The sequence below is a fragment of the Choloepus didactylus genome, unplaced genomic scaffold (genome assembly GCF_015220235.1).
Source record: "Choloepus didactylus isolate mChoDid1 unplaced genomic scaffold, mChoDid1.pri zz_scaffold_154_ctg1, whole genome shotgun sequence".
Classification (NCBI taxonomy): Eukaryota; Metazoa; Chordata; class Mammalia; order Pilosa; family Megalonychidae; genus Choloepus; species Choloepus didactylus.
Genome location: NW_023637632.1, coordinates 30,304 through 91,434, shown reverse-complemented (window position 1 = coordinate 91,434; position 61,131 = coordinate 30,304). Strand labels below are relative to the sequence as shown.

General features: G+C 42.1%; 1 long non-coding RNA gene, 1 pseudogene and 2 gene segments (V, D, J or C); 2 read left to right on the top strand and 2 right to left on the bottom strand.

Annotated features, from left to right (window-relative positions):
* Positions 1 to 440: 440 nt before the first annotated feature.
* LOC119525989 lies at positions 441 to 4,005 on the top strand. The gene is made up of 2 exons (XR_005215049.1): positions 441 to 1,407; positions 3,905 to 4,005. It is a non-coding gene; the product is annotated as an uncharacterized LOC119525989 (long non-coding RNA).
* A 215-nt stretch (positions 4,006 to 4,220) lies between these two features.
* Positions 4,221 to 4,835, bottom strand: LOC119525988. The segment is given in 2 exon segments: positions 4,221 to 4,603; positions 4,725 to 4,835. Coding segments are annotated over 2 exon segments (429 nt in total).
* A 23,131-nt stretch (positions 4,836 to 27,966) lies between these two features.
* On the top strand, positions 27,967 to 29,577 carry LOC119525987 (annotated as a pseudogene).
* Positions 29,578 to 31,602: 2,025 nt separating this feature from the next.
* LOC119525986 lies at positions 31,603 to 32,875 on the bottom strand. The segment is given in 3 exon segments: positions 31,603 to 32,274; positions 32,406 to 32,488; positions 32,871 to 32,875. Coding segments are annotated over 3 exon segments (420 nt in total).
* Between the last annotated feature and the right edge of the window lie 28,256 nt (positions 32,876 to 61,131).

Genomic DNA, 61,131 nt, shown 5'->3' with positions numbered 1-61,131 from the left:
TTGTTGTTAATGGCAGCCATTCTAACTGGTGCGAGATGGTATCTCATTGTGGTCTTAATTTGCATCTCTCTAATAGCTAGTGAAGCTGAACATTTTTTCGTGTGTTTCTTGGCCATTTGTATTTCCTCTTCAGAGAACTGTCTTTTCATATCTTTTGCCCATTTTCTAATTGAGCTGTCTGTACTACCGTCATAGAGTTGTAGGATTTCTTTATATATGCAAGATATCAGTCTTTCGTCAGATACGTGGTTTCCAAAATTTTTTTCCCATCGCCCGCTCCTTCTTGAGGTGGAAGTGGATGCGCTCAGACTGCAGACATCCTTCCTCCCGGTAGCTCCCTCCCCCACCGCTGCCCCCCGCCGCAACGCTGCTTCTGGGATTTCTGTCGCCCGGGCCTGGGATTTTTCCCGCAGAATAGGAGGATGGCGACAGGGAGACTCCCACCCCGCCGCTGCAGCCCCTCTGGGTGTGCGCCCGCCTTTCCCTAGCCAGCACTGGGCGGCGGCGGAGGCTGCGGAAAGCCCCCTCACTGTGCGTTGAGCCTCCGCCGGCTCCTCCTCCTTCTCCGCCCCCTCCTCCTTCTTCCCGGGGCGGAGGGTGTTCCCCGAGTTTCCAAGGCACTGGCTCTATCTCCCGGGGCCTCTCCTCTGGCTGGCCGGGCCTCCTGCTGCCCACAGCAGCCAGGGGAGCCGGAGGGGCTGCTTCAGCACCAGCAGCGGGTGGACAGCTCCCGGCACCGTGCCTTTGCGCGCCGCCTTCTCCACCCGCCTCTGCCTCCCTGGGCGCTGCCCGGAGTTGCCCCCGCGCTCCGGGTCTTGTTGCCCTGCTGCAGCTGAGCAGAATTGATTTTCTTGCTGGCCCCCACCAGGGACCGGCTGGCAGCGGTTGTCTGTCTGACCGAATTGTCCCTGGGTCTGGCGGGTGATTTAGCTCGCTGCTGCTTTCTGCCACTGCCCTCCTGGAGCAGGAGCGCCTGAGTGGCGGAGGCGGCGGCAGAAACCGCGGCTGTGGCAGGGGCAGCGCCCCGGTCGGTGACTGACTCATATGGCCGTCTAGGAAGAAAACCTATCGGATGCGATTTGGAATCGTCCATCACCAGGTCATCCTCTTCCCTCTTCAGCGCCACCAACCTTCCTTTCAAAACGGGGACAGAAACAAAAGAAAGGAAGCACACTGCGTGTCTGTGTTGGTACAGAGAAAAGGGTGTTTTTTCTGTGCAAGAGAAGCCCCTGAAAATGGGAAGATTTGGAAGACGCTAACTAGAAGATTTTCTTTTAATGGAGGGAAAAGGACCAAGCCTTGTTTCTAGGAATAGGATGCAGAGCTGTAAAAGAGCTGCTTTGCCCAGGGGGGCGCTGTCTCCATCTCAACAAAATGGTGAATAAATGGTGAGAGACCTGAAAGCAGGTAAAACGAAAGTATTCTTAAGGTAGACGGTTTTGGAAAGGGTGAGATGTAAAGGTAGAAAGGAATTTACTGGAAATGTGAAGGAGAAGGAGGAAGAGGAGGGAGGGAGGGAGCGAGAGAGAGGGAACTAGCTTCAGAAGGAGAAGCTACGTACTAGCGACATAAGAGATACTATTTAATATTTACATTAATGTTAAATTACAATAAATAGCAGTGCTAAAAGGTAGAAATATGAGCAAAAATATGATCCTAATGTGAAAAAAAAATGAGTACTAATATTCTGCGAGGGAAGTTACGCTCAGGCACAGGATTTTCTGCTCAGTAAAGCTGATATGGCTGTACCGGTGAGTGACCAAACTGCCCCCCATAGAGCCCTCCCTGGTTTCATGGCTTGGCACCACTCTTTTCCTGGAGGACAAGCCATTACTTGGGGGCACAGCAGTTGCATTGAGCGATTTCCATCACAGAAGAGACAACACTCAGTTCCTGCTGCAAATGTGACTGTCTCTGGGTGTGGCTTATCCTTCACTCCACAGGGATAACCACGGGTGGGTTGCAGACTGCGACACTCACCATCATGGTTTTGCATTCCCCATGGCCTCCAACAGGCACATTCTTGCAGCAAATGAGGTGCAGATATAATCCTGCCCTTTCTCCCTTTTTTGAGGATAACAGCTATAAATTGACCTTCTTGATTCCAGGTTTTGTGCTGTTCCCCTCCCCTGGACCCACTCCCTCTGCTCCTGATGTGAGCAGTGATCTACGAAGGGACAGTGTCCCTACTCCTCCTCCTTGTCCCCAGCTTAATAGAAAGTCTTGTCTGTGGTAGTGAGTGAAAAATAACCAATAGTGATTCAGTGATGATGAATAAATGGATGGATCTGATCATGAATAAAGGGAAGAGATCTCTAAATTTCCTGTCCTTGAATAGTGATATGGAAACTCTATCATGTCACCGGGTTCTCCCCTTGGAATTTGGGTTCACAATCAAATATGGATATTCTGTTTAGAAACTAGGGGAATAAAAGACAAAAGAATCTGAGAGAAAGCAGAATCTTATGAAGGTGTATACTTTCAAATACATTTACTCTAAAATACTAAATGCACACTCATTACTCACCAAGAATTGGCAATTAGGATGGAAGATTATATCTGATAAGATCTGGGTCCACATTATGTCACATCCTTGCTGTGCTTTGATAAAAAAAGACCTTTATTCTAAAGGAAATTTTCCCATTAGGTGAGCTCTTCTCCACTCATTTTTAGTGGAGAGCTTGTGATATACCTGGGAATTTAGGAGCTCCTGATTATAACCTGAGGAGAAAGAGAGAAGCCAGGCTCTGCTAAGGTTTCAGAGCTCAGGAAATGATCAAAAAAGGCTCAGCCAGTAGCAGGGCATATTTTGGGTTTGAGGCAGTGAGATAACTGGGTCCCCTGTGTCACACATGCTTGACTTCTGCCCTTCTTGTCATCCCCACCCAGCTTGTGTGAGGGCTGTTTTTGCTTTTGGACACATAATGATTCTGTGATCACTGGGAAGGCAAGAAGGAAAGAGGTTATTTTCAGTAATCCCATAAAGATAGACCAAGTTTAGAGCATCAGACCCTCTGGGTTTACTAGCACAACTGACACTAAAGACAAAACCTGAGCTGCTGTTGGTCACAGGCAGATACTGCAGGGGAGTGATGGGCCAGACAGGGGTGAGGAGGGTACATGCGAATCTTCCCATAGATGGGAGCTCTTGGGGGCCTGGGGGTTGTACTCAGCTGTCCTATTGTGATAACCAGCCTCCTCTCAGGTAGCCCAGGGATGATCCAGAAGCCTGGGCCCAGGGAGGCTGGTTGGAACTCCCTAAGGAGGTCACAAATGGAGGGGCTCTTCCTGGGAGCCCTGGGTACCTATCACTGTGGTAACCCACAATATTTCTGCAGCTGTCCTTACAGGAGATGCTGACTGCAGGGTCTGAGGCCTTTACAGGAGCTCCCTGTGGTGGAGTTACTTCATGCCATGTCAGAGAGTTCCCGCTCCCTGGTGGTCCACAGACCCACACCTGCACCCTGAGAGTTGCAGAGCCCTGAAGGGGGTGGCAGGAGAGGAGGACACACATCAGTTCCTGTGGGCTCAGCAAGAACCACCCACAGGGGTCCCCTGGGGTCCTGAGAGGCATCAGCTGTAGGAAAGTCATGTCAGTAGGACTAACTTCCCCACCTTCCCTGGGGCAGGCTCGGGGTTTCCCCAGCATTGTTGGGCCATCTGTCCCCTTTGCTGGCATCAGGGCCCTAACTCTCACGTCTTACCACCTCTCCCTGATATTACAACTGAAGAAGAAGTTCCAGCAAGTGAGTCAGGTCAGCTCTGTGCCTTGACATCCACAGGGACCTGATTCCTCAGACTGCACTTCAGGGACTCAGCGGCCCCAGGCAGCCCTGAGCACAGGTGACAGGAGGGTAGGGGACTTCTGTGCTCTGACCTCCATGTGCAGCATCTGTGTTTTCAGGCACTGTCCATCTACTGGAGCTTCCCTGGACATCTGACCCCAGGAGAATCCTGCAAAGGCAGAGGTGCTTTCCTTCAAGAGGAAAAACCCAGCTCCACAGGTTCTGATTTTATACCATATGGGCATCAAGGAATAGACTTTGTTATTGTCATGAGAGTAATTTTATTTCTTTGCTGTTAATGTTTTGTATGGGGTTTCTCTGATGCTTCAGAAACACTGAATGAGAAATTTAGAGAAGAACTATTGTGAGCCAGAAGCTATTCCCAGATACAGGAAGTGAATATGAAGTTATTTTAGTAAGAGAAAAGAGTCCTAGTCAGAGACCCCAAGAAGGCCAGGTTTTTGTCCCACTTCCCCATCTGCCTGTGTCACTGTGAGCAGCACTGCTGTGCCAGATCTGACAGTAATAGTCAGCCTCATCCTCGGGCTGGATTCCAGAGATGTGCAAATATGCTGCATTGCTTGAGGTGTCTTTGGATCCAGAGACTCGACTGGGGACCCCAGGTCCCAGCTGCTTACTTGAGTCTGAGTAGTAGTACAGGAAATACCGGGGAGCACTCCCTGGCTTCTGCTGATACCAGTATATGTTGTATCCACCAACATTGACACCACTGCTCAGGGTGCAGGTGAGTCTGGCTGTTGTTCCCAGAGATGCAGAGAGGGAGGGTGGCTGAGTCAGCACAGGCTGGGAGAGGGAACCTGCAAACACAGACACACAGGGTTGCTGAGGCAGGGTCCAGGTCTAACTGCTTGGGGGTCTGAGCTAGAGCAGCTGAGGCAGGCTGGGAGATCTGCCCTGGGTCCCAAGGCCTGTCCCTACCTGTGCAGCAAGAGAGGAGCACGAGGAGGAGAGGGGTCCAGGCCATGGTGGACACAGCCCTGTGTAGCCCACAGTGGAGCTGGGCTGCCCCAGCCTCCTTTTCTCTCCCACCCTCTGCCAGGGGAGGGGCTCTTCATGCAAATTTGCTCCCACCCATTGCCTGCCCAGCCCCTCCCTGAGCCCTGATGATAGAGCTCAACTCAAGCTGTAGACTGAGGATGAGTGTTGGGTTTGCCCCTTGCGAAACCCCTGGGAGGAAGCAGCTGGTGAGATGATGCAAGGGTCCTTGCACAAGGGACTCTGCCAGGCAGAGAGGATGCAGCTGCTGAGTCCCAATCAGTGAGCACAGATACCAGCCCCCCAGGCTGGAGCCCCTTGGAGTGAATGGTCCTTACTGGGCCCCAGTGTAAGAACCCCAGGGCAGTCCCACACTGCCCCCTGCTGCTCACAGTGCTGGATGTCACCATTGCTGGAAGGGTGGAGAGTCTATATACAAACATCTATGGACTGTTTCCTAGCTACTGTGACTCAGACACACCATGTGTAATTACCAAATAGTTTTTCTCTCCCAGAAAGGCTATTGTAGTTGCAAGCATGTGCATAAAGCTACAACCTAATTAGCACCACCAGAGAAGATTCTGGAAAAAGCTAATACACACTTTCCACCAGGTCAGGTATCAGACAAGGGGCCACTGGGCTGGTTTGAAGGCTCTGGTGGCCTTTTCAGGGAAGCTGCAAGAAAGGGATATTTGAAAATATGGAAAATTGCTCAGTGGCTTGTTCAAATGATGGCAATTCAGAAATTATTCAAAAAGATATACAAAGCTTTTAGAATTTAGATAGGAATTTAATTCACTAGGAATTTGGGAAGAACCTACAGCTCTGTTAGACTTAACATTTAGCAGCAAATATTGTAACAATGTTCTCTATTTATGAACCTCCCTTTATCTCCATAAGTAAAAATTTTGTGAATAATTACATTGTAACTTTCAAATCAGGATATTGTTCTGGGTGCCACAGGATTTGCTCTTATTATAAACAGATTTTTTTCTGTCTGGACTTTCTTATGGCTAATTTAAGTTTAAAAGGAATCTAAGTATATCTTTTAACATCATATGTTTTTTGTGGGTGTGTTTGGTACCTGGGCAGGCAAAGGCAGACATCATCAGGCTTCACCCCACCCACCATCCTCTCTAACTTGAATTCCACAGGCCCAGACTCACAAGGGCCCTACTGTAGGTAATTCATGACATGCTCTGAACTCCAGGCCTCTCTTTTTATGGTGTTTCTGGATAATGTTCATATAGCCTGGGCCACAGAGGCCTAAATGTCAGGGCTCTATCTATACTTAGCAGCAAGTCACACAGTCACCACCATCACCTGGTTCTACTCTGGGTGATGCATCATGCTCATCCCAAATGTGATGAGCTGAGGGCTGGTCCCTGTCCTGGTAGAGGAGTCAGACATGAAGCAAATACTCACTCTGAAAGGGGATGTCATCATAAGAGGAGATTGTGGTCCAGGAAGTATCTTATATGGGTGACTCTAGAAGGGGAAAGTGAATCTTGGCCTTGTAGAGGGTCAGGAGACTTCCCAGGGGAGAAGAGCCAGGCAGGGCTGGAGTTGGGCTCAGCAGATGCTGCTCTCAGAGGAGTAAATAGAAAAATGCAAAATGCTTGCAGAGGAGTGGAGGAGTGGACAGGAAGGGAGGGAGTGTGGTGGGCAGCACCAGGGCTGGAGAGATGGGGAGGAGCAGGGCCTTGGTCACCACCTTGAGGGCAGATACTAATATTAATAATTTTAACAAATGGAAACCAAATTGTCAGGCTCTGATCCACATACACTTCATGGAGGGGGGGACAGAGGATGGGCCTAGGACAGGATGTTTCACCAGCAGGCACAGCAGAGGCCTGAGGAAAGGACACATCTGAGGGACGTGGAGGGTTTCATTCTCAGCTCCCAGCCCCAGGGCCAATGGGACATGCAGAGCAATTACAGCGGGGAGTAAATTGAGACTCTGGACATTTTAGAATAGTAATTCACAGGTAGCAGTGTTTTCATCCCTTTTCTATATTCAAAACCAAGCTGAGGAAAGAATTTGATGTGAATTACCAGCAGGTCATGAAGCCTAACAGGATGTTTCAAAACCATCCTCATTTAATTGAACAAAAGGTCCTTATTAAGGCAATTGAGCTGCTAAACTTTTCCAAAGGGACTTCTTTAATGTGTAATTGCTTTTATCACAAAAGGAAACCTTACTTCTCTTTTTTACATGATATATTTTCATCTTAAATTTCAACAGATAACATACTTCCTCAAGTTTGATAAAGGGGGGCACTGTGTAGTTTGAATTTAAGGAGGTGTAAACTTTTGTACCCTATAAGTTTTACTAGTTGAAACTTCTTCGTCTCAGAAGTGAGGTGTAAACTTGTTATAGCCCCTGAACTCCATTAGATCCTCTCAGCTAGTGGATGACAAACTTCACCATTTCCAGCCTCCACGGGTACAGTTTTTTGTTATGTTAGCCTCCCACCCCCATCACTGCAGCTGAATTTTTGTTTTATCGTAGGAGGGCTCAGCCTCCTATTTATAACCCTAAATTTCACAAGAGCAAGTCTCAAGGCAAGGCCTTGATTTATTAAGTGGTGGGTTCCTATCTTGACTTAATATATATCCTATCCCAAGATAAATGGTCAGTTTCTTACATTATCTTTACTTAGTTTTACAAGCATCATCACTCTCAACTTTAAACAATAAACATAATATAATACATCCCAGAGCTCTTATCAGCTGCTAATTATTCATCCCTAGTATTAGTGTAGAGTTGGTAATATATTCCTATTAAATATAGTCATTAGTACTTAATGGCTGGTTTTTCCATACCTCTCTGTTGATAACCCTCTGCAGCAGTGTCATACCTTGTAAGTATATCATGCTAACACTTATTTAGGTTTGTGGTGCTACTAAGTGGGTTACATGCCTTTAAACAATCATTTATGAACATGTTGACCTTCAATGCATCACTGATTTTTTTAATCCCCTTAATGTACCATACTAATTCCTGACCATTCCCATACCATTAAGATCACCCTCATTATCACATCTGTACATGTTATTGTTCCCACTTCACTAGTTTCTGACTATCTCTAGGTCCTCTATATTCTATTTTTTAAGACATTTATTTTACATTTTTCACAGTGTTCACATTAGTGGTAACATACAATATCTCTCCTTTTGTGTCTGGCTTATTTCATTCAGCATTATGTCTTAAAGATCATCCATGTTGTCATATGTTTCATGACCTCTTTACTTCTTACTGCCATGTAGTATTTCATCATGTGTATATACCACATTTTGTTTATCCACTCATCTTTTGAAGGACATTTGGATTGTTCCCATCTCTTGGCAATTGTGAACAATGCTTCTATGAACACCAGTGTGCAAATATCTGTTTGTGTTACTGCTTTTAGATCATCTGGGTATATACTGAGTAGTGAAATTGGTGGATCATAGGGTAACTTGATATCTAGTTTTCTAAGGAACTGTCAGACTATCCTGCAGAGTGGCTGTACCATTATACAATCCCACCAGCAATGAATAAGAGTTCCAATTTCTCCACATCCTCTGTAGCCTTTTTAGATTCCTGTTTGTTTAATGGCAGCCATTCTATTTGGTGAGAGATGATATCTCATCGTGATCTTGTTTGCATCTCCCTAATAGCTAGTGAAGATGAACATTCTTTCATGTGTTTTTTAGCCATTCATATTTCCTCTTCAGAGAAATGTCTTTTCATATCTTTTGCCCATTTTATAATGTGGCTGTAATATTATTATTGAGTTGTAGGATTTCTTTATATATACAGGTATTGGTCTCTTATCTGATCCAGGGCTTCCAAATATTTTTTTTCCATTGAGTTGACTGCCTTTTTACCTTTTAGACAAATTCCTTTGAGGTATAGAAACTTTTAAGTTTGAAGAGTTCCAATTTATCTTTTTTATTTCATGCAAATGAGTTTTAGTTCTTTGTTTTACACTTCCCAGAATTCCATGGCCCAGGCCAGGGCCTGGTGCTGGGGTCCCTGCTGTGGGCTGTGGGGGTGGCAGGGTGTTGCCCCTGGGGGCTGCCTTGGCATCTCTGAGTTAGGAAAGTGGATCCTCCCCACTGAGTGGACATGAATTGCCCTCATGAGCTGCTGTTTGGATTCCACAGATTGTCAGGGCCATGTGGAAACTAGCACCAAATTCTGCTCAGATTCTGTATGCTGTGTGATTGTGTTGGTGTGAGGACCCTTTTTTATTTCTTTATATGTCACTAAATGTGACAATCTGGAAGATAATATCTGAATGGGCATTTTTTATAGAAATAAGAGTGAATGTTGTTTTAACATCAACAATACAAGAGTCATAGGAAATCACCTGTGGGGCCTGGGGTTTTTCTCCCACTTCCTCACATGCCTGTGTCACTGTGAGCAGCGTTGCTTTGCCAGATCTGACAGTAATATTCAGCCTCATCTTCAGGCTGCAGCCCAGAGATGAGCAAAAGACCTGCATTGGCTGAGGCATATTTGGACCCAGAAAAGCAGCTGGGGACCCCAGAGCCCTGGTGCTTGTTTGAGTCTGAATTGAATCTCAGAAGATACCAGGGAGGTTTCCCTGGTTTCTGCAGGAACCAGTACATCCTGTATGAACCAACATTGATGTCACTGCTGAGGGTGCAGGGGAGTCTCACGGAGGATCCTGGAGATGCAGAGAGGGAGGGTGGCTGGGTCAGCACAGGCTGGGAGAGGGAACCTGCAAACACAGACACTCAAGAGTGACCATGCGTGGACCAGGGTGAAGCTCATCAGGTCTGAATGAAAGGGGCTGAGGCAGGCTGGGGGGCTTCCCTGGGTGTCTGCAGCCTATCCCTACCTGTGCAGTGAGAGAGGAGCAGGAGGAGAGGGGTCTGGGCCATGGTGGACACAGCCCCTGAAGCCCCCAATCGACCTGGGCTGCTCTTATTCCCTCCCTATTGGCCCCACCAAAGGAGGGGCTGCTCATGCAAATTAGGCCCCACCTCTTCACTGCTCCATTTTCCCTGAGCCTGGGGTCTCATTGTTAGAGGGGGCTGAAGAGCATGGCTACACTGTGTGCCCCTTGGGGAGCCCCAGGATGAAGCAACTGTCAGGACACCAAATGGGCCTTTGAGCAGGAGGCTCTGGCAGGCCCAGAAAGGACCCTGTCCTCTGAGAGGAGAAAGTCAGGCTCTGTGTGTCCCAGGGACTCCTTTCCCTAAACCCTAAGAATTTAGGGAGCCTGGTGAAGAGGCCTCAGAGCTCTTTCTTCTTAGGCTCCATTGAGGGGCCTCTGCCCACAAGCTCAGTCTCATCCCCTGGCCAGACTTCTGTGGGAGCTGACTTACTCCTTGCAAACACCTTCTGGCTCCTTGCTGTCCACCAGCCCTTGCTTGGACCAGATGTAAACAAATGAAAATAAGGAGGTGAACTAATTCAGACAGAATAGGGTGAGGGCTGGACACAAGAGCTCATGGGGTCACAGGGTGCATCACAAGTGCAGGAAAGTCTCACCTTAGTGAGGACACCATTGGCCCCTCTCCCCGGGAGCCAGCTGAGCAGTTGACCAGCTGTCAGGCCCGGCACCCTCACTCTCAGCTCAGCCCACAGTGCCCTCTGCTGGCCACAGGGCAAACTTCCTCTGGCCTCTGGGATGCCAACACACCCCTGGGGCAGTGTGTCCTTCCTTTTGCACACATGCTTTCTTAAAGTTACTGTTTGGGGGGAGGGGTGGGCAGGGTTAAGGGTAAAGAAGACTGAACCCAAGTATGATGGATCAGTTTGGATCTACAGGAGGACTCAGGTGATCTCTGTGGCAGAGAGGGGGAAAAGTCTTTGTAGTCAGAGTCAGGGCAAGTGCCAATGCCAGAAAAAAATGTGGTTGGGTTGCTGGTGACATTGGTGAATGGTCACTTGTGGTCAGAGAGCTATGCCATATGTGTGATTCCAGCACCCTGAACTGGTTTAGTAAAGAAAAATCTGAAACATGAATATTCCCTAAGTTAAACCTTGTATTTTTTGTAAATTATTTAGGAAAGGGAATTTGACATGAAACCTTCCAGGCCTTGCTATTAGTGCATGGGAGTGCACCCCTCTTTCTACACCCTCAGATACATGCTGGAGGATGTTGCCTGTAGGCACTTGTTAATTCTGTAGGTCCAGGCATGTTACCTCATAGTATTGGTAGCTGAATAGTTAGGAAAAAGAGTCAATATAATCATTTAGCTTGAAAATGCTTAGCATAGTTTTAATGGCCAGAAAAATGTTTATGATCATTTCAGTCAAGCAGCCTTGTGTTATTTTAAGCCTAAATACCCTTGTTGAAATAGCTTGCTGCTGATCCAATCTCAAAATTTTAGTCTCTGTTGCTCTTCTGTCACAGTAATAAAATTCTCCCTTTCTCTGCTTGCAGGAATAAGAAAACACCCTAAAACAGGATGTGCTGACCAAACACGAGTGAAGCAGGAACTTTTTTTCAGTTTTTCTCTGGACACTTGCAAGTTCTTTGTCTCCTTGTACTATAAAAGCCCAAGCCCCCTTTTCTCACTTCAAACTGGTCTTGGAAATTTTTCCTCCAGTTTCTTATATATGCACCTGTAATAAAACTTACTTTTTCAACATGAGAAAGAGAATAGTTTCTCTGTTTGATGCAGGATCAGGCAGGCCTAAGTATTCACTGATGGTAATGCTAATACATTTAACAGGCCTGTATAGTAAACCTTATTCTCATGTGGAACAAAGAACTTGACTTTCCTGAGTCCAGGTCAAAGGTGCACCCTGAGTTCCCTGCACCTGGGGAGGCTGGGGGAGCTGCTGGCTGTGTCTCTTGTCCCTGAGGGCCTGGAGCCCTGGGTGAGCCCTGAGGCTGCTGCTCCACTCTGAGCAGTGACAGTCAGCCAAGTCCTCAGGCTGGAGCCCAGAGAGGCTCAGAGAGGCTGAGCTGCTCCACTTGGAATCAGAAAATAGATCCAGGAGTCCCAGGAGTGGGTTGTGGGTTCTGATGCAGAAAAGATGCCCCTTCAGTGCAGATATTGTTGCTGTTTCCAGAGCAAGTGACTGTGGCATCTGTCTCAGGTCCTTCAAGGCAGAAGGTCATTGAACTAGCCCCACCTGGGCCACAGGCCAGGGATACAGGCCATGGAGGGGCACAGAGAGGACGCTGAGTGCCAGATAGAGGGGGGTATGGGGCAGAGTGGTTATGGATCTCCCACCCCTCACCCCCCAGATGAGATGGGCCCCCTGTGTAGAGAGTGGGGAGGGGGAGGAGGAGAGGGGCCATGTCATGGGGAGGCTCAGACTCTGCCTCCTGGAGCTCTGAGGGAGGCTGATCTCCCCTCAGTCCCTTTAAATCTCCCAAAACAACCATGGGGAGGAGATGCTAGGTTTACCTCAGCCCTTGCTCTCTGTCTCTCTCTGGAACTTTCCAGCCCTGGGTCCTCCCAGCTCAGCAGGATGAAGAGAAGGAGATGCACTGACCCAGACCTGATGGGAGAGGGAGTCTGGCATCGTGGTCCCCTTGGGTCCTGCAGGTTGAAACTATGGGCCTGTCCCAGCTCACTTTCCATGAGGTTTGCTCAGTCCCCTTGGAGGCCTGAGTTGTTTCCTTGATGATGGGGCCTTCTGAGGAATGAGTACATTGTCTTATGGTGATCACAAGGCTCAAGGCCGACCTGGAGTCTCTGATGTGCCCAAGGCTTCCCCCTTTGGGGGGGGGGGTCCCAGTTTGGCCTGATCAAACATCCTGGTCCTGCAGCTCATCTGGACTTAGTGGGATTTGGGAGTTCCAGATTCCAGATGGAGGGATGATTGTTCCAGAAGAGGCAATTCATCACAAGCAATGAAAAGAGAGCTCACCAGCCCCAAGGCTGTGGAATGATACTGACTATTGCAATTCTCCCAAAAAGAGAAAAATATGGTTTCTTTTTTCTCCTTTCAACTCCCCTGGTGCAAAGAATTGAACCATTTCTATTGCTTAGTGTTTTCAGAACAGGTCTCAGCACTGTCTCCCTTTTTCTTTTATTGTCTCTTATTTTTTCAGGTCACAAAGGGAGGAGGCTCACTCAGGGAGCAGAGGGGGTTTGTGTCTCACTTCCCCTGGTCCTGGGCCCTGTGTGAGCTCTGGAGCTGTCCTCCCATATCTGGCTGTAATCATCAACCTCATCCTCAGGCTGAAGCCCAGAGAGGAGCAAATGTCCTGTGTTTGTTGATGCCTCTTTTGATCCAGGAAAATGACTAGAAAACCTAGATACCAACTACTTGTTTGAGTCTGAGTAATAGAACAGGAAAACTGGGGCAAGCTCCCTGGCTTCTGATGATTATACTAGAATATACTTTTTCTTGAAACATTGATGCCACTTCTCAGAGTGCAGGTGAGTCTGGTTTGAGTTCCCAGGGATGCAGAGAGCAGGCAGCTGATTCAGCACAGGCTGAGAGAGGGAACCTGCAGACAAACACTCATGAGCAATGGGACAAAGACCAGGTGGAGCTGCTGAGATGTGAGCCAGCCCCTGGGACCTGTCCCTACTTGTGCAGTGGGAGAGGAGCAGGAGGAGAAGAGTCCAGGCCATGGTGGGCACACTCCTGAGTCCCTACGTATAGAGCTGGGCTGCCCTAGGCCTTTTTAAACCTCCATTCTGGTCTACTGGAGGAGGGATATATATGCAAATGTGTTCCCTCCCACTTGTGTCCCCATCTCCTTCCTGGGCAGGGACCTGTGGACAGAGGCATCTAAGGGGCATGAGTCCTCTGAGGTTGCTCCTTGGGGGGAACCTGTTTGGAAGGAGCTGCTGATGGGAACATACACAAGGCTGGAGGCAGGAGACTCTTCCAGAAACCACACCTCTTGATTTCCCATTAGGGAGCTCAGACCCACTCAGACTTGAAGTCAGTGGGACACTCACCCACCTGGAAACTCCTTCTGCAGGGAGCACCTAGCACAACTCCACAGTGCCTCCTGCTGGTCACATGGAAATCTTCAGTCTCCACTGTTCTGGGTCTTTCTGCCACTTTATATTTTCACTGTAATTCCACACATTTTGGCTGAGTTTGGACCCACTATTACTAAGACAGTTTGCTTTTGGTGTTTATGAGTGACTTATGAGGGAAAAGCCAAAAGGAAATAAGCAGTACAGGGAACATGGTACATGCTGGGAGAGAAGACTGTGGTCTTAAAAAATAATATTTTGGGCATTTAGAGAAGGTTGTTCAGAGAGTGTGACTTTCAATTGGCCTCGTTTGGATGAGTGGGTGTGGAGCTCTTTATAGGAGAGTAGGAGGCATTGTCCTCCTGGATGAGAAAGGTCTTTAGAAGTTTCAAATCCATAGAAGGTCAAGGGAGGTTCCATGGATGGCAAAACCTTTGAGAGGATGTTGTGTTTGAGAGATACTTGAGGGAGGGAGAGAACCAGGTGTCCATGGGACACAGTGAGGGCTCCAAGAAGAAAGGAGGAGGGGAGTCAAGAGGGAGAAGTGAATTTTCATTTTTTTGAATAATCCTCCCTCAAACCATTGCATGCATAGGTCTGTTTCTGTCTGTTAATTAAATTTTCACTTCTGTAAAGCTTAACACTGTTTAATCAATTTTGCTTTAAAATATATTTTAATATTCAGTGGTGTATGCCCCCTTGTGTTTCATTAACTTGCAAAATCTTGCAGGGTGTTCCTGGTCTTAACAACTTCCACACATATATTTCAAAATTAGTAAACTTTCCCCAATGAATCTCTATGTGTTAAAATCTATTAATTATATTACTAAATTAAATTAGTATATTTTCCATATTAACTCACCATATCCAGGTCTTGTTTTATTCCCTTTAGTGGAATTTTATTTTATCCTAGAATATCCTGATGCCATTTTAGGCAGGTGGTTTCCTGAAAGCTGCAAGTTTGTTGTGTTTGCAGGGAGAAGGGGATGCAATCAGGACTATCCAAGAACTCATTCCCAGTGCAGGCTCCTGTGCTGATACAACAGAAGCCACAAACTGGGCCTGGTTCTGGTGTCCAATGGTAACCAAGCAAGTGACATGCACAGAAGAGAGATGAACACACCTGAACCTCACTTTTCACTGATCTGGAGCCCTGGGTGAGCCCTGGTGAACATGGAATTGGCAGAATTAACCAAACACTTGCAGCTTATGTGGCTGCCCATGGTAGGTTGACCTCATCCTGCCAATTTCATTACATCTGAGAAGAATCCTTTGCTGTTCATGGATTTTCTGCCTGTGTGGAGGTGAGGATGTGATTTCAGCTGCATGTCAGTCTAAAGTTTCTTAAAGTCAGCGACTCATAGGAGAGCCTCACCCCCTTGGCTGCATATAATTTGATAAAAACAGCACAGCACAGGGAAGATGCTCAGCATTCTTAGTCAACAGGGAAAAACAAATCAAACCACATTGAGATAACAGTTAATGTGCACTAGGAGAGTGATCAGGAAAAAGACAGATAATATCATGTTTTGTGAGGGTGGAGACATTGGAGCCACCTTGGAGAATATTCTCATCATTCATGACAATGTTAAACACAGAGTTACCCTGTGACCCAGCAAACCCACTGTTAAGTGTCAACCTAAGAGGAAAGAAAATATATGTCCACACAAACACTTGTAGGGGAATGTTCATAGGAGCATTATGCACAAAAGCCAAAGATATAACTACCTAAAATGCTCATCAACTGGAGAATGGATAAACAAAGTGTGGCCTGTTCATACAGGGGAGTATTACAGTCATTGTTATAATTAGAAGTTTTCTTTTGATTATATGTTTTTACAATAAAGGACAAATATTGTCTCAACTCACTTATATGAAGTACTCAGAAGAACAAAGTTCATTGAGACAGTTGAGTTTTTACAGGATACCAGGGGCTGGGGGTGGTCAGGGTGGGTAAAAGGAGTTGCAGCCTCATGCATGGATAGATTCTGTTTGAGGTGCTGAAAAAGAAGAGGTAATAGATGTTACTGATGTTAACACAATATTGAGAATATAATTAATACTGCTGTGTCATACACTTGAATGTGGTTAAAATGGGAAAATTTGTGCTGCATGTTTGTTGCAAAAATAAAATTTTCAAGAACATAAACAAAGAAACTAATAGTTTTACAAAATGGGAGAGAAAAGATAAATCAGCCAGGAAATAGAATTCCAAATAATTCCCTTAGCTACTGCCCCCACAAAGAGCAGGAGCTTAACTGCAGGCTGTGCATTGTGGCTTCCTCCAAAATGTATCATGAGAAAAGCATCAGAGATGTTCCTATTGTGATGCAGCCTCCAAAATGCCTTCCCTGTCCTGCTCAGAATTTTGTCATCAAAACCAAGGAAAGTCTGAGAGACTGACACAGGCTGGAGGAGCCTACAGGGAAGTGAATACTAAAGGTCATGTGGTGTTTGCTAAAGGATGCTGGCCCAGAGGAATGACATTGAGTGCAAACTGAGAGAATCTGAATATGGGCTTTAATAAGCAATAATGTATAAGTATTATCCCATTAATTATAACAGTTTACTAACCAATGTAATATGTTAGTAATAGGGAACAATGGGCTCAAGGTATATGGGAAACTATTATCTTCTCTATTTTCTTGTAAATCTAAACTGTCCTAAAAATTAAAGTATATTAAAAAGCAATGGGAAACAAAATTTAGAAAATGGTGGAGTGGAGAGGTGTAGAATTTAGTTACTCATTTAGGGAAGCTGGTAATTAGCCAGGAACTCAAAGAAAGCATTTTCAGGGTCTCCAGTGACCAGTCATGCATCATACACCTGTCTGGAATTGGTGGAATAGATACGATTGCAGTGAAACATGTAAGTTTCCCTGGCCAGGGGTCTGTGCCTCTCCCCTCTGAGAACCAGCAGACAGTCATACAGCTGGCCTGCTGAGGGAAAAAAAAACAATCTGCTGGGAGCAAGAAGAGGGGTTCAACCCAGCCTCAATCACAGAATTAATTAACAAATTAATTAATTAACTTTTGGAGTTGGGGGTGTTTGTGATGCTGGAGAAGGGCTGGACTCCGGGAAGGGTGTCACATAGAAGTGGGCACCCAATCTGTCTCTTACTATGTGGCTCCAAAAAGGCCTTTTTTTTCTACATTTTGTACCTTTTCTTTCTCTCTGACTCCATATCTTTTTACATTTCAGTAGCCCCCTGGCATGGATGGAATTAAAGGTGTGGAGAGTAACTATCCAGGTGAAAGAGTTAATAGCCTAAAGCACATATCTTTAAATACTTTATATTGAGATTGAAAAAAGATGGTTGCTGGGGAAAGGATTAAAAAGGGATTTCTTTTTTTTTCTTTTCTTTCCTTTTTCTTTTTTAAAAATAACTATTCTAAGTAGTTCTTTACAGAAAGTCTTAGATATTTACAACTGGCCTCTGGACCCAGGCAATGGAGAGCTGAGATAGTTCTGACTGACAAAGCAATGAACCTAGTGGGGAGACAATTTTCTAAAGGACATAACTTTCCCAAGAAAGGGGGGGCATGGTCCAGCTCAAGTGGAAGCTGTCCTTCAAAAAACTCAGACCCCTGGGGCTGAAAAATGGAAACCAGCTTCAGTCAGCCATGCCCCTGACAGGGACAGAGTCTGTGGAGAATTAAATGCACCACACCTCTTTACACTGAGGGGAGCAGTAGGCTAACAAGCACCACATACTGGACAGGATAAGAAAAGCACAGAGTCTAGAGGCCTCACAGGAGGGTTTTATTCTCAGGGAAAATTCATATCCTCCTTCTGTGAACTGGACCTCACTGGACTGGGAAAACCTGATTGGGGTTGACCATATCTGAAGAGACCCTCTCACAAAAAGGTTACATACAGGCAGGACAAGAAACAGAAAAACACAGGGAGAAAATTTCTGATCAACTAAACAGTAACTAAATAAGAGGTCTAGAATAAGTTGAAATGAATGACAAAGAATAGAGAAGAAAGGCAACCAGCAAGAAAAACCTAGGTAAAAGAGTGAAAACAAGCTCCAGAATAAACTAATCAAGAAAATCAGATGCCTAGGCAGCTTAAAATAAAGAGCCATACTAGGAAACATGAAAATATAAACCTGCCAAAGGAATAAAGTAATAGTTCAACTGAGGTACAGGAGTTGAGACAACTAATTAAAGGTAATTCAAACAAATCTCCTAAATCAACTCAATGAACTGGGGGACGATATGGCAAAAGATATGAAGGCTATAAAGAAGACACTGGATGACCACAAAGAAGAATCCATAAGCTTAAAAAAATAAACAGCAGAACTTATGAGAATGAAAGGCACAATAGAAGACATGAAAAACACAATGGAGGGATACAACAGTAGATTTGAACAGGCAGAAGAAAGAATCAGTGAACTGAAAGACAAGACATTTGAATTCACTTAATGTTAATGTATAAAACTCCCCAATAAAAAGACATAGACTGGCAGAATTGATTAAAAAACAAGACAAATCTATATGCTGTCTAGAAGAAACTCAGAATGTCAGAATGCCCCAAAATTCGTGAGGCAAACATTGAGATAACTGAAAGGAGAAATACATACTTCTACAATAATGGTTGGAGACTTCAATGGAACACTCTCATAAATGGATAGAATATCTAGAAAGAGGACCAAGAAGGAAATGGAGATGTTGAATTCTATGATGAATGAACTAGACTGTACAGATATTTATAGAACACTACACCCCACAACAGCAGGTCCACATTTTTCTGATGTGCTCATGGAATATTCTCTAAGATAGACCATATGTTGGGTCACAAAGCAAGTCTCATCAACTTTTAAAATATTGACATTATAAAAAACACTCTCTTAGATCATATTGGAATGATGTTGGAAATAATTAACAGGCAGAAGTTCATAAAAATCACAAATATATGGAAGACAAACAAAAGAATCTTAGAAAACCAGTGGGTAAAGGAAGAATTTACAAGAAAAATTAGTAAATACCTTGAAGCAAATGACACTGGAAACACAACATACAAAACTTATGGGATTCCAAACTCTGAGATGCAAATCCCTTTGTGTATACCTGATTGGTCTCTGGAACATTGGGTACCTGTTTCACACCTGAAACTCAGAGCTAGAGCTCAGCAGATATGAATGTCAGAATTAGTGCATAGATCAACTGTTAAAAAAAAAAGCAGAAAAAGAGCCCAGACTTCAATTAGAGATATCAATGAAGCAGATTGGATTAAGATCAGGGCAAATCTGGCCAAAGGATAAAGGTTGAAACTGACTGTGTGTTCAAACTTCAACTTCCATGTGAGACCAAGGGAAGAGATTTTCATTTGGTACAGGATCTATATTTTCTAAAGCATAACTTCTACAGTCAGTTTGTTCAAACACCACAATTACATGAAACTTTGAGATATGGTAGGTTTGTATGGGTTAGAATGAAATAGTGACACATCCCAAAGTAATTTGGGGGAGAATAAAAATATATATGCAGGGCCCCCCTGAGGAGCTAGGGGAAAATGCAGAAGTGTTGGACTTCCTCACCTGGATTGTTGCTGATGTTCTCACAAACATTGAGGACTGATGGCTTGGTATGCTGAACCCTCTGTCTTGGTGCTTGCCCTTATGAAGCTCATTACTGCAAAGGAGATACTAAACCTGCATATAATCATGCCTTAGAGTCTCTACCTGAGTACCTCTTTGTTGCTCAGACATGGCCCCCTCTAGCTAAGCCACCTCAGAAGGTGAACTCACTGTCCTCCCTCTATGTGGCAACACAAGATATGACTTCCAGGGATGAATCTGGACCTGGCATCATGAGATTGAGAAGATCTTCTTGACCAAAAGGGGGTAGCAAAATGAAATGAAATGAAATAAACTTTCAGTGGCTTAGAGATTTCAAATGGAGTCAAGAGGTCAGTCTGGTGGATAGTCTTATGCACTATATAGATAACACTTCATAGGTTTTAATGTACTGGAATAGCTAGAAGCAAATAGCTGAAACTATCAAACTGCAACTCAGTAGCCTGGCCTCTTGAAGATGATTGTTTAATGATATAGTTTACAAGGGGTGACAGTGTGATTGTGAAAACCCTGTTGATCACACTTCCTTTACCCAGTGTATGGATGGATGAGTAGAAAAATGGGGACAAAAGCTACACGAAAAATAGATTGGGGTGGGGTAGATGATTTGGGTGTTCTTTTTTACTTTTATTTTTTATTCTTACTCTAATTCTTTCTGGTGTAAGGAAAATGTTCAAAAATACATTGGGATGGTGAATGCATAACTATATGATGGTACTGTGAACAATTGATTGTAGAACCATGGATGATTGTATGGTATGTGAATATATCTCAATAAAACTGAATTTAATTCCAAAAAAAAAAAAAAACTTATGGGATGCAGCAAAGGTGGTGTTGAGAGGGAAATTTATTGCCGTAAATGCTTACATTAAAAGAGGGAGCAAAAATCAAGGAATTAACTGCTCACCTCTAGGAACTAGAGAAAGAACAGCAAACTATGCCCAAAGCAAACAGAAGGAAAGGAATAACAAAGATTAGAGAAGAAATAAATGAACTTGAGAACAGGAAAATGAAAGAGAGAATAAAAAAGCAAAAGTCGGTTCTTTAAGAATATCAATAAAATTGATGGACTCTAGCTAGGCTAACAAATAAAAAAAGAGAGAGAGTGGATGCAAATAAATACAATCAGAAATGGGAAAGGAGACATAACTAATGATCCTGCAGAAATAAAGGAGATAATGGGAAGATACTATCAGAAACTATATGCTAATAAACTAGACAACTTACATGAAATGGACAACTTCCTAGAAAAGCGTAAATAACCAACATTGATTGAGAAGAAATAGATGACCTTAACAAACCAATCACAAGAAAAGAGATAGAGTCAGTCATCAAAAAGCTCCCCAAAAAGAAAAGCCCGGGACCAGATGGCTTCACATGTGAATTCTACCAAGAATTCAAGAAAGAATTAGTACCAATCCTGTTCAAACTCCTCAAAAACATTAAAGAGGAAAGAAAGCTACCTAACTCATTCTATGAAGCCAATATAACCATAATGCCAAAGTCAAACAAAGACACTAAATAAAAGAAAATTATTGATCAATCACTTTAATTAATATAGATGCAAAAATTCTCAACAAAGTACTCAAAATCAAATTGAATCCAGCAGCACATTAAAAGAATTATATGTCATGACCAGATGGGATTTATTCCAGGTATGCAAGGCCAGCACAACACAAGGAAATCAATTATTGTAATACACCACACCAAAAAATCAAAGCAGAAGAAGCACATGATCATCTGATCAATGCAGAAAAGGCATTTGACAAAATTCAACATCATTTCTTGATGAAAACATTTCAAACATTTTGGAATAGAAGGGAATTTTCTCAATATGATAGAGGCAATATAGGAAAAACCCACAGCTAACATCATACTCAATGGGGAAAGACTGAGAGCTTTCTCTTTAAATTCAGGAACAAGACAGGGATTCCCACTGTCACCATTGTTATTCAAAAGTGTGCTGGAAGTTCTAGCTAGAGCAATTGGGCAAGAAAAAGAAATAAAAAGCATCCAAATTGGAAAGGAAGAAGTAAAACTTTCATTCTTTGTAGATGACATGATTCTATACATAGAAAATCCAGAAAAATATATGGCAAAATTACTATATCTAATTAAGGAATATAGAAAAATGGCAGGCTAGATAAACATACAAAAAATCTGTAGTGTTTCTATACACAATGTGCAACAACAGGAGGAAATTAAGAAAAAAATCCCATTTACAATACACCCATAAGAATCAAGTATTTAGGAATAGACTTAACCAAGGCCACATAAGACCTATACAGAGAAAACTAGAAAAAAAAAAAAAAAAAAAAGTGAAACAAAGAAACTGCAAAAAAAAATTGATCAGGACCAAAAGAAAGGAAGAACATATTGTGTTCATGGATTGGAAGACTAAATATAGTTAAGATGTCAATTCTACCTAAACTGATTTATAGATTCAATCCAATATCAGTTAAAATCCCAACAACTTTGCAGAAATAGGAAAAGCAATAACAAAATTTATTTGGAAGGGCAAGGTGCCCTGAATAGCAAAAAATATCTTGAGAAAGAGGAATGAAGTAAGTGGTCTCACATTATGTGACTTTGAAACATATTACAATGCTACAGTAATCAAAGCAGCCTAGTACTGGCATAAGGATGGATATTCTGACCAATGGAATGGAATTGAGTGCTCAGAAATAGACACTTGGATCAATGGAAAATTGATCATTGATAAGGCAGTCAAACCAAAGCAATTGGGACAGAGCAGCCTCTTCAATAACTGGTGTTTGGAGAGCCAGATATCCATTTCCAAATGAATGAAAGAGGACTCCTATCTCACACCTTACACAGCTAAAATTAACTCAAAATGGATCAAAGACCTGAACATTAGCACTAAGACCATAAAAGTCTTAGAAGAAAATATAGGGCATTATCTCAAAGATCTCATGATAGGGTATGGTTTCCTAGACCTTACATCCAAAGTGCAAGCAACCAAAGAAGAAATAGACAAATGGGATCTCCTCAAAATTAAACACTTTTGCACATCAAAGAACTTTGTCAGAAAAGTAAAAAGGCACCCTATACAATGGGAGACAATATTTGGAAACCACATATCACGTATGGGTTTAATATCCAGAATATAAAAAGAGATCCTACAACTGAACAACAGAAAGGCAAACAACCCAATTTTTTTAATAATGAGAAAAAGTAATGGACAGACACTTTCTCTGAAGAGGAAATACAAATGGCTTAAAAACATGAAAAAATGCTCACCTTCACTGGCTATTAGAGAAATGCAAACCAAAACCACAATGAGATATCATCTCACACCTACCAGAATGGCCTTTATCCAAAAAGAAAAGGAAAAGAAAAAACAGAAAATTGCAAGCACCTGGGAGGTTGTGGAGAAAGAGGCACACTTATTCACTGTTGGTGGGAATGTAGAATGGTGCAACCACTCTGGAAGACAGTGTGGCAGTTTCTCAGGAAGCTAAGTGTAGATTTGCCATATGAACCAGCTATTCCATTACTAGGTATGTACTCAGAGGAACTGAATGTTAAGACATGAAAAGACATTTGTACACTGATGTTTATAGCAGAATTATTCACAGTTGCCAAGAGATGGAATCAGCCAAAATGTCCATCAATGGATGAGTGGATAAACAAACTGGTATATACACACAATGGAATATTACACAGCTGTAAGACAGAACAGAACCATGGAACATATAATAATGTGGATGAACCTTGAGGATGTTAGGTTAAGCAAAGTTAGCCAGGGACCAAAGGACAAATACTCTATGGTCTCACTAATCTGAACTAACATTGATGAACAAACTTCGAGAGTTAAAAGCTGATAACACAGACTATCAGGAGATAGAAAGAGGATAGAGATCAGGCATTTGATGCTGAAGAACTACAGAATGTTCAACAGGGTTGATTGTATAGATCCAGAAATAGATAGCAGCATACTGTGTGATGGTAGAGCAATATTGTAAGAATACTGAGCAAAGATATGTGTGAGTAAAGCTGAAAGAGGAGGGCTAGGGACATATAGGACACCAGATATAATGATAGATGATAAAGACTGGGAGTGTTTAAATTGGCAAAAACTGGAGTGGTCAATGATTGTGAGTAAATGTACAAATATAAAAATGTTTTACATGTGGGAGAACAAATGAATGTCAACATGCAAAGTTTTGAAAAAGTGATGGTGTTTGGGAAAAATATAATCAAAACAAACTGGAATCTATGGTTAACAGTAACATTGTAATATGATTCCATTAAATGTTACAAAGGCAATATACCAAAGCTAAAAGTTATGAAAGTAGGATATAAGGTAGGGATATAGGATTCTTGATATTAGTGTTGTTGTCTGACCTTACTTTGCACTGTATTATATGATATTTTATTTCTTTTTATTATCTTTTTTATTATTCTCAAAAATCCTTGTTTTCATAGTAATCAATATGTTCAAGTGCTGACTGTGCTGATAAATGCACAACTATATGATGATACCCTGAAGAACTGATTGTACACTGTGGATAATGGCATTGTATGTGAATATATCTCTATAAAACCATAGGAAAATATAAATAGGGATAAAAGTGTTGGAGAAACATGGAGAGAGAGATGTACCTGTTTACTGTTGGTGAGGAGGCAGAATGGTTTAGAATTTCTGGAGGATAGTGTGGTGGTTCCACAAGAAGCTAAATATGTGGGTGCCATAAGGTCCTGCAACCTCATTATGGGGTATGTACTTGGAAGACCTCAGAGCAGGGACATGAATGGGCATTTGCACACTGGTGTTTATGGAGGCAGCATTCATGAACTATAATGGGTGGAGGTGGCCTAAGGGTACATCAACTGAGGAACCAAATGGTCAACTGTGATGTATGCACACAATGGAATACTGAGCAACTGCAAGAAAGAGTGAAGCTGTGAGACATACAATGAAGTGGATTGATCCTGCAGACAGCATTTTGAGTGAAGTATGCCAGAAAGAAAGGCAAACACTATAATGTCTCACCAATATGGACTAACTACAATGTGTAGACTCAGAATTGAATCTCAAAACACAGCTTGTCAGGAGAATACATTGTAATGGTCCCTAGATTGTAAGCTCTTACAGTAGTCACGTCCATTACTGAATTTGTAATGGCTATCTCCAAATTCTGAGATGCTAATCCCTTTGTCTATAACCCGATCAGTCTCTGGAAGTTTGTGTATCTGTTTGACACCTGAAACTCAGAGCTAGAGCTCAGCAGGTATAGATCTCAGTATTAGCACATACAGCAACTGTTAGAAAAGCTGAAAAATAGTCCAGACTGCAATTAGAGATATAATGAGATGGATCTGGTTAGGACTAAGGCAAATTCAGCTGAAGTGTAAAGACAATACTACTTTTTAAAACTTCAACTCCTGTGAGACCAAGGGAAGAGATGTTTATTTGGTGCAGGATCTATATTCTCAGTAGTATACTAAACAATTTAACTTGTACAGTCAGCTTGTTCAAACACTATAATTACATGGAACTTTGAATAGGAACTGAGATATGGTAGGTTTGTATGGATTAGAGTGAAATAGTGGCACATCCCAATGTAATTTGGGCAGAGAATAAAATATATATGTAGGGCCCCCCTGAAGAACTGGGGGAAAATGCAGAAGTGTTGGACTTCCTCACCTGGGTTATTGCTGATGTTCTCACAAACATTGAGGACCATCAGTTTGGTATGCCAAGCCCTCTATCTTGAGACTTGCCCTGATGAAGCTCATTACTGCAAAGGAGAGGCTAAACCTGCTTATAATTGTGCCTAATAGTCTCCCTCTGGGTAACTCTTTGTTGCTCAGATGTGGCCCTCTCTCTTAGCTAAGCCAACTTGGCAGGTGAACTCACTACCCTCCCCTCTATGGGGGACCTGACTCCCAGGGGTATACATCTCCCTGGCAATGCAGGATATGACTCCTGGGGATGAAACTGAACCTGACATCATGGGATTGAGAACATCTTTTTGACTAAATGGGGTTAGCGAAATGAAACAAAATAAAGTTTCAGTGGCTGAGAGATTTCAAAAGGAGTTGAGAGATCACTTTTGTAAGCATTCTTATGCACTATGCAGATATCCCTTTTTAGGTTTTAGAGTACCAGAATAGCTAGAAGTAAATAGCTGCAAACTATCAAACTGCAACCCAGTAGCCTTGACTTTTGAAGATGATTGTATAACTACATAGCTTACAAGGGGTGACAGCGTGATTGTGTAAACTTTGTAGATCACATTCCCTTTATACAGTGTGTGGATGGATGAGTAGAAAAATGGGGACAAAAACTGAATGAAAAATAGGGTGGGATGGGGGATGATTTGAGTGTTCTTTTTTACTTTTTTTAAAAATCTTCTTTAATAATGGTATATTAATAAATAGCAGCATCTTCAGGGAAGTCTTCTTTCCAAGGAATCTCCCACCCCCATTCCCTGTCCCTCCTTCAGCAGGAGGGGACTTGTCCATGTAGCTCTGCTGGCACAGTACAAGGGCAAGGTAAGTGTGTCAGGTGTACGTGTAATTTCATACGTTCTTATAGCCATGTTAAGGTAAAAAGCAACAGGTTAGATTTATTTCAATAATATAGTTTACTTAATGTAAGAATATTCAAAATGTAATGTCAGCATGTAATGAGTATTAAAAAATTGAGATTTTTTACCTTGATTTTTCATTCTAAGTCTGAAATCCAGTAGGTATTCTGTAGTCAGCCTATTTGGGCATTTTTTTCATTTCTTTTGTTTTTTGTGTATGGTATTTCTTTGTGTGGATGTACTGTTATGTATATACTATTCCTGTTGATGTATATTTGAGTTGCCCCATTCTTTGGCAAATATAAAAAATGTATACATATGAGCAAGTATAAGTTACTTTTTGTTGTTAAAAATCTAAGAAAATTTTTTACTGAGTCTGGCAGGTAGGGCTAGTCTGAGAAAATTCTATCCATTCAAGAAAAATCCTGGCTTCTCTTTATGAAATTACTTTTTTAAAAATAAGGAAAAATACCTTGAATCTATTGGCTGGTATTTTCCCTGCCATTAGTAGAACCCCAACTCTAGACTTTCCCACCCCAGCCCATCCTCTGTCCATTTCACAATTCCATAGCTGGGGTCTATTCAATGTTCCCTCCCCCCACTCCCTTTTAAAGCACTGTTAAAAATGGCAGTATGTTTGTGGGGTTTTTAAAACTTTATTTTGGATTACAGATATCACAACTAAGTAATTGAAATTGGTACAATGCACAGAGCTCATTTAAATTTCACTAGTCGCACATGCAATTGTTTGTGAGTGTACATGCTTAGTTTTACTCTATTTTATCATGTGTGGATTGATACATCCACCAACAGAACCAAGATGCAGAACTTCCCCATCATCAGGGCTCTGTAGGGCTCTCTCTTCATAGCTACTCCTACCCCAGCCCTCCTACCTCTTAATCCCAGGCAACCACTAATCTTGTCTCCATCTCTGTAATTCCGTTATTTCAAGAATGCTGTATGTGACGTTTTGAGATTGGCCTTATCTACCCAATATAATTCCCTGAAGACCCATCCAGGTTGTTGCCTGTATCAATAGTTCATTGCTCTTTATTGTTCATTACCCCATGGTATCAATTCACCACAGCTTCCTTACTGTTTATGTATTGATGGAAAGTTTGGTTTGTTTCCAGTTTTGTGTGATTACAAATAAAGCTTCTCTGAACACATACACACACACACACACACACACACACACACACACACACACAAATTTGAGGCAAAAGGAAGATCATAATATAACAAACAAACACAAAGAAAAATAGATATAACAGTCTTATGAAACCAAAAATATTCCCAGAAGTCATTACATGGGACAGAGTGTTTTTATATAAGTAAAAAATCATAATCAACTATAAAGTTGTAACTATTAAAAGCTTTTATGCACCAGATAGTATAGCATAGGCATGTAACACACACATACACACACATGAATGACAGAAACATAAATTATAACAGGAAATTTGGAGGCTATTCTTAACTGATAATTCTTCCAGATGACATTTAGAATCATTTCATCAAGTTCTAAAAATTTCTGTTTGATATTTTTATTATGATCACATTAAACTTACATATTAACATGGTAAGAATAGACACCTTTATGTGGCTAGGTTTTCCTATCCAGGAACATGGAACACCTCTACATTTATTTAGATTTAAGTGTGTCCCTTGTTAAGTTTATAATTTTTCTTCACATTGGTTGTGCAGATTTCTTGATAAATTTATTCCTTCATGTTTCACTTTATTTACTATTACCATAAAAGATATCTTTCGCCAAATATACTTTCTAATTGGTTATTTTGGCTCGCTCATAGGACTGCTGTTGATTTATTTGGGTGTATTTATTTTGTATCCAACCATACTACTGATTTATTGTTGTTCTAATCTTTTTTTCTTTTTTTGGTTGATTTTGTTGACTTTTTGAAGTATAGAATAACATTACCCCTATTATCAAATACTTGAAATTCTTGTTTCTTCATGTCTTGCATTGTTTCACTGGCTTAAAATTCCAGAACATTATAAATTAAAACAAACAAAAAAAGCAACGGAGGAGAATGAGCATCCACACCACCCCTCTGAGAGGCCCTGCAGCCCCGCGGGAACCCTCCCCTTCCCCCCGATGGTCGCCTCCAGAACTCGCTCGCTGGGACGTCAGCGCCAGACCCGGGCAGAGTTCCGGGTCCCCTCCCTGCCTCCTCCTCGCAGACCCTTTCCGCCAGTAGCAGCCCTGCTGGCAGGACAGGGAGGTCGCTGGAGTCTGCAGCGCCCCCGCTCCCTTGCTTTTTCTTTCTTTCTTTGCTTTGGGATCTTGCTGCCTGAGCCAGGATGTTCAGAGAAGAGAAGAACGAGACTCAGGAGCGCAGCTTCCACGGCGGGGTGCACGCAGAGCTGGCGGCACAACATCCCTGGCATACCGGGGCTGGGATGTGAGGAAGGAAAGTCCCCAGAGCCTGCGGGGCCTGAAGCCCGCCTTCGAAGGTGACCCAGAGAACGCACTGGGAGCTCACGGCTGGAGCACTTTGTCCATGGCACCCCTGGACGCGAGCGTGGAGGCGCCCCGGGTGCCGGCTACCGAGTCCCGCTCTCCGGAGAAAGCGCAGCGGAGACCACCGCCCTCCCGGCGCTCGGCACAACTCCGGGCCAGCAGCGCGCTGGACCCAGTCCCGCTTCCCGCCGCCTCACCCGGAGTGGGGCGCACCCCCTGCCTGCCCGCCTGCACCGCCCCCTCTGTAGCCCCAGCATCCCCAGCTCCTGAGCAGAACCCCATAAAGAGAGCTGAGCCCCTTGCTCGGCTCCCGCCCTTCCCAGCACCCGGGTCCCAGGGAGAGCGCGCCCGCCGCCACTCTGACTGCGAGCGCCGCCGCCGCCGTCGAAGCTGCGCTCTGGGGCCCCCAGGCTCTCCCCTCTCAGGGGCCGGAGGGGCCGCCCCGCGTCCGAGTAGCCGTAGGAATGCACACATGAAGTCTGCAGTGTTCAGCCGCTGCTTCACTCTCCTGTCCTGGATCCTCATCATCATCATGCAAGACGCGGACAAACCAAGGCCAGAACCCCCGCTCACCCCGCGCCCTTGCTTCTCTCCGTACGCGGCTGATCGCGCGGGCCCCGGAATCCCGCTCCACAGGGGCGATCTCGACAGCCGCCCTAAGCGCTGTGTCCAGAAGCGGAACAGAGCGGCCGCTGCCCACACTCTCTGCCATCACGCCCAGCTGCAGCAGCCGGTGCAGAAAGCAGAGCCGACCCGCTGGGCCAAAACTATTCGCCACGGCGCGCAGCTGCACTGGATCCTGGAGGGGCACGCGGGCGCGCGCCTGGAGCTAGTGACCGCTTCCCGGCCCTGCCCGGCCTGCCCAGCGCGCACCTGCACGAGTCCGCGCCCCGGCGCTACAAGTTGCCCCGGCTGCCGCGGGCCACTGAGCACCAGAGGCACCAGCTCCAGGGCGCGCAGCCCGGCGTGCTCTTCGCCGCCGCAGACAACACCCACAGTCAGGAGCTCTTCCCAGGGGTAGCGGCCCCCCCGCCCCAACTTGGGGACCGGGGAAGGAGGGGTCCGGGGGGGCCTGCCTGGCGGCTGTCGTACGCCCCTTGCACTTCGGCTGCACTTTTGAGTTTCCAGCAATCGGTGCCCACATGCAGGACTCTTGGTAGAGCCTATCCTTGTGGGCAGTCTGCAGACTTTGCTGGCCCTGGTGTTTACGCCGTCTGTGGGGGTGGAGGGTGGGTGACAGGGCCACTGTAGCATGGGGTGGGGTGGGGGGTTGGCCTGGCCCTTTGCTGCCCACCTGGCCCTGAGATGGGGCCGAGGGAAAAGCCCAGGTGTGAGGCCTGGCAGTGATGGCCAGGAATGAGGACCTAGTAGGCAGAGGATGGAGCCCCGAAGGGGAGGCTCTGCAGTCCTGGAGCAGAGTGGGTTAGTGAAGCGAGCTAAGGGACGTTGTAACATGGTAGGCTCAGAGAGGGACCCTGCACAGTGGGGGCGGGGCTTAGTGTCCGCTGAGGCCTTTCACCTCTAGATTCAGAATCTAAAACCATATACAAAGAAGCATGGAGAAAGTGTCTAAACACCAGCCCATAAACAAACTTCTCTTGTATAATCCCATAGCAAGGAAATGGTTGCTAGGAAAACCTGGCTTCTATGGAGGTCCTGCCTCCATCCCTTCTCACAGACCCTTTCTGACCCTGAAAATTCTTTTTCAAGAAAACTCTCTCTAGCAAAAGAATTGAGATTGTTCTGTTCTGTGGTTATGTCTTTTCACAGCCCGAGGTAACAGCTGGGCTGCTGGTCCCTTTTCCCGACCTTTCTCTAAGGCTCCCTTTTCTTGGTGGCCAGGCAGCTCCCGTGCACCGCACTGTTGCCTCCCAGAGCCTCTGTGAGCCTGGTGCGCAGCCTGGGCCCCTGGGGTGGATGGAGATGGCAACTTGTGTGCACTTCCAAGGCCGTGTGTGCAGTCAGCAGGCACGGGGATGGGACAGGTGTTATTTGAGACTGGTGTTTTGCTCTCTGTATATGTGTGCACACTGCAAATGAGACTGGCTGGCCTCGTTTTTTGTTTGTTTTGTGTTTTCCTTCACATTACACAAATTGTAGCTGAAAGAAATCTTGGAAGTTTTGTGATCATGCTTGACCTCTACCTTCCTCCACCGAAATTCCTTGACATCTTGCCTGGATGTGACCTGCCCCCTCCCCAGCCCCTCCCCCACCCCTCCCCCCAACCCCTGAAAGTAAACTGGATGTTCTGAAAATTCTGTGTCTCAGCTGGACACTGTGAACTGATAAAATAACCTGTATCTCTAGTATCCATACATGCCAGCTTCACCCACACTTTCATCCTAACCTCTCAGCTTTGCTTTCTTAACCTGAGGACTTAGCTACTCTGTATCCTTTCAGTTTAATTTTCCTGCATGTGTGGTTTTTAACATCAATGTTCATCCCCTCCTTCTTCATGAATAAAAGGAACAGTAATTGTTGTCCTTTCACTATACAAGAATTTCTTTCCATATTTCTTCAGAGAAATAAATAAGGTTGGCATTGTAAAACAAATAAACAAAAAAAGCAGTGGGGATGGACTCAGGCTGCAGTATGGAGGAACCTCAAAAAGTGTCTGCAAGTAAATGACAGAAGCCAGTCACAAAGGGTCACATTTTATGTAAGTGCATTTATAAGAAATGTCCACATTGGTAAATTTCTATAGACAGAAAGTGGAATATTAGATACCTTGGAATAGGAGGAGGGAGGCCAGAAAATGAGAACAAATGAGGATGGAGTCTCTTGGGTGATCAAAAGGTTCCAAAATTATATTATGAGGCAGGTTGCACAAAACCATAAATATGCTAAAAAAACCATTGAATTTTATACTTTAAATTGGTGAAATTTATAGTATGAAAATCACAAGTCAATAAAGATTTTTTTTTTAAATTAAGAAGGAAAGATGAAGGCTCACCTTTAGCTCTTATTTATTAAAAAAAAAAAAAACATTTCTAGCTACCTAAATATATGGTTCAATCTGTCTTTTAATTTTGAACAAAATATTTAACCACAGTTGGACATTCCCTTGCTGAAGATGATTTTATATAGATAAAACTTTGTGCTTTAGAGAATGTCTGTAATGTCTTGAAAACCTATTGAGTTCCAAAGTATTTTGTTAGAGTAATTTCTTGTTGATAAGAATAATTTTATTTTGGGAAATCAGTTTTAATATTAATCAATATGAAAAAAGACTAAAACTCCACTGGGAGAGACACATGGGCAAACGACAAACAGGCATGTCACAAAAGAAGAAATATGTAATAGTAATAAAAGCATAAAAAAGATATTTGCCTTCATGAGTAATTAGGAAAATGAACATTAAGTGACAGGAAGATTGCAGTGCAAACAGTAGGTTGGACAAAACAAGAAACCTGACAATACCAAATGCTTGTGAAATGTGGGGATGAAATAATGAGAAGTAGCCATTGTCATTGACCCTATATTTTTGCTCTCTGCTCTGACCTTCAGGTCATGGGATGCTGACAAGGGAGGGGACACCACAGTCACCCTCCGCTGGTGTTCGTCACAGGCTCTTAGAGGGGAGACCAGCCTCAGGGGGCAGGGGCAGGTTTCTGTCTCAGTTCCCCATGTGTCTGGAGCACTGTGGACCACTGATGCTACTGTCCCATGTTGAGCAGTAATAGACAGCCTCGTCCTCAGGCTGGAGCCCCGTGATGGTCAGGGAGGCCTTGCCACTTGCCTTGGAGCCAGAGAACCGAGCTGGGATCCCCGAGGGCCGAGAAGTTGCGAGCATCACAGTCTTGGGGGTGCCCCCAAGGAGCTGCTGGTACCAGCCAGCACCATAAGATCCAAGGTCAGAGCTGCTCCCCTTGCATGTGATGGTGACAGTCTGTCCAGGAGACCCTGACACCGAGGCTTCCTGTGTCAGCCCAGACTGTGCCCAGGACCCTGGAAGAGAGGAGGGGGAGAGACAGGGTGAGTCTGGGGCTATTGCCCACAGCATGTTCCCAAATGAAGGGTGAAATGTGGCACTGGGTGTTCCCCCACAACCCCCTCTCCTGCTTTCCACAGCTGGTCACCTGGCAGAGAGTGAGGAGGGTGAGGAGGAGAGGGGTCCAGGCCATGGTGGAGACACCCCCAGAGCTCTGCTTCCTGAGCCCAACTGAGCAGAACTGCCCAAAGTCTCTCTTATCCTTTCCCCTCATGTGGGGGGAGAGAGGAGCCCTTCATGCAAATTATTTCTCCTCCCCCAGGTGTCCCTGGGCCTGAATTTGGTGCAAGCTGAGCCTGGGGTGTGGCTGTGGGAGCCTCTCCTGGGCCTGGTGAGGTCACAGCTGCTGGGCCCCAGGGAGCACAGAGCAGAGGGCACACATGGAGCTAGGACCTGGTTTCCCAGCTGAGATCCCTCCACAGACCCCCAGGAGACAGGTACCCAGTGCCCCCTGCTCTCTCAGAGTCCAGGTTCCTTCAAGACATGGTTGAATTTCCTGGAGCTGACTATAGAGAGAGAAAGTCTCCAGACATCCCCCTTGCCATGCACCCACCTCATCCTCACAAAGTGGAGCCAGCACATCATTCAGGGCCCCCCTTATTGGGCTGCAGTGTGTTTGCCATAATTTATTCTGGGCCTCTTCAGGAATAAGATTTTCTCTCTCACCTTTACCCCATTTATTCTGTTTGTGAGGGAGCATAGGAGTCTGTGTCCTGCCCCAGTGAGCAGAACTAGAGAGCACGAACAAAGCCTGCAGAGCCTCTATTGGGGAGTCCAAGGAAACAAGCTCCTCCTCTCTCATCACACACCAGGTCCCAACACAGCAGACTCAGCCTTCATGGTCCTCTTCAGCCTTGATGGGACAATAGTCCTTATAAAAGGGCACAGGGATTTGATTCCAGAGAGACCCCCATTGTTAAGAGGAGGGAGCTCTGCTTCTCCTGTGCTCTTCTGCCCTAAGTGACATGACCACCTCCATGGGCCACCCAGGGAGCAGCCAAGAGCTCACAGCTCTAAGAGGGGTCCCAGGTGTGGGTGGGCCCTCCCCAGAAGATACAGCATGAGCCTCCAGATGGGATGGGAAGTCTGGGGAGGGGCAGAAGCAATGAGTTTGCAAAGAGAGGGAGATTAAGAAGTTGACAAGAAGGTCCCAGATTTCTGACCTAAGCCCTTTACTCACTTCTCACATGCTTTTTAAATAACTCTAAAGACACTCCTTTGTCTCTTGTTATGTGTCAAGCAATGTTCTCTCTCTCTCTCTCTCTCTCTCTCTCTCTCTCTCTCTCAGCTACCCCTCTCCTCCATCATCTGAAAATCACAAGTTAGATCCCCTCCTATTGTTAGGTTTCTTTCCTGCAGCTTCCCACCCACCCTCAGCAACACACCCACCAGGGCACCTTCCACACACAGGGGCTCCTGCTTCACTCCTGAGTTCTCCCCTCAAAGCTCCTGTTCAGTACCTGGTACCAACAAGTAGAGATTGAGCCATGAAGACAGAGTTGACAAAGGGTTGTTTGGTTTTAATTAATTAGGTAGAGATTTTTTAGTGACTCTCAAATGAAAATCTGCCATTTGATCCAACCCCAGAGGAAATTCCCAGCAAGGACAGCACCACAGCGCCCCCTGCTGGGTGCAGGCACACACTCCCTGAGATCCAGGGGCAGTGAGCACCAGGGAGCCCAGGGGCTGAGGGTTCTGGGAAATGGGGAATCTGCATATGTGAAAGGCATTATCCAAGCATGTTGAAATTAGCAGGGCTCAGCCATTAAACTCTCTTTAACTGAGGTTATCAGGGATGGGATCACTTTGTTAGGTGGGTCTTTTTTGTTTCAAGGTAGCAAATGAGGCTGACACTGCTGGTCAAATGACCATGGAGTAGCATGCTTTCTAATAAAATGTGCGGTAAAGTATGTCTTGCTGACTGCTGGGGAGGAATCCAGTATCTAGAGTCCTCAAAAACACTCTGAGAAATAGGGAATATTCAGATATGTTTTATTATGCAATGCACTTAATGTGCCTGGAGCTCAGAAAAAGGCCTTGTGGTCCCATGATCCCAAGCCCTGCCCTGTTACTTACCTGCAGCAAAGAAGCTGGGGTCTCCAAGCCTTGGAGCTGGCCTGTGTCTGAGTAGAATCTTAGGAGATATGGGAGAGGGCTCCCTGGTTTCTGCTGGATCCAGCTTATCCTGCAGGTGATCCAGGGATGCTGGGAGGGAGGAAGTCAGCACAGGCTGGAAGAGGGAACCTGGAAATGCAGACATGCATGGGTGCTGGGGCAGGGAGCAGGGGTTAGGACTTGAACATGTCTTTTGAGAACATGACTCAGTCCATAACATGCAGCCATCTCCCTTCCTCTTCATCATGAATTAATATACTCCAAGCTTCCCACTGAAAATGGCAGGCATCTCCTGAACATCACCAAACTGCCACCCAGTTCTGGGACCAAGGCCCAGGGAGTAGACCCTCCATCAATAGGACACCTGGGGTGGTTGTCAGCTCAAGTTTCCCCATGGGAGGAAGCACCAGCTGTCACCTCTCTTACAGGCCACTGAGCCAGGGCCTGGGACCATTTAATTCAAAACACTTGGGTTTGCTTCAGGCCCTGAGAAGACCCACAGCTCCCCCTGGTGGCTCCTGTGGGCCAAAGGCTCAGGCTCCCAGCTACTCCTTAAATAATTAAGTATTGATTCATCTTTTACTCACATTTTCCCTGTTTTCCACAGGCCAACCCACATTCATTGCTTATCTCTTCTTTGTCTCTTCCCATTTGTACTTATTTCTCAAATTACTGTAGAAAATCTGCCTCAGTGTCTCCAGTCCAATTTCCGTGTTCCCTGGTCTTAATCATTTACCTCAGGCCCCCAATGACTAAGGAAATTACACCCATGCCCATCTGACTCTGTAGGTTATTTCCTTTGAACCTCAAATTGAATAATAGCTACTTTAAGGCAGGAATTATTTTAATAATTTTCTTCAGGGACTTTTAAATAGAAAATATAGGCACATGACCAAAGCAGGTATATTATGGGTTTTCCTCCCAGATCTGACCCATCCAGCACAGACGTGAGGCTCTGGGGGATGAGGTAGGGATGGGGATTCCAGGAGCCCTTACAAACTGAGAAATGCCGAGTGTCTCTGCCCTGATGTGGCATCTCTTAGCACTGCTCATTTGTTGTGACCCAGAGCTTATGAGTTTTCATCAGCTCTGTGTTCCCAAAGCTTCTGGGCGTGTGTGTGTGTGTGTGTGTGTGTGTGTGTGTGTGTGTGTGTGTGTGTGTTTGGGTGGGTGAGGTTCTGGTTTGGGAATCAGAGGCCCTTTAGTCTTTTCATCACAGTATAGTCTGTGTCACAGTCAGTGTGCCCATCTGCCACATCCTGGTAATCCTTGAAAGAATTTATGAAGCATTAGGCAATTTTGAGAATTTTGACTTAAATATGAAACAGGAAATGGCTCCATTATGCCTTGAAAAATATGGAAAACTCCTGTCAATTATTATAATTTTTATTATAACTTGTTATAATTATTTGCATTTAATTTCTAGCATGGCTTGGTGGCAGGAGAGAGGACTTCACAATATTTTGTATTCTTTTTCTTGAACCAGATATTTCAGTTGGTTTTTCCCAAGAGAAAGAGGACTAGGCTATATGGACAGAAATAGTTTCAGGAAAACCAAAATCATATAGTTTTTAATTCAGAAAAAAACATAAAATCCTACAAGTATATATGAATAAATGATAGTCTCAGTGAATATTCCTGGAAACATACAGAGATGTTGATTGTGCATTACAAAATGAGAAAAATGAATTATATATTTTTTGCTCAGCCTGAACCTCATTCTTCCCCATTCCCAACAAACAGCACAGAGGAACAAGGAAATAGTAAAAAACCTGGAAACATGCATGTCAAAAGATCTCCAATGGATATCTCTAAATGGGTCAATTATGGGTGGTGCTTATTTCAAACAATGTTTTACATTGACCATATGTTATTTTGTTATATTAAATCACCCTTCATTTTCAGCATTATTTAACTTAAAAGGGAAGTCTGGGAGAGCCCAGAAGAGCAGTCAAGTAAGAGAAAAACTTCTTTCCTGATCTTGTACAAGTACCTGGTGCCCTCAGCTCTCCTCTCTGATCCACACCACTGATCTCTTTCCAACACAAGCAGCAGGAGCAACCTTCCCACAGCTCCCTGTCTCAGTGCTGCCCCTCCCTCACCCCCTCCTTCTCTCCACCCCCAGCCCAGGTGCATGTCCACACCTAGGCGAACTCTCCATTTCCCCAGTCAAGGAGAGTTGCTTTCACACATTTTTGCTCTCTGTATAATAATAAGCCTATTGGTTTCACTTTGCACCCAATGTCTTCAAGTGTCATCTCCTTGAGAGAAGGGACCCTCTTAGGAGCTTTGTGTTTATGTCCTTCTAGACCAACCCAATACATGGGGGTCACATAGAATGGGCCCTCAATAAATGTTTGCTGCTTAAATGAATTAATAGATAGATAGAAAGATAGAAGTTTGAACCTGACACATGAAGATGTAAAAGGAAAATTTTAGATAAAATGATTATTAATTTCACTTCATATTTGTTGATTAAGTAATTTCAAGATATGAGTTCCACAGGAGATAAGATACCAGACCTGGAAAGGTTAAGAAAATGTAACAAAAAGTCAAATAATTCCCAAGGTACCTTAAAATTTTGAAAATGGCAGGCCAGGCCATAGTGCTTAAACTTGCACCCCTGTGTCCCTCCTTATTTCCATCCCCTGCTCTATTTGTATCCACAGCACCCTTCACCTTTTGACACAATACATAATATGGGTTTCTGGTGGGTGTCCCCGCACTGGAATATATTCTCCATGAGGACAAGGATATGTCTTTCCTCTCAGTCTCTTGAACAAGACTTAACTCATAGTAGTAACAAAACAATACCATGTAACTAAAACTATGAGTGCAGATGGCACAAGTGATATGGGAAATAAGATAAGGAATGAATTTATAGGTTTATTATATCAGGTCAGAGGAGCAAAATATTAAAAAAGAAGGAGGAAAGAAAGGAAGAAAGGAAGAAAAGGAAGGAAGGGAAAAGAAAGAAAGGAAGAAAGAAAGAAAGGAAGGAAGGAAGAAAGGGAGAAAGAAAGACTAGTTCTTATCACTCCAGACCTAAAATAATAAAGGATCACTAGGAGCAAAGATGTTGTGTGTTTGCTTGGGTATTGGCAGGGGATGAGAGCTTGCTAAGTGAAGTATTTATTTTACTTGGGGAAGATGAAGATAGTGATAGATTCAAATTGCAAATTAAAACATCAATGAGCAAACAACACTAGAATGGCTGAAATCAAGTGCTGACAAGGATGCAGGCAACCAGAATCCCCACAAATTGCTTGAAAGGATGCGAAATGGGAGACACAATATGGAAAGCAGTTTGGCTGTTTCTTTAAAATTTAAACTTACCCCTACTATATAAACTAGTATCCTACTCCTAGATAGTTACCCTAGATTCTCTGGGGTCTGGTGTCTGTTTCTCCATGGTTGGAGTTTTTGCTCAGCAGTCTGAGTTTGTTAGTCACTGCTGCAATTACAATTCTTCCCCTCAGTTCCCAGCACAGTGGCCACTCCTCCTTTGGGATTGTGCCTGGCAGAGAGGGGCATGGGTCCCTGGCCACAAGAACTTACAGATTTCACTGATTTCAGCTGCTCCATGTGTTTGTGAGTGTTGTATGAAGTGTGTCCAAACTCAAATGCCTCTGTGGTGTCCAGTACATGCAGTTCCTGGCTATCTGTACCAACTGCCCCAGAGGAGTAACTAAAATGCACACCTCACCATTCTGCCATCTTGCCCCACCTCCTGTTATGATTTTAAGGACATGTACATTTGATCTGAATTTTATTTCCTTTTCTTCAAAATGCAGGATGTAGTATTTTGGGCACCTGAGTTAATGTCCACTAAGGAAATTGAAAACACTTACATACTTTTTAAAAACTAAACACAGGAGAAAGCAAAGGACAACTGAAACTACTCAAGCCTTGTGCCCTCAGGAAATGTATGATACATAAAATTCAAACTTTCAGTTATCTGTCAGTGAAAACAAACAAAATGCAAACATTCCTCCCACAACCCAGAAGGCTATCTGCATCTTTCCCGTCAGAAGACAGAAGCCTTAGCAGAAAGCAATGTCAGTTTAAAGAAAGTTTTCTGGAAGACTTAGAGGAAAGCTAGCATCAGACCTGTTACTGATAGGGAGGCATGGCCAGTTATAGAAAGCAGCCCTAAGTGTGGAGACACATCACAGTGTTCAGATAGAAGAGAGCCCTGAACTACAAGGAGAGGACATTGAAGTTCATTTCAGATACAGAGAGGATATCTCCTAAAGGTAATGCTGTGGAGGAGAAGGGAATTTAAAGGAAGAGAGAGGAGCCCTTTGGAAACCATAGGTGCATGGTAAAAGCAGGAAGAAGGAGGAATTTAGAGTTCTCAGGAAAAAGAAAGAAAAAATCACATCATAAAAGAAAGAACACATCTATCAATATAACTCTACCACAAAATAAAGAAAAATTAATATGGTAGGGAACAAAAAAACAGTAGATCTAATCTTCATAATCAGCACATCATTTCTTAGAAAACAAGAGAGAACAACCAGTTTCAAAACTATTTAACAAAAAGGAGACTGTACAAGTAGACAAAATAAATGGTGATTTTTTGATAGTCATTGTAAAATTATAAATTAAAATGAACCCTGATAACATCAAAAACTCAATGAAAAAAAGAAATTTAGATGAAATGAATACTCAGTTATGAAAATGCCACTGACTAAAATCGATATTATCAAGGATAAAAAATTAAATAGATCAATTTCTATAAAAAATAATTTTAGAAAGTATTTCAACCAAACCTTGAAGATGACATGATTCCAATTTCTTTGCTTCACAGTGTGTTCCAAAGCATTGAAAAAGATGTAACTTTTTCTAATTTCTTTACAAATCAAGTATAACCTGATACATACACCTGACAAGAGAAATTATGCAGAGGAAAATGCCAGACCAATATGTCCAACTTTATGCTAAGCTTATAATAAATTATTAACAAATAGAATCTAACAGCTCATTGAGAAGTTAATACAACATGACCTAAGTGGGATTTATTCCGGGAATGCAAGGTCCTTCACTTGCCATCTCCAAATGTCCTTCTGTCCACAACTCCAAGCATCTCTCCAAAAGTCTCTCTCACATGCTCTTTGGGTGGCTTTGTCCTCTCTTAGCTTTTCCAGAGCAAACTCTGGGCTAACATCTCACTGTGCTGGCAAGCATCCATCCAAAAGTCTCCCTTAGATAGGTCTCCATTGATTTAATTAGCAACCACTCTAAAAGGGCAGAGTCCATATCTCCATGGAAATAATTTAGTCAAAGGTCTTGCTCATAGTGATAGCGTCACATCTCCATGGAACCAATCAAAAGATTAATGTCTGCCCTCACCAAGCGGAATTAAAGAATATGGCTTTTGGGGGACACAATATATCCAAACTGGCAAAACCATCTTTCTCAGAGCTCTGAAAATGGCAAAAGGATTTCAATAACTGGATGAGGACAGAGTCAAGAAAAATTAACCTTTAAAACTATAGAAAAGCCTTGTGACTCCATTGTTGACTCTTTCAAACATCCCATCTCAGACAACTTGTCTGAATTCTGAAGGGAGAAGAGAAACTTATGTGGTTACTGGGGTGCAGGTGTATCTGCAACAGGCCTGCTGGAAGCCTAAGGGACCAGGACAGGATGCTTGTCTGTCTGGTGGGTCTCAGAACTTGCTGAAGTACAAGTGGCATTCACAGTAGCTAAAACACAGAAAATCATCACACAATCAATTGCTGGGATAAAGTTACAGGTTATGAGACATATAAAGAGTACACAGGACAAGGAGGAAAGACTGAGAATTTTATGGGGAAACAGGGCTGTGTTATGGCTAATTATGTAACAAAGAAAAATCATTTTCTTAATCCATTCCTGACAGCATAAACCCATTGTCATTAGGACCTTTGAAGATGCCATTTTTAGTTAAGATGTGGCCCAACTGAATGAGTCTGGAATACATCTTATTACCAGAGGTTCCATAAGAGAAACACACAGTGTCAGAAGCCCAAAGTCACTAGTACACAGAAGAGAAAGGAGAGGACATTGCCATGTTCCTTATCATGTGATAGGAAATGCAGGAAACCCAATCTTGGCAGCCAGCCCCAAAATTCCAGGTTTTGGGGAGGAAGCACTGCCTTGGCTTGCTGATGCCTTAATAAAGGACTTCTACTGGCCTCAGAAGTGTGAGCCAACAAATTCCTGTTAAGTGAATTCATTGTGTGCATTTTTCAAAGCAACTTGGAAACTAAGATGGGGCATTTGAAGTTTCTCTGTAAATAAGGATGTTCACAAGGCCATGTGTATATGCCAAGGAATACACATGTTCTCAAAAGACCAGGGAAAACCTTGGTTTACCTCAGGCTGTTCTATAAGCTCATTCTTAGGTTGGCTAACCTCTGGAAGACAGAACTTGCAAAGAGCCAATCAGTAAAGAATGGAAAGGGTCTTATATTTTTCTTTACTTTTTTGTCATCTACTGGCACTCAACTAACAATACAGTAACTAAATTCTGGAGTTCATAAAGTATTAAAATGTCCAGTTTCCAGCAAAAAAACTAGGAGTCATACAAAGAAACATGAAACGAAACAATGTATTAAAAATTAATTGGATAAATAAATGAATGAAATGAAAATTTCTTCAAGACTACAGTAACTAATGAAAAATCCCACAGAGAAATTCAATAGAAGATTGGAACGGGCAAAAGAAATAATGAAATTGCTAGAAGTTAGGATAATTGAATTGATCAAATTTCAGGAACACAAAGGAAAAAGAATTAAGAAAAATTGAACCAAGCCTAAAACATTTGTGGGACACCATCAAGTGTATTAATATATGCATTATGGGAGACCCAAAAGGAGAAGAAATGGGAAAAAGCATATTTGAAGACAATATTACAAAAACATCCCAAATTTAAGGAAAAACATGTATATACCCATCTAAAAAACTGAAAGAAATCCACACAAATACACTATTAACTAAACACTAAATACTACAGACAAAGAGAATGTTGAGACCAACAAGGGAGTGGCAATGCATCACATACAAACCAGGCAGTCTTGACAGATTATTTTCTCATCAGAAACCATGGAGGCATAAAGAGTTGTCAAATTCACATTGCTGAAAAGAATATTGCCAACCAAGAAATTGGAAGAGATTGACACTTCCAGATCAAAACAAAAGCTGAGGGGGCTCTTCACCACTAGACCTACCCCCCAATAAAATAGATCGAACCTAGGAAAAAATATGGAAAGTAGACTGAACATATGAAGGAATAAAGACTTCCAATAAAAGACAACTACATGTATAAAAATAAATATGCTCAAAAAAAAATAAATATGCTCATACTACTTTGTTTCTGCTTTACAACTCCATTTTCTACTTCTTACAGGATTTGGTTTGTAATTCCATTTTCTACTTCTTACAGGATTGAAAATGCAAATGCATACAAATAAATCTATTGTTTTAGGCACAGAATGTACAAACATGGAATCTGTGACAAGATAAACATAAAGGTGGGAGAAAGGAGAGTTTAGAAACACAGATTGGGCATGTTATTGACATTTAGATGGTATAATTCCAAACTGGTTTGTCATATCTTTAGAATATTAAATTTAAGCCCATGGGAAACACAAAAAATGTCTGATACATATACAATACATATACACTGAAGAAAATGAGAAATTCTTGTGATTCAATACAAAACATCAATGAAGTACAAAAATAGATATATAAAAATGAGTAAAACAAGCGTAAGACATGGGAAAAATAGAATGGTGGAAGTCCTACACTATCACTTTAAAAGTAAATGAATTAGGCAGAGGCGGGGCAAGATGGCAGACTGGTGAGCTGTATGTTTTAGTTACTCCTCCAGGAAAGTAGGTAGAAAGCCAGGAACTGCATGGACTGGACACCACAGAGCAATCTGACTTTGGGCATACTTCATACAACACTCATGAAAATGTGGAACTGCTGAGATCAGCGAAATCTGTAAGTTTTTGCAGCCAGGGGACCCGCGCCCCTCCCTGCCAGGCTCAGTCCCGTGGGAGGAGGGGCTGTCAGCTCCAGGAAGGAGAAGGGAGAACTGCAGTGGCAGCCCTTATCGGAAACTCATTCTACTGATCCAAACTCCAACCACAGATAGACTGAGACCAGACACCAGAGAATCTGAGAGCAGCCAGCCCAGCAGAGAGGAGACAGGCATAGAAAAAAAAAAACAACACGAAAAATTCCAAAATAAAGGCAGAGGATTTTTGGAGTTCGGGTGAACACAGAAAGGGGAAGGGCGGAGCTCAGGCCTTGAGGCACATATGCAAATCCCGAAGAAAAGCTGATCTCTCTGCCCTGTGCACCTTTCCTTAATGGCCCTGGTTGCTTTGTATATTAGCATTTCAATAACCCATTAGATCTCTGAGGAGGGCCTTTTTTTTTTTTTAAAACAATTACTCTAAGAAGCCCAATACAGAAAGCTTCAAAGACTTTCAATTTGGGCACGTCAAGTCAAGAGCAGAACTAAGAGAGCTCTGAGACAAAAGGCAATAATCCAGTGGCTGAGAAAATTCACTAAACACCACAACTTCCCAAGAAAAGGGGGGTGTCCGCTCACAGCCACCATCCTGGTGGACAGGAAACACTCCTGCCCATCACCAGCCCCATAGCCCAGAACTGCCCCAGACAACCCAGTGTGACAGAAGTGCTTCAAATAACAGGCACACACCACAAAACTGGGTGTGGACATTACCCTTCCCTGCAACCTCAGCTGATTGTCCCAGAGTTGGGAAGGTGGAGCACTGTGAATTGACAAAGCCCCACTCAGCCATCATTTGAGCAGACTGGAAGCCTCCCTACACAGCCCAGCAGCCCAGAACTGCCCTGGGGGGACGGCACTCACCTGTGACATAGCACAGTCATCCCTCAACAGAGGACCCGGGGTGCACGGCCTGGAAGAGGGGCCCACTTGCAAGTCTCAGGAGCCATACGCCAATACCAAGGACTTGTGGGTCAGTGGCAGAGACAAACTGTGGCAGGACTGAACTGAAGGATTAGACTATTGCAGCAGCTTTAAAACTCCAGGATCACCAGGGAGATTTGATTGTTAGGGCCACCCCCCCTCCCCGACTGCCCAGAAACACGCCCCACATACAGAGCAGGCAACACCAACTACACACGCAAGCTTGGTACACCAATTGGGCCCCACAAGACTCACTCCCCCACTCACCGAAAAGGCTAAGCAGGGGAGAACTGGCTTGTGGAGAACAGGTGGCTCGTGGAATCCACCTGCTGGTTAGTTAGAGAAAGTGTACTCCACGAAGCTGTAGATCTGATAAATTAGAGATAAGGACTTCAATTGGTCTACAAATCCTAAAAGAACCCTATCAAGTTCAGCAAATGCCACGAGGCCAAAAACAACAGAAAATTATAAAGCATATGAAAAAAACAGATGATATGGATAACCCAAGCCCAAGCACCCAAATCAAAAGACCAGAAGAGACACAGCACCTAGAGCAGCTACTCAAAGAACTAAAGACAAACAGTGAGACCATAGTACGGGATATAAAGGAAATCAAGAAGACTCTAGAAGAGCATAAAGACGACATTGCAAGACTAAATAAAAAAATGGATGATCTTATGGAAATTAAAGAAACTTGACCAAATTAAAAAGATTCTGGACACTCATAGTACAAGACTAGAGGAAGTTGAACAACGAATCAGTGACCTGGAAGATGACAGAATGGAAAATGAAAGCATAAAACAAAAAACAGGGAAAAAAATTGAAAAAATCGAAATGACCTCAGGGATATGATAGATAATATGAAACGTCCAAATAAAAGACTCATTGGTGTCCCAGAAGGGGAAGAAAAGGGTAAAGGTCTAGGAAGAGTATTCAAAGAAATTGTTGGGGAGAACTTCCCAAATCTTCTAAACAACATAAATACACAAATCATAAATGCTCAGCGAACTCCAAATAGAATAAATCCAAATAAACCCACTCTGAGACATATACTGATCACACTGTCAAACACAGAAGAGAAGGAGCAAGTTCTGAAAGCAGCAAGAGAAAAGCAATTCACCACATACAAAGGAAACAGCATAAGACTAAGTAGTGACTACTCAGCAACCACCATGGAGGCAAGAAGGCAGTGGCACGATATATTTAAAATTCTGAGTGAGAAAAATTTCCAGCCAAGAATACTTTATCCAGCAAAGCTCTCCTTCAAATTTGAGGGAGAGCTTAAATTTTTCACAGACAAACAAATGCTGAGAGAATTTGCTAACAAGAGACCTGCCCTACTGGAGATACTAAAGGGAGCCCTACAGACAGAGAAACAAAGACAGGACAGAGACTTGGAGAAAGGTTCAGTACTAAAGAGATTCGGTATAGGTACAATAAACGATATTAATAGAGAGAGGGAAAAATATGGCAAACATAAACCAAAGGATAAGATGGCTGATTCAAGAAATGCCTTCACGGTTATAACGTTGAATGTAAATGGATTAAACTCCCCAATTAAAAGATATAGATTCACAGAATGGATAAAAAAAAATGAACCATCAATATGTTGCATACAAGAGACTCATCTTAGACACAGGGACACAAAGAAACTGAAAGTGAAAGGATGGAAAAAAATATTTCATGCAAGCTACAGCCAAAAGAAAGCAGGTGTAGCAATATTAATCTCAGATAAAATAGACTTCAAATACAGGGATGTTTTGAGAGACAAAGAAGGCCACTACATACTAATAACAATCGTAAATGTCTATGCACCCAATCAAGGTGCCACAAAATACATGAGAGAAACACTGGCAAAACTAAAGGAAGCAATTGATGTTTCCACAATAATTGTGGGAGACTTCAACACATCACTCTCTCCTATAGATAGATCAACCAGACGGAAGACCAATAAGGAAATTGAAAACCTAAACAATCTGATAAATGAATTAGATTTAACAGACATATACAGGACATTACATCCCAAATCACCAGGATACACATACTTTTCTAGTGCTCATGGAACTTTCTCCAGAATAGATCATATGCTGGGACATAAAACAAGCCTCAATAAATTTAAAAAGATTGAAATTATTCAAAGCACATTCTCTGACCACAATGGAATACAATTAGAAGTCAATAACCATCAGAGACTTAGAAAATTCACAAATACCTGGAGGTTAAACAACACACTCCTAAACAATCAGTAGGTTAAAGAAGAAATAGCAAGAAAAATTGCTAAATATATAGAGACGAATGAAAATGAGAACACAACATACCAAAACCTATGGGATGCAGCAAAAGCAGTGCTAAGGGGGAAATTTATAGCACTAAACGCATATATTAAAAAGGAAGAAAGAGCCAAAATCAAAGAACTAATGGATCAACTGAAGAAGCTAGAAAATGAACAGCAAACCAATCCTAAACCAAGTAGAAGAAAAGAAATAACAAGGATTAAAGCAGAAATAAATGACATAGAGATCAAAAAAACAATAGAGAGGATAAATATCACCAAAAGTTGGTTCTTTGAGAAGATCAACAAGATTGACAAGCCCCTAGCTAGACTGACAAAATCAAAAAGAGAGAAGACCCATATAAACAAAATAATGAATGAAAAAGGTGACATAACTGCAGATCCTGAAGAAATTAAAAAAATTATAAGAGGATATTATGAACAACTGTATGGCAACAAATTGGACAATGTAGAAGAAATAGACAATTTCCTGGAAACATATGAACAACCTAGACTGACCAGAGAAGAAATAGAAGACCTCAACCAACCCATCACAAGCAAAGAGATCCAATCAGTCATCAAAAATCTTCCCACAAATAAATGCCCAGGGCCAGATGGCTTCACAGGGGAATTCTACCAAACTTTCCAGAAAGAACTGACACCAATCTTACTCAAACTCTTTCAAAACATTGAAGAAAATGGAACACTACCTAACTCATTTTATGAAGCTAACATCAATCTAATACCAAAACCAGGCAAAGATGTTACAAAAAAGGAAAACTACCGGCCAATCTCCCTAATGAATATAGATGCAAAAATCCTCAACAAAATACTTGCAAATCGAATCCAAAGACACATTAAAAAAATCATACACCATGACCAAGTGGGGTTCATTCCAGGCATGCAAAGATGGTTCAACATAAGAAAAACAATCAATGTATTACAACACATTAAAAACTCGAAAGTGAAAAATCAATTGATCATCTCAATAGATGCTGAAAAAGCATTTGACAAAATCCAACATCCCTTTTTGATAAAAACACTTCAAAAGGGAGGAATTGAAGGAAACTTCCTCAACATGATAAAGAGCATATATGAAAAACCCACAGCCAGCATAGTACTCAATGGTGAGAGACTGAAAGCCTTCCCTCTAAGATCAGGAACAAGACAAGGATGCCCGCTGTCACCACTGTTTTTCAACATTGTGCTGGAAGTGCTAGCCAGGGCAATCCGGCAAGACAAAGAAATAAAAGGCATCCAAATTGGAAAAGAAGTAGTAAAACTGTCATTGTTTGCAGATGATATGATCTTATATCTAGAAAACCCTGAGAAATCGACGATACAGCTACTAGAGCTAATAAATTTAGCAAAGTAGCGGGATACAAGATTAATGCATATAAGTCAGTAATGTTTCTATATGCTAGAAATGAACAAACTGAAGAGACACTCAAGAAAAAGATACCATTTTCAATAGCAACTAAAAAAATCAAGTACCTAGGAATAAACTTAATCAAAGATGTAAAAGACCTATACCAAGAAAACTACATAACTCTACTAAAAGAAATAGAAGGGGACCTTAAAAGATGGAAAAATATTCCATGTTCATGGATAGGAAGACTAAATGTCATTAAGATGTCAATTCTACCCAAACTCATCTACAGATTCAATGCAATCCCAATCAAAATTCCAACAACCTACTTTGCAGACTTGGAAAAGCTAGTTATCAAATTTATTTGGAAAGGGAAGATGCCTCGAATTGCTAAAGACACTCTAAAAAAGAAAAACCAAGTGGGAGGACTTACACTCCCTGACTTTGAAGCTTATTATAAAGCCACAGTTGCCAAAACAGCATGGTACTGGCACAAAGATAGACATATAGATCAATGGAATCGAATTGAGAATTCAGAGATAGACCCTCAGATCTATGGCCGACTGATCTTTGATAAGGCCCCCAAAGTCACTGAACTGAGTAATAATGGTCTTTTCAACAAATGGGGCTGGGAGAATTGGATATCCATATCCAAAAGAATGAAAGAGGACCCCTACCTCACCCCCTACACAAAAATTAACTCAAAATGGACCAAAGATCTCAATATAAAAGAAAGTACCATAAAACTCCTAGAAGATAATGTAGGAAAACATCTTCAAGACCTTGTATTAGGCGGCCACTTCCTAGACTTTACACCCAAAGCACAAGCAACAAAAGAGAAAATAGATAAATGGGAACTCCTCAAGCTTAGAAGTTTCTGCACCTCAAAGGAATTTCTCAAAAAGGTAAAGAGGCAGCCAACTCAATGGGAAAAAATTTTTGGAAACCATGTATCTGACAAAAGACTGATATCTTGCATATACAAAGAAATCCTACAACTCAATGACAATAGTACAGACAGGCCAATTATAAAATGGGCAAAGATATGAAAAGACAGTTCTCTGAAGAAGAAATACAAATGGCAAGAAACACATGAAAAAATGTTCAGCTTCACTAGCTATTAGAGAGATGCAAATTAAGACCACAATGAGATACCATCTAACACCGGTTAGAATGGCTGCCATTAAACAAACAGGAAACTACAAATGCTGGAGGGGATGTGGAGAAATTGGAACTCTTATTCATTGTTGGTGGGACTGTATAATGGTTCAGCCACTCTGGAAGTCAGTCTGGCAGTTCCTTAGAAAACTACATATAGAGCTACCATTCGATTCAGCGATTGCACTTCTCGGTATATACCCGGAAGATCGGAAAGCAGTGACACGAACAGATATCTGCACGCCAATGTTCATAGCAGCATTATTCACAATTGCCAAGAGATGGAAACAACCCAAATGTCCTTCAACAGATGAGTGGATAAATAAAATGTGGTATATACACACGATGGAATACTACGCGGCAGTAAGAAGGAACGATCTTGTGAAACATATGACAACATGGATGAACCTTGAAGACATAATGCTGAGCGAAATAAGCCAGGCACAAAAAGAGAAATATTATATGCTACCACTAATGTGAACATTGAAAAATGTAAAACAAACGGTTTATAATGTAGAATGTAGGGGAACTAGCACTAGAGAGCAATTAAGGAAGGGGGAACAATAATCCAAGAAGAACCAGATAAGCTATTTAACGTTCTGGGGATGCCCAGAAATGACTATGGTCTGTTAAATTCTGATGGATATAGTAGGAACAAGTTCACAGAAATGTTGCTATATTATGTAACTTTCTTGGGGTAAAGTAGGAACATGTTGGAAGTTAAGCAGTTATCTTAGGTTAGTTGTCCTTTTCTTACTCCCTTGTTATGGTCTCTTTGAAATGTTCTTTTATTGTATGTTTGTTTTCTTTTTAACTTTTTTTTTCATACAGTTTATTTAAAAAAAAGGGAAAGTTAAAAAAAAAAACAAAGAAAGAAAAACAAGGGAAAAAAAAAAAAAGATGTAGTGCCCCCTTGAGGAGCCTGTGGAGAGTGCAGGGGTATTCGCCTAACCCACCTCCATGGTTGCTAACATGACCACAGACATAGGGGACTGGTGGTTTGATGGGTTGAGCCCTCTACCATAAGTTTTACCCTTGGGAAGACGGTTGCTGCAAAGGAGAGGCTAGGCCTCCCTATATTTGTGCCTAAGAGTCTCCTCCTGAATGCCTCTTTGTTGCTCAGATGTGGCCCTCTCTCTCTGGCTAAGCCAACTTGAAAGGTGAAATCACTGCCCTCCCCCCTACGTGGGATCAGACACCCAGGGGAGTGAATCTCCCTGGCCACGTAGAATATGACTCCCGGGGAGGAATGTAGACCCGGCATCGTGGGACGGAGAACATCTTCTTGACCAAAAGGGGGATGTGAAAGGAAATGAAATAAGCTTCAGTGGCAGAGAGATTCCAAAACGAGCCGAGAGGTCACCCTGGAGGGCACTCTTACGCACACTTTAGACAACCCTTTTTAGGTTCTAAAGAATTGGGGTAGCTGGTGGTGGATACCTGAAACTATCAAACTACAACCCAGAACCTATGAATCTCGAAGACAGTTGTATAAAAATGTAGCTTATGAGGGGTGACAATGGGATTGGGAAAGCCATAAGGACCACACTCCATTTTGTCTAGTTTATGGATGGATGAGTAGAAAAATAGGGGAAGGAAAGAAACAGACAAAGGTACCCAGTGTTCTTTTTTACTTCAATTGCTCTTTTTCACTCTAATTATTATTCTTGTTATTTTTGTGTGTGTGCTAATGAAGGTGTCAGGGATTGATTTAGGTGATGAATGTACAACTATGTAATGGTACTGTAAACAATCGAAAGTACGATTTGTTTTGTATGACTGCATGGTATGTGAATATATCTCAATAAAATGATGATTTAAAAAAAAAAAAAGTAAATGAATTAAACTCTCCAGTCAAAAGGCCGAGTTTGGCAGAATGGATTTAGAAAATATAACCCAACTACATGCAGTTTAAAGAGACTCACTTTAAATTAAAGAACGTAAGAAGGATGAAAATGAAAAGATGGAAAAAAATATTCCATGCATATGTAACCAAAGGGATCTGGGCTGGCTATACTAATGTCTCACAAAACAGACATTTAAGTAAAAAACATGTCAAGGGACAATGGGCACTATATATTGGCAACAGCATCAATTCAGCAAGAAGATATAGTAAATGCATTTATGCACCGAACAGCAGAGCCCTTAAATATGTGACAAATAGTTGGTTCTATGTTAATAGTAGGAGACTTCACCAGTTCTTTTAATAATGGATAGAACACCAACAGGTCAATAAGGAAATGAAGGATATATATTCCTAAATATATCACTTCACCCTGGGCATAAGGTTCACACCTCCAAATGCCAGGGGGGAAATCCTGCCCCTTGAAATGGCTGGGAAGAAACTCCACCCTACCCAAAGGCTGGGGTAGAAAACACTACCTCTAGGCATCAGGAAATCTCTACTTCCCGTACATCCATTTCAATGATTGTTCCCTTGAAGGTTTTTATCCCTTGTTTCATCCCATGTCTTTATTTTTCACTGGAAGCTTCCAGTGTTCCTGCTTATACAATATTCTCAAAAACCTTGTCAGCTCTCCATGCAATTCAAAGGAGCCCAAGTCTTCAGAAAAAAGGATATTCCACAGATCTTTTCTGGGTACTTGTATCTACAATTATCATTTCATCTGCAATGGCTGATTGGATCCATGAATTATGACTTTTTTCCTTAGCACGCATACATGTTCAGTAGAACTTTAGAGAGGACCCTCAAAACACATTTGGAGAGGCAAAAATTTTCCAAATCATCACTACCTGGTTCCTGTGGATTAACAGCTCAGTCCTTAATTTATATCTTTCCTCTCAGATTTTATGACGAACAGAAATGAGAAAGCAGGCTGTGTCCACACTCTACTTGGAAATCTACAAGTTTGAATTTCATGCCAACACTAAGATAATTCAACCAAGCTCTCTACTTTATAACTAGAATTGCCTTTCCTTAGTTTCCAATAACCCATTCATTTCATTCTAAGGCCCCACTGGAAGCACCTTTGGTGTCCACATTTCTACCAACTTTCTGTCCATGACAATATGAATATTCTCTAAGATGATAGAAATTGTTTCTAAACCTCTCTTCACATTTTTCTGAAATCTCAGAACACACACCTTAAAATTCCTTCGGTCTCCACATATTTCCCTACTTTCAAAGCCACTTACATATTTTTAGGTATCTGTAATAGCTAACATCCAAATTCCTAGTACAAAAAAGTTTGCCACAGCTATGACAGATACCACACACTGGTTAACTTAAAACACAGGAATTAAAAAATCTCAGAATTTTGGGGTCTAGAGAAGGCCAATACCAAGGTACAAGCAGGGTATGCTTTCTCCAAGTCTGTAGCACTCTGGTGGTGATGTCTTGTTCCATGGCTTCTATCTCTGCACTGCCACAGGGCAAGCTGCTTCTTCCTTCTGGCTTCTACTGCTCAGCCATCCTTGTCTAAATCTAGATTTCTTCTTCTGTAATACGGACTAAACTGAGGTGTATGACCTTTATACAACCTCTTCAAAAATGAGTCCACACCCAAAGGACAGGGTGTTATGACATCAACATTTTTCTTTGTGGGGTCATATTTTAATTGAAATGTTAAAATCATATGAAGTATCTCTAACCACAGTGGACTGAAGCTAGAAATGACTACAGAGGAGAGCCAAGAAATAAACAAGTATCTGGAAACAAGAACCTTACAATCAATGGTCAAAGAAGGACATCACAAGGGAAATTAGGAAGTATCTTGTGGTGAATGAAAACAAATACATTACCAAAACTTACGGGTTGCAGAAAAAGCTTTGCAGGGAAGGATACTTAGAAAAAACTCAAATCGACAACTTAACCTAATCTCACACCTACAGGAATTAGAAAATAACAAACCAAATGCAAAATCAGGAGAAGGAAGGAAGTAAAAGTTAAAGCAAAGAAATTAAGTAGGGAATGGAAAACAATCAAGTATCAATGAAAAAAAAAGTGCACTTTAGTAAAGTCACAAAGGAAGGGGGTACATTACTTCCAGAAATGAAAAGCACTGTGACAGGATACTATCAGCAGTTCCACATTGATGTATTAAATGAAAACAAATGGACAAATTCTTAGACTTACAAAATACCTAAACTGAATCAAGAATAGAAAACCTCAAACTAATAAGAGGTTTTATCAATAATCAAAAACCTCCTAACGAAAAGCCCAAGAGCAGAGAAATTTTACCAAACATTTAAATCAGAAGTAAGACCAATCCTTCTCAAATGTGTCAAAAATTTGAGGGGGTCAAACATTTCTCAACCAATTCCAAGAGGCCAGCATCACCCTAATAATACCAAAGCAAGAAAATGATATACCATTAAAAGAATACTCGAGACCAATGCCCCTCATGAAATAGATGCAAAAATCGACAAAACACCAGCCAACTGAATCCAATAGTATGAAAGGATTCTATACCATGACCAAGTGGGATTTATCATCCAAAGAATACAGGAAAATCAATGCAATATACCACATGGATCATGGTGTTTCTAATATGATCACCTCAATTGACATGGAACAATCATTAGACAAAGATGGCACCCTTTCTTAATAAAACTCAGAACTGGACATAGAAAGTAACCTTAACATGATAAAACAGCATATAAGAAAAACCCACAAATAACACCATCCTCAATTGTGAAAGACTGAATGCTTTATCCCTAAAAACAAAAAAAGATGTGTGTGCCTCCTTTCAACATTGTGCTGAAAGGAAAGAAGTCATAAAACCTTCCCTATTTGTAGATAACATTCCTGTAATTAGAAAATCCCCAACAGTCTCTACTAGAGCTGAAAAATGAATTCACTACACTGGCAGGAATTCAAGATCAACACTCCAAACTCAGTTGCGTTTCTGTACACTAGCAATGAACAATCCAACTAGAAAATAAAACAATTCCATTTAAAATTCATCCAAAAATAAAATACCCAAAAATAAACTTAACCAAGTATATTCGATTTATACACAGTAAACCTCAAAATATTGCTGAGAGATACTTAACAACACCTCAATAAATGGAGAGACATACACAGGTCCATAGATTTCAAGACTAAACGTTGTAAAGGTATCAATACTTCTCAAAGTGATTGATAACATTCAATACAATCCCAGTGAAATTCCAGCAGCCTTCTTCACAAAATGGGATAAGCCAATCATCACAGTCAATGGAAGGGGCAAGGGACCCTGAAGAGCCACAACCATCTTGAGGCACAAAGCTGGAGAACTCACATTCTCTAGTTTAAACTCATTACAAAGCTACAGTAATTTCAAAAGTTGGGTACTAGCATAAGGACAGGCATGTAGACCAAGAGAATAGATTTTAAAATTCAATTAAAAAAAAGATTTATACCAAATAGATTTTTGATTAGGCATCAAGTACAATCAATTAACTTCAACAAATGGTGCTAGGAAAACCGGATATTGATACGCAAAAAAGTCACCCTAACTCTCTATGTAAAACATGTCAAAATAGGTCAATGACCAAAATAGGAGCTAAAATTATAAAACTCCTGGAAGAAAATCTAAGGGAATATCTTTAAGACCCTGTATTAGCCTAGAATTTTTAAATTTTACATCAAAAGAGCAAGCAACAAAAGAAAAATAAATTGGACTTCAAATTAAAACCTTTCCAGCATTAAACAACATTTTCAAGAAAGTGGAAAAAACACACAGAAGAAATTATTTGTAAACCATATATCTGTTGAGGGCTTAATATTCAGTTTATATAAAGAACACTTAAAAACAAGCAGCAAAAACAGTCCAATTAGAAATGGTAAAAGCAGTGGAGACAACATTTCTTTGGAGAGGATACACAGATGAGCGATAAGCATATTAAAAGATGGTCAACATCATTAGTAATCAGGGAAATGCAAATCAAAACCAAATCAGATACAACTTCAGTGAGTTGAGTGACTATTACTTTAAATGTTGGAAAATAAGTCAATGGCAAGGATGTGGAAATAAGAATCGTTGTATATTGTTGATGGGGCTGTAAAACAGTGCAATTTCTATAGAAAAACGCTTAGTGTTTCCACAGGAAGTTAATATAGAATTAATATATGACCAGAATTTCCACTTCTAGGAATATGTCCTAAGGATTTGAAGTCAGAGACTCAAACACAACTGTAAAATGTTCACAGCTGCATTATTCACAATGCCAAAAGCGGTAAGAACTCAAGTTCCATCAACAGAGGAATGGATAAACTAAGCTTTGTACATGCACGTTATAAAACCTGGAAAAGAATGAAGTTCTAATGCATGCTACAACATGGATGAGCCTCAAATACATCCTGCTGACTGAAAAACCACACACAAAAGGGTGATTATTTTATTTCACTTACTCAAATTCATAGAAGCAGAAAATAGATTACAGATTACAAGGGGCAGAACTCAGGGAGAATGGGGGCTAATTGTTAATGAGTACAGATTTTCTGTTTCAGATAAAATAACTTTGGTAATGATTAGTAATGATATTAACATTGTGAATGTAATTAACACCATGAAATTTTTATTTCAGGTGGTTAAATAGGAAGTTTTCGAGTTCTATATAAACAACAAAAATACTCAAAGTGAAAAATACTCTTAAACTTAAGATAACTGACAATATAGAAACAAAACTGGCTGCGTGCGGAAGGCCAAGCTCAGGGGATGGGCCTGATCCGCGGAAGCCCAAAGGGAACAGGTGGTCGCCAGCCGCCCCGCCGCCCTCACCCCAGCCCCGCAGCTCCCCCCCCAGGGCCTGGGTCTGCAGGGGGAGGGCCCCGAAGGGGCGGGGCCACCGGAGCAGATGGGGGCAGGGGAGGGGCCCAGCCTGGCTCAGGACCAGCCAGTGCCAAGACCCCCACCCCGAGGCCCTCTAGTGACACGACCCCCACCCCGGGGCCCTGGAGGCTCACGCCAGATCCCCAGCTCTCTCGGCCTCCCCGCAGCCCCAGCCTCCCCCTGTTGCCGCGGTGCCCTCGGCTGCCCGCTCCCCAGGCCGCCCCTGGGGGCCCTGTTACCCCGTTTCCCCTGGTCCCCGGCCTGTCGCCCCAGCACCCCCACACCCCGCAGCCTCCGCCAGTCGCCCCGGTAGCCAGGCCCGGCTCCTCCAGCCCCACTGACCGCCCCGTCGCCCCGAGCGCCCTTCCCCGGCCTCCGCCCGCCCCAGCAGGCCCAGGGGGAGGGAGGCGCGGGCGGCGCGGGCCGGAGACCCAGAACCCGCGGTCCCGGGGCGGGCGGGCGCTCACCGGCGCGGGGCTCCCCTGCCACCCGGCCTCGGGAGCTCCAACTCCCCGCCGACCCCCGACGACCCCCAGAGGCGCGGCCGCCCCAACCCCACACTGCCTTCTGCCAGGGGCGCCACATCCATGAGACCCTCTTACAGCAACAATGAAGCCAGTTTCTACTTAACCAAACTGGACGCTATAACCAGAGCCAACTTGACACATGGAAACATAAACATAACTGTCCAACTGCTTAAAAATGATGATAAAGTCTTAAAAGCAAAGACACATTTGTTACAGGAGAATAATGCTGGAAATCACACTAGCGTCTCTTCAAAAATAACGTAAGCCATTGACAATGGAAAAGCATCTTGAAAGTGCAAAGAGAAAACCACCACAAAACTCAATTCAAACCAACCCATAAAGCAGCAAAAAATAAATGAACAGAATATTATGAAACCTACATTGTATGTTAAGTGAAACCTCTTTCACAAATGCAAGTGAAATGAAGATTTTCATATATACACAAGCTGACAAATGTTTACTAAAAGAAATTCACATTAAGTTCTTTAAATAGAAAAATATTAGATGGAAATATGAATTTCCCAAAGAAACACAAAGCTTGACTAATACTCCTTTTCCTCTATTTGGCTGATTACAGCAAATATATTATCATTGGGTGCTAACAAATGTAGAAACAATACGTATGTCAATAATAAACTGAAAAAGAGAAATGTATATCATTCCTATTTGCATTAAAACAAAAGTATTTCAAGTTTCTACTCAGAGTAACAATGAAAATACAAGACAAAGGTACTAGAAATTATAAATATGCCTCCAATAGCAAAATTAAAATGGAATACTAAAGCTTTAAGTTATTGTAAAATTAAAAAAACAGGGAAAACTAGTTGAGACAAACAAAACAAAATGCTAGATAGTAGATTTAACTAGTAGTTGTATGAATAATTACTTTCCATGTAAATAAACTGAAGTTCCATCCTTTAAAGCAGAAATTTCCAGATTGGATTAAAAAAGCATTTTGCAGAAAAGACACAACTGTATGATAATTAAAACAGATAAACTTTAAATATGAAGGCACAAATAGAGTAAAAAATAAAAGCCTGTGCAAGATACCCTCCAGAAAGAGGAAGTATGAAAACAGGCACGTCTATGCTAACGGACCAAGCCGACTTCACAAAGGGTGTGACTAGAGAGAACGGGGGACACTTCATAACTCTAAGGCAGTTCATTGGGCAGCTACTGCAATATGGAACATATAGAGCTCCAGAATATGGAAACAAAATGACATAACTAAAGGGAAAATAGACAAATGCACAGTATATACTTTGAGAACGTAACACTGTGCTATCAACAGTTGAAAAAAATAAAATCAGGAAATATTAGGAAGATTTCAACAACCTTGTCAACTGTTCTTGTTGATATTTATAGGACATTAAATAGCTGCTAAATACATTCTTTAGCAGCATGTACAGGAAATTCACTAAAGTAGATTATATACTAGGCCATTAAAAGTCTTATTTCTGGTAAATCTCATTGGCAAATTCAAGAGCAAAATGATTTCTCTGGTTAAATCTATAAATGATTTAAATGAGAAATAATACTAACATTGTACAAACACTTTCAGAAAAAACTGAAATAATACACTTGTTTCCCTCTTTCAGTTTGTATTATTGACATACATATTATTTCTACATGTTATGCACCCAATAAGTTTGAAATCATAGAGCACATTCTCTGAACATGACACAATTAAACTAGAAATCAATGGCTGTATAACCTGAAAAATACTTATTTAGAAGCTAAACTATCCACTAGCATTACCAACTCACTGAAAAAAACCGAAGCTCTTACTTAAACGTATTTTCCAGTTTCTGGACCCCAACGAGAAGGAACTCAAAAGCTGGAACAAGCGCCGCTCCGCCAGGGTCCGCCGCGCTGATCAGTTCACACAGACACTAGGGGCAAAGAACTAAGAAGAGTGAGCTGGAGCTTGCCCTTTTATAGGTTAGAGGGGGCGGGCTTAGACAATTGGTGTTTTAGGATTGGCTGAATTTCATGCAAATAAGGTGCTGCGCTCTGGTCCAATGGGGGACCAGCTAAGAGTGACTTCTGATTGGTTCAAATGAAGACCATTTTGATTGGTGCCCAGCTATGTAAATTAGGGCTTGCATTCTGGGCTATCTTGATTGGTCCATCAAGGGTGGTTCAGGATTGGCTGATTTACAATGCTAGTCCCCTGGCTCTTTTTCTGCCTTCCTCACTAGGGAAATGATTGAAAATAAAAACCAACATATTCAAATCTGCAGGGTGTATGTACTTAGAGCTTTGATTTGCAGAAAATGGATGGCTTTTAGTGTTTATTATAGGAAAGAAGTAAAGTTGATATCAGAGTATAATCTCAACCCTTAGAAACTAGAAAAAGAAGAGTAATTTCAACCCAAACCAATAAAAGAAGGGAAATAATAAATATGAAATAGAAAAGAGACAAAGAAATTGTCAAAAGAAAAAGCTGGCCCTTTGAAAAATCAGTAAAATTGATAAATCACTAACTAAACTGATTAAGAAAAAAAGAAAGAAAACACGATAACCATTATCATGAATAAAAGAAGGGAACATCACTAGAGACCTATGGGTGCTAAAAGAAAATGAAAGGAATATTATAAACAAACGTATGTCAATAAAGGGAACTACTTGGACAAAATGAGCAATTTCCTAAAGGACAGAAATTTTTAAAAACAGGCACAAAAAGGATCCAGATCATCTAAATTGCCCTAAAGGAAATGAAATTTTTAGTAAATAATCTTCTCATTGGTAAATTCAAGAGCAAAATGATTTCTCTGGTTAAATATATAAAATACTTAAATGAGAAATGATACTACTATTATACAAACACTTTCAGAAAATATAGGAGGAGGGAATATTCCCATCTCATTTTATGAGGCAGCATAACTCTAATACCAAATCCAGGCAAGGACATTGAGGAATAAGGGAAATTTTGGAGTTGATGAAACTTTCCATATCTCAGTTGTAGGGATGGTTTCATGACTGTATGCATTTGTCAAATCTCAGAACATACACTAAAAGGGTGATTTTAGTGAGTTTGTATGCAAATTAAAACTCAATTTAAAAGAATAACGTTATGTTAAGTGAAATTAGCCAGAAACAAAAGGACAAATACTGTCTAGTCTCACTAATATGAAGTAATATTAGTGAGCAAACATTGAGAGTTAAAGCTGAGAACACAGGTTATCAGGATATAGAAAGAGGAAAGAGTCAGTCATTTGATGCTGAAAGAGTATAGAATCTTCAACATACCTGAGTGTATAGATCCAGAAATGGTAGCAGACAATTGTAAGTACACTGAACAAAGATGACTGTGAGAAGAGTTGAAAGAGGAAGGTTTGGGCATTGATGACACCAGAAGAAAATATAGAAGACAAAGACTGGGACTGTATAACTGAGTGAAATCTAGAGTGGTCAATGATAGTTATTAAATGTACAAATATAAAAATGCTTTTACATGTGGGAGAACAGATGAATGTAAACTTTGCAGGGTGTTGAGAATGGGATGGTGTTGGCAAAAAAGACAATCAAGGAAAAGTAGAGTCTACAGTTAAGAGTAGTATTGTAATATGCTGCCATTAATTGTAACAAAGGCAATATACTAAAGATGTCTATCAGAGGGGGATATAAGGGAGAGGTATGGGATTCTTGGTGGTGGTGTTGTCTGACTTTTAATTGTATTTTATTGTATTTTTAGTTTTTCTTTTATCCTTTTTATTATTCTTATTTTAACTTTTTTGGAGTAATGAATGTGTTCAAGTGCTGACTGTGGTGATGAAAACACAACTATATGCTGATACTGTGAACAATTGCTTGTACACGGATGATGGTATGATATGTGAATGTATCTATAAAATTGCAGGGGAAAAATGAACAGAGGGGTAAAAGTGCTAGAGAAAACATGGAGAGAGGGATCTACCTATTCACTTTTGGTGGGGTAGTAGTATGATACAGCCCATCTGGAGGACAGTGAGGGGTTCCACAAGAAGCCAAGTATGGGATTGCTATAAGGTCCTGCAACCTCATTAATGGGTAAATACTTGTAAGAACTAAAAGGATGGAAATGAATGGGCATTTTCATACTGCTATTTATGCAGCAGTATTCATGATTTGCAATGGATGGATGTGGCCTAAGGGTACACTGACTGATGAACAGAATGGTGAGATATGATGTATGCATACTATAGAATATCAAGCAACTGAAAGAAGGAGTGAAGTCGTGAGGCAGGCAACTATGTGAATGCAACTTGAGGAACATTTTGAGTGAAATAAGCCAGAAATGAAAAGACAAATTTGGCCACACATGGACCTTGAAGTTCTGGAGCTGGCTGTAGGAAGGCTCCAGGGTAACCTATAGAGTATTAGGTTCTTGTATATTATTTGGGAAGTGATCAAGATTTCTAGATAAATCTGGTGATGTTGGATGACCTGAGTGTCATCAGTTAAGTGTTTCCATGTAAATATTTGTAGAGAAGGAATGAGACTCCAACATTCAGGCCTGTGTGGTCCTGCAGCCTCTACATGTGCACTTATAAAAACCAAGAGAAATTTCTGGGAATGCATGAAACCTGGTTCCTGGTTCCTGGGGACAATTGATAATCACCAATAAGTATCTGTTGGAAGGACAGTGTTTGTGATCCTTGCTTGTAATCTCTCACCATCTTTTATGGTCCCTCCACTTGCCTCCTCATCTGGAATAATGTACTTCTTCTCAGAGTCTGAGCACTCTACAGGTAAATTAGTTACACTGGTGTATTAGAATACCATGAAATTTGAAAGCTTTGATAATGCACAGTGAAAGAAAATGGTTTGGCTATTATAGAAGCATATTTAAAGCTAAGGAAACATTAGAAAGTGCACATGTTGGAAGTTCAGGAAAATCTTATGGAATTTGTGTTTTTTGACCCTTCTTGTCTAATTCCTATCTGCCCAGACTTCACTGGGGATTAGGTGGAGGGCAGAAATCCTTCACCATAAATGGTGGATGTTTGTTTCCTGTGGTTTCATCCTGCTGTTTTGCATGACTGGCAGTGATCAGGATATCTTTCCTCCCATCTGAGACCACCTCCTCTTCAGTTATTATCCATCCATAGGGGAACTAATGAATGTACCCTGGGCAAGAAATTGCAGTAAATCAAGTACATCTGCTTGTCATAGAATCATAGATGTAGAAGAGGAAACTTTCAATCATAGGAACCCTATACTTTTTTATGCCAGTGGAAATCCTAGAACATAGAAGGCCCTCAATCAATGTTGCATTGAATCACTTATTGAATCCAGTTCCCTTATTTTGCATATAAGGAAACTGAGGTCTGCTGGCATTCAGAGACCCATTTGGCATCATGGTGACAAAGCTAACATGTGGACCCAGAATATTCGACCAGCTTTGCACTCTGTTATTCAGGAGCAGTGCCTGTCTCATGAAAGGACAGTCCTTACTGGAAATACAATGTTGATAATATTTGTCTTCAACAATTGCCAACTGAGGGACTTTTCCATTATGTCCACCTGCTTTCAAAATGCTGCTGCAATTTTTACTCCCATTTTGTCTTTATCCAATATACCTGCTCTGGACCCATCAACTTCAAAGTTGACTTGGTTACCAGGGTGACAACTAGGAAAAAGGTGAAAGCACTCAGGG